General features: G+C 38.5%; 2 protein-coding genes across 3 annotated transcripts; one reads left to right on the top strand and one right to left on the bottom strand.

Moving 5' to 3' along the window:
• Positions 1–23,515: 23,515 nt before the first annotated feature.
• ca4b (carbonic anhydrase IV b) lies at positions 23,516–29,295 on the top strand. Of its 2 annotated transcripts, none has more exons than XM_053506870.1 (8): positions 23,516–23,771; positions 24,915–24,956; positions 25,056–25,217; positions 25,629–25,774; positions 25,872–25,943; positions 28,132–28,198; positions 28,370–28,533; positions 28,881–29,295. In XM_053506870.1, the coding sequence occupies exons 1-8, from the start codon at positions 23,708–23,710 to the stop codon at positions 29,049–29,051; spliced, it is 888 nt and encodes a 295-aa protein (XP_053362845.1). In that variant the 5' UTR covers positions 23,516–23,707; the 3' UTR covers positions 29,052–29,295. The 2 variants fall into 2 exon arrangements, with proteins under 2 accessions (XP_053362845.1, XP_053362844.1); XM_053506869.1 differs by having other exon boundaries at positions 23,518–23,771; positions 25,851–25,943.
• Positions 29,296–53,492: 24,197 nt separating this feature from the next.
• proca1 (protein interacting with cyclin A1) lies at positions 53,493–56,671 on the bottom strand. Its single transcript, XM_053506892.1, has 4 exons — positions 56,306–56,671; positions 55,847–55,979; positions 55,485–55,619; positions 53,493–55,391 (listed from the first exon to the last, which is right to left on the bottom strand). The coding sequence occupies exons 1-4, from the start codon at positions 56,634–56,636 to the stop codon at positions 53,861–53,863; spliced, it is 2,130 nt and encodes a 709-aa protein (XP_053362867.1). The 5' UTR covers positions 56,637–56,671; the 3' UTR covers positions 53,493–53,860.
• Positions 56,672–60,948: the final 4,277 nt, after the last annotated feature.

Consider the following 60,948-nt stretch of genomic DNA (forward strand, 5'->3'; position numbering starts at 1 on the left):
CAAGTGCTATCAATTTACCAGTGACTTTTGGTATTACTGAGCATAGTTTGACTGTCCCTTAAATACTTGCATAGCCCTATTCATTTGGAGGTGACTTATTTTAGAATTATCACTTTGATAAATTATTATCCTGGACATTTTAAATGAAATAATGCTTGTATGTCACACCCTAGACTAACAATTTCCTCAGTGGAATAGTTCCTTTTAAAACACAGTAGTATAAAAGGTTTCAGGCACTTTAGTAGCAGATTCTCCATTTATGACCTTTTTCAGCTGCTGTTTCAATTACTTTTCCATGAATTAAAAGGTAGGGAAGATTTGTCAGGATCCCAGATAGCACAGGTACGTCGCAGAGACGTCTGCTAAAGAGCATATTCTCTGGTAAACATTGCGTTAGTTTTTTTATAGTCGTATTTTGATCATCTGTAGATCACCTGTTTGAGCTGTTAAAAGATACATCATCTTTACATCTATACGACGTCTATAGGACGTATCTTTATCATCCAAAATTTGCTGGTATGTGGCGCTACAGGGAGACAGGAAGGGCAGCTGATCATCCTCGCAATGGAAGACCACGTGTAACAACACCTGCACAGGATCGGTACATCCGAATATCACACCTGCGTGACAGGTACAGGATGGCCACAACAACTGCCCGAGTTACACCAGGAACACAGAATCCCTCCATCAGTGCTCAGACTGTCCGCAATAGGCAGTCCATGAGGAGGAGATGCACTGCAGTACTTCAAGCAGCTGGTGGCCACACCAGATACTGACTGATACTTTTTATTTTGAGCCTCCCTTCATTCAGGGACACATTGTGAAACATTTTTAGTTTATGTCTTATGGTGTTGACTCTTTTAGTGTTTATACAAATATTTACACATTAAGTTTACTGAAAGTAAAAACAGTTGAAAGTCAGAGGACGTTTCTTTTTTTGCTGAGTATATATATATATACAATCTGGAAATAGAGTGGAGAAACACCAAAGGAGAATCAACCAGAAGGTGGCGGTAGTGCAACACTTACGGATGCAAGCCGCCGTTAAGCTCCAAAGAAGAAGAGAACTTTCGTTGAGAAGACAAACGTGTGGAAAAGGTAAGCAGGAATTAATGTAGTAGTAGTATGGAGTTAATTATGTGCCAGAATTTAATAAACAAACACAATCTGCTTTGCAAAGAAAAAATTGACTGTCTCACAAATGCAGCGTTTTGCAAACAAACACAATCTGCTTTGCAAAGAAAAAATAGACTCACAAATGCGGCCAACGTATTTTCTCACAAATGCAATGGAGCAACTTCCTCTTCCAAAACAGCAGATGGCGCTATCGGTCAATTTACTCTATTCTCACGAGACTTCAAACAACGTGTTTATATGGTTTACCCTTAGGTGTGTTCGACTTCATGCGGCGCTGCACAGACCGATCGGCGGCTGACTTATAGTAGTGCATGCCGGTTAGAAATTTTGTCCGACTTGAACCGACGCCACGTGACGTTCACGTGTGGCATCAAAGTAACGCGAGAGCGTTTCGAGAACAGCCGGCTTGCTCAGCCAGCGCAGCATTTCAGGAGCGACTGCACCAGGCTGTGATGACGTCACAGCTTCTCATGATTGGCCACATTCACCACATGACGATGATCACGAGTCTTTCGTGCCTTAATCCATATAATTGCATAACAAATTAATGTGCATGCCATTTTGTAAATAGTTTACGATCTTTTGACCACAGTAAATTTTTTCCTTTAAATTCTTTATGTTGGATTTGTGCATAAGTTCATTGTACTTTTTTCATACAGACCACTTATAGTATTCAGCTGCATATTTAAGTAATATTTTTTTGTCTAATAAGTTTTATTGAGAAACCAAGATTTTGAAGATTAATTTACAATCTCACATCCTTTGTTTCTATTACATGTACACAGAATACAATTAAAGTAGAAAAGAAAGAATAAAACACTGAATAAAACAAAGACCCACATCACAAACCATCCCTTACACAACCTTTTTACATTAGTTTATAAAGTATGATGAAAAAGAATATTAAAACATGAAATCATGCATTAAGCCGTGGTATTTAAATCAAGGTAACAGAGAAAAGGATGCCAGATTTTGTCAAACTGCTCAAAGGTGCCCTTCAAACAGTACCTAATTCGTTCCAAATGTAAAGTAGAAATCATTTCTCCAAGCCATAGCTTACACGTAGGAGCCTCTTTTTTCTTCCAAAATAACAGTATTAACTTCTTGGCTGTAATTAAACTGTATGCAAGCAGTTTGTGTTGTGCTCCTGATAGTGAATGCATAGCTTTAGAAAATTTTAGGATCAAAAGTGCTGGATCCGGCTGCAATTGCACCCTGAAAATCTCAGAGAGCACATCAAAAATTCCAGTCCAATAACTCTGAATTTTTGAGCAAAAAATAAAACTATGGGACAAATCAGCATCCACTAAATTACATTTGTCACAAATAGGTGAAACATTTTGGAAAATTCTATGTAATTTCTTCTTTGAATAGTGTAATCTATGAATAACTTTAAACTGAATAAGGCAGTGTCTAGAATTGATAGACTGTTTGTTAATATCCTTTAAACTCCTCTGCCAAATTTCCTCAGAAATTTCCACTTGTAGTTCTTTTTCCCATTCTTCCTTAAGAGAACTTGTACAGGGGGAAGTAAAGGATTGGAGCAAATCATAAATTATCGGTAATGATTTTTTACTTTCTTTACACTGAACAAGACACTTATCAATGACTGAAGATGATGTATTAACTAATGAGGGTATATGAGCACGGATATAATTCCTAATCTGTAGAAATCTAAAAAAATGACTCTGGGGAAATTTAAATTTCTGTTGCAGTTGACTAAAAGATGCCAGAGCCCCATCAATGAAAAGGTCTCCTATACTATATATACCCATTTCTTGCCATTGCACAAATGTCCTATCCAATTTTGATGGGGTAAATGATGGATTCTTAGCAATAGGAGTTAGAAATAAAAGAGACTTTATTTTGAAGTGTTCTTTTATCTGTTTTCATATACAAAGTATATTTTGGATTATGATGCTATTATTGAAGGTAGAATGATCCAGAGCTACAGGGGATATAATTACTGCTCCCGGATTGTATGGATGACACTGATCACAAATTATTTGGAGCCAAAATGGAGGATCATCGTGATCATCCAACCACATTGAGATTTGACTTATATAACAAGCCCAGTAATAAAGACGAAAGTCTGGGAGTGCCAGACCTCCCTCTTGTTTAGGTTTACAGAGATGTGCCTTTTTAACTCTATGATTTTTGTATACCCACAAGAACGGAAGAATGATTGAATCTAATTGCTTAAAAAATGATTTAGGCAGAAAGACTGGAATATTCTGGAATAGATACAGTACCTGTGGTAAGAATATCATTTTAATTGCATTTATTCTACCAAAGAGAGAAATTAGGAGTGCTCTCCAAAATTGTATATTAGCTTGCAGTTTGGAAATTAAAGGAGTAAAGTTGGCCTTTAAGAGCGCAGAATATTTATTAGTAACTACAATTCCAAGATAAGTAAATTTTTCCATTGAAACTTTAAATGGAGAAGATTGTATCGAGGACAGATCTTTTAGTCCAATGGGCATTAGCTCACTTTTATTTAAATTAACTTTAAACCCTGAAAACATCCCAAAGGTATTAATAATATCCAAAATAACTGGCAAACTTACATGGGGTTTAGTAATATACAGCAGGATATCATCTGCATATAGAGATATTTTATTGACTGTATTTAAAGTGTTAAAGCCATGAAAAGAAGGATCAGAACGAATGCATTCAGCAAGGGGTTCTACTGTCAGTGCAAATAGAAGAGGGGAAAGGGGGCAACCTTGCCTAGTCCCTCTTTGAAGATTAAAGGGACCAGACAAAGTATTATTAGTTAATACCTGAGCTGAAGGACTCAGTATCTTAATCCAATTTATAAAGTTTTTACCCACATCAAATTTTTCAAGTACTGCAAAAAGATAGTGCCATTCGACCCTATCAAATGCTTTTTCTGCATCGAAAGAGATTATTACCAAATTTTCTTGAATAGCTTTGGAGTGATACAATATGTTAAAGAGGCGTCTTGTGTTTTGTGACACATTCCTACCAGGGATAAAACCATTCTGATCAGTATGAATTAGACCACTAATTAATCTACCAAGTCTATTTGAAAGAATCTTTGACAGTATTTTTTGATCTACATTAAGGAGAGAGATCGGTCTGTATCCTTCAACCTCCTCTGTGCTTTTACCTTTTTTTGGAATAACAGTTATAACTGCTTCATTAAATGTTGCTGGTAGTCCGGTTACTAATGCCCCTTCGAATGTTCTGAGAAGGTAGGGGGAGAGTATATCATTAAATTTTTTATATACCTCAGAGGGCAAGCCATCCGGGCCTGGAGTTTTACCACTCTTTAAGGAATTAACTGTGCATTTTAACTCTTCCAAAGAAATATCCTCATTAAGAGAATCACGCTCATCCTGATTAAAAGAAGGAAGTTTACATTTATTTAGAAACTTATCCATAGCTTGTAAGTCAATACAAGGGTCAGAAGTGTATAAATTTGAATAGAATTCCTTGAAGCTGTTGTTTATATCTTTAGAAGTAGTACATTGGATTCCAGATTTTGTCTTAATCTTATGAATTGTCTTATCATTTTCTAATTTACGTAACTGTCTTGCAAGTAGTTTATGTGGCTTATCCCCGAATTCAAAATGTCTCTGTTTAATGAAAAGGAATGATTTACTTAACTTGTCTGAAGCTAATTTATTGTACTCGTATCTTAACTGTAGAATTTTTTTTGTAAATTTCTAATAAGGGCTTTTGTGCATTTTCATTATCTAATTGATGAATTTGTTTCCCTAACTCTAAAAGTTTTGCTTTATACAGTTTATTTCTGGACCCCTGATACGATATAACACATCCTCTTAAAAATGCTTTTAGTGTTTCCCAGAGTAATCCTGGTGAAACATCGGGGGTATCGTTATTCTCAAAAAATATTTCCAATTGTATAAGCATGTAATCATAAAATTTAGGGTCACTGACAAGCCGAGGATCCATTCTCCACAACGGACGCGAGGATGTTAAATTATTAAAGGCAAGTTCAAATGTGACAGGCGCATGATCTGAAATTAGTATGTCATGGATCTTATTATTCATGACATTGGAAATTAATTTATTTTCTACCAAAAAATAATCAATGCGTGTGTATACATTGTGAACTTGTGAATGAAAGGTATAATCTCTCTCAGTGGGATGAAAAAGTCTCCATGTATCTACTAAATTAGAGTTATTAATAAATGCATTTAAAAAGTTCCTTGAATTGGACTGGGGGGCTCTCTTAGAAGATGATCTGTCCAGATATGCATCTAGGACACAGTTAAAGTCCCCCCCCACGATTAAATTAGTTTGAGACATATTAGGAATGAGATCGAAAACTTTCTTGAAAAAATCTGGGTTGTCATAATTTGGGGCATAAATATTCACTAACGTAATAGGGAAGGAATGTATCCCTCCATTTAATATAATGTACGGACCCTCTTTGTCTGCCTTCAAGGTTTTAAGTTTAAAAGGCACACCTTTTCGTATTAGGATAGCGACCCCTCTAGCTTTAACAGAAAAATTGGACTGATATATATTTTCTATCCACCTGCATTTTAACTTATCCTTGGAATCAAATTTCAGATGTGTTTCCTGCATAAAGATTATGTCAGCAGACAGTGATTTTAAGTGTGATAGTACTTTACTTCTTTTAACGGGGTGATTTATTCCTTTCACATTCCACGAAGCGAAAACAAGCCCTTGTCTGCTACTTGATGTTACAGCATTACTCTGCATCATTTAGAACCCAATAAATTATCACCACCACACATTTTACAACAATGACGTGTTCCGAACAGGTCCCCACCCCACCCACCCGCCAACCTAAATAACAGCCCCGTCATCTAACCGACAATTAGAACTAGCGGTACGAGACGAAGTAAGCTAAATTGAAAATTTAAATTGAAAAAAAAAAAAATAATAATAATAATTTAAAAAATCAGAACAATAATAATATGAATGATAACAAACAAATTAAGTTTTCTAGAAAACACCTAACATATGTTATTCGTTGACCTTCAAACATTAAACCAACATAGCTCCACAGTGGAGGGTTTCGAAAGAACATCCCAGAATATATAGAAAAGAAAAGGAACAGGTACCAAATGGGTTATGTTTAAGAAAAGAAAAAGAAAAGAAATATGCATTTAACGACTGAGTGAGTCAACTGTGCAACATCCTTAGAGCAGTCACTCTCATCCGAAGCAATTTTCCGCGAACTTAACGGCCTTGTCTGGATCCGTGAAATAATGTTCCTTGCCGTTGTACGTAACCCTTAATTTTGCTGGATACTGTAGACCGTACTTGACACCAGGTTTGTCCTTCAACAATTCCCTTGCACGTTTGAAGAGCGCGCGTCGTTTTACAACTGCTGGAGGGTAATCGGGGAAGATGTTGATTCGTTGCCCGATCAACAAGTGGCAGATTATCTAGCGATAATGCTTCCATCAGAAGTTGCGCCATAAAGTCCCTTGGTTTCATCCCGGACTCGGCCCCTTCCTTAATGTGTAGGACACGGATATTTTGTCTCCTACTACGCCCTTCAAGATCCGTACATTTGTCCGTTAGCTGCTCTACCACCTGATTCAGTCGGCCTACTTCTTGCTCTAGCTTAGTTACCGCCTCTGAAGAAGCAGAAGCGTTAGTTTCCAAGCTTGCCAGTTTGTAAGCATGCTCATCCACCGTGATTTTAACCGCCGAAATCGCAGAGCTGGCCACCTGTTGAAACGCCGTAAATTCTCCTCGTATCGTAACAGCAAGTTGTTCAATTTTGGAGTCTATTATCTCCCCGATATCGGATTTGATTGAGTGTATTTCTGAGCGCAGAGAAGAGATTGCGCTAAGAATTGCTGTATTGCCGCATCTTGAGTATTTTCAGCCACTATATCTTCTGTAGCAGAGTCGGAGGCGGTCGCGGCCTGTTCCGCTGCCTTACGAGGCTTGGCTGGCATGTTTAACTACTAATATTCTAAACCAGCAACTATGACAAGTCAAATGTAAATCAAAAACCCGTTCCTTTCCTAATAATAAAAGATTATTAACAGATGTTCTAGATGTATTCTATTGTATTCAACGAGGAGCTGTCAAAGAACGCGTGCTACCCGCTCATATTGAAACCGGAAGTCTCTAAGTAATATTTTTTATAGAATAACTAAAATGTCACAGACATTTAATGTAATGTGGTCAACATTGATTGATGCTGAAATCTGTAGTTGCTGCTTCACTTGCATGTGCTGCATTGTGCTAGTGTGCATTGTCAATTGAAAAATACAACATTTAGATCACTTTTATACACTGGTATAAATTCTAATAAAGACAAATACATTGTGCTTGTGCATCTATTATTTTTCTCGGTAGCTTCACACACCTTGAGTATAGTCCCATGGTCTCTCACTTCACATATATAAAGACCATGCATTACCAAGTGCAAGAGAAAACAAAATGAATTATATAACAATGAATGTGAAGGACAGCAAAGAAAGAACCTTTACGCTTAAGGTTTCCAAGGAAATTGCAGAAAGAATGAAAACTGGTAAGTAAATGGAAGAACTGGAATAAATACAAGTTAACAATGATTTGTGTGATAGTTTTTTTTTTTTATAATTAAATTTTTCAACACAACAACAGCAGTGGTACAGGTATCTTAACAACAGGCAAAATTTTGTAACACATTCTAATGGCTATAAATTCTTAAATGCAAAGACAAAAATAAAAACAAATCACAAAACAAGTTTAGAAAGGCATAGTCAATGGAGACCTTCAAAAAAGTTCCAGAGAGAGGACACAAAACAAGGTAAACACTTGTGATAAACAAACACATACTGGACACATAAGTGATAACTAAATTTTCAGCTTTCTCTCTAAACAGCTTCTACAATATCAGCGATCTAGCTTGTGCTGCAGTGTTTCCCCCACCCCCTTCTCTATGTCCCTCTACCTCCACTGAGTCATCTGTACCCCTAAATCTCTCTTGGTTGTGTGAAACCACCAACCAGCCAGTGCCCTGTGCAACAGACACCCATTGGCCAGGACCTACCGACTACCACCCTAAAAACCGATGTAGTGGGTGGTAACCCTTCAGGAGCCAGAAACCCATCCTCCGTCCAGATAGACTGCCCTGAATCACAAGGTATGGCACCTAAGACTGGAAAAAAGATGCATGTGTTTGCAGTGGTAAAAAACTTTTTTTCAGAAATCACACTCAAAATGACATTGCTACTTTTGGACCTTACAAAAACTTATCAGCAACTCTGCTTCCGCAACAAAACTGCTTTTTATAAAAAGCTACAAACTACTTTTTCACAAAAAGGATACACCTTGTCAAGTGAAAAAAATAGAAAAAAGTTAACCAACATGTTAACTATTTACAAAAGAGTTAAGGATCGTCGCCGTGCAACTGGGGAGGGAAAGCAAACCTGGGAGTACTACACAGTAAGTCTAAGACTGCACTGTATAAGATAATTTTGCATCTTATTACAAAGTCACTTTCGTATTACATTGTGCTTTTTCTGCAGCAATGGATGAGCTATTTGGGTCCTCTGGAATAGGAAATGCACCACCTGGAACTATCTGCTCTACTCCTCTATGTTTGGAAGATCCACCTTCTCAAAACAGGCCTTCATCAATCTCTCTTCCTCAAGCTCAGGCAGCAGGTGCTTCTGTAGACGAGCAGCCGGGGACCTCTGCCAATACAAGCATGTCCAGGAGGCAGAGATCCTCACAACCCTCACAATTTTTTGAGGCATATGAAGCGCATGCAGAACGAAGAACAGCTGTGCTTGAGTCTCTTGTAAGGCCGGACCTGGAGAGATGGCGTCAACTAAAAGAGAGGCGCAGACAATCTTTTGAAAAAAAAGATGTTGACCAGTTTGGGAACTGTTGTGGAGGAGTTAAAGAAAATCGGAAGACAACAAGAGCAAATTATACAGTTACTAAAACCTTCTTGAAAACATGGCAAATAAAGCTTATTCTGTTTCAAGCAATGTATGTACTTTTATTGTCATCTTTCCAATGTTATAAATTGCCTCTTATTTTCAGTTACAATTTCAAAATGCACTTTGAGGTGACACTTCAGAGCTCTTGCCTTGCATTTGTTGCACTTTCATACAATTTTACTAGTAAGTCTTATAGACTAAATTATATTAACTGTCTACAATTTTTAACTTTCACTGAAATGATTGCATGTTGGTACTGCAACATAAGACCTAACATAACACCACTAAACAAAACATAATTTGATTAAGTATAAGCTTGATTTGTAAAACAGTATTTGTTCAGTTACTTTAAAATGAAATGATTTACACATGCACATATATTGTTTATAAACTTACCGTCGTTGTTCATCCTGCTGCATTTCTTCCAACAAAAAAGGTATTTCTATAGCTTCCAGTTCATCTGCAGTAAAGTAGGCAAACGCCACGTGATCTGCCATGTTTGAGGAAGCAACGAGATCCGCAACGTGTCCGACTTGACGGCTCCGTTTTCAGCTCCTCCCCGACTGCTTCTGGCTAATCTCGACGATCGGTCTGCACAGCGCAGCATAAGCTCAAACGCACCTCTTATGTCCCAGAGGAATATAGGCGGGGAACAGTTTTAAGTTGTGTCTATTATATATCCAGACAGCCAGACATATTAATAATTCACTATCTTTAGGATAGAGCCCTGTAGGGGAATACAGTTATATCAAACCACAGTTGCATTTTAATTAACTATTGAAGGCTGAAAAAACTGCCATTGGCTTTTTATACCCATAACGGACGTATGCAACATGTGCATCAAAATCTTTTATAATTAGTGATCATATTAACATTTAAATAATCTTTAACAAAGTTATAAGGGGAAAAAAAGCTTTAAATGAACAGTAAACATACAGAATTACAGACAGAATTCTATTACAAACTTGCTGTAAAAAGTTTCATAAATTTCATGCAGTCTAATACAATGATTTCTGCATCTTACTGTATCTACACCTCGCGCTGCAACAGCTGTCTACAATGTAGGATTGCACTACAGAAACAGACTATTTAAATGTAGATATGATCACTAATTATAAAAGATTTTGATGCAGCATGTCAGCCTTCAATAGTTAATTAAAATGCAATTGTGGTACTGTATTCCCCTACAGGGCTCTATCCTAAAGATAGTGGATTGTTAATATGTCTGTCTGTCTGGATATATAATGGACACCTCAAAACTGTTCCCCACTCATATTCCTCTGGGACATAAGGGTAAACCATATAAACACGTTGTTTGAGGTCTCGGGAGAATAGAGTAAATTGACTGATAGCGCCATCTGCTGTTTTGGAAGAGGAAGTTGCTCCATTGCATTTGTGAGAAAATAGGTTGGTGCATTTGTGAGAAAGTAAGTTGGCGCATTTGTGAGAAAGTCTATTTTTTCTTTGCAAAGCAGATAGTGTTTGTTTGTTACATTTTGGCACATAATTAAGTCCATATTATTTATTTAATTCCCATATTTCTAAATAGAAACAAAATACTGAACATAAATGTCACCTGTTGTTTAGCGATGTTTAGTCACGTTATTTTGGTTTAAGTTATTTCTTTTATTTTACCCACACCTAAAATACTGACGTTTCAATGCGCGTGCCTAATCTGCGGTTCAATTATGGTTTCGGTCTGTTCTCATGAGTTGTGAAGCGAAAATAACAAATTATAAATATTGTTTATTTGCTAAATTAAGTATTATGAATTTTAATTGAATTTATCTCTATATTTCTCCACAGCAGCTTGTGACTGAAAAGTGTCCTGTCTGCATCTGACTTCAGGAGTTTTCTGACCAACCATATCTAACGGTCATATTTAAAAGTCATAACATACAGTTAAAGTACAAAACGTTTCTGTTGGTGTATAAGTTTTTTTTCTATGATAAATACTTATTTATGGTGTTTTATGTTTTGTACATCTTTTCAAATTGAGACCTCATTTGTAAGTTGCTGCTGGTGTAAAACAGTGTTTTCATTAAATACAAAATAAAAATATTACCATTTTATCCCGTTTGTTTTATGCTTCCTTCAAAGAATTCTGTTGACCATGGTTAATTATAATTAACTGAGAGTATTTAATTAAAATAATGGGAGAGGGGTGTTTTAATAAAACGACGTCTATTCAACATGAATCAGACCTTTGGCAGATGTATGAACATCTGATTAACATCGTCTAAAGAGCGGATCAGGGTCATTTTAATTCATTTACGTCTTAAATACGTAGGCTAAACGTCGTTCTAACATCGGGCACGGACGTCTCGGCGACGTCTGCCAGATGGACAAACGCCGTCTGCCAGACATCTGCCAGATGAAAAAGACGATGTCGCATAGACGTCTCTGCGACGTGTGTGTGCTATCTGGGTTGTGTATAAACCTAAAGATCATGTTCAAAAATTTGCCACAAAAGTTCATAATTCACTTAAGAATTCCCAAGTTTTTGGCGTATACAGAGGTGGACACCATAGCTTCAGAAAGTAAAAGTCCTGCTACTTATTACTTATTCCATCAGTTTACTAAAGCAGCTGATTTTAATTAACTCGACTTTTTATCCAGACCTGAACTTATTAGTGACGTCACCTGTTTTGTGCACAGGGAGAACTAACACATGGCGTATGCTATCTTAATACATTGGCCCACCACTGTGTTTATCTCTTTCTCTCTCTCTCTCTCATGTGTGTCTAACAAACATCAGTTTGGGTCTAATGCTAGCTAGCTCAACTTTAACTGAACTTTTACTACGTCCTTTTTATCTCAAAATTACTAGAATATCTGACAACATATATTTAGTGTAACATACTGCTGGCCAGTGGCGGCCGGCCCATAGGGGGCGCTGGGGCACCGCCCTCCCTGATAAGAGGGGCTAAAAATGTAAAATATATTTTTACAAATGAAGTTTTTAAATTCGGTTTACCCACCAGTATGTGCCTACATGCGATATGAATAACATATATAACATTTCCCACCTAGTGACATTCATTCACCAGTGAATTTCCACAGACAGACTTGTATCGTTTCTGTCATGGGGCGCTGAGAAAAAGCGCCCCTGAGTGCAGCCAAATAGCCCGTCATGTACTGTTGCTAGGGTAAATTAATAAATATGCGGCCAATCAGTTTCTCAGAATTTTATGGTCTTGGGGCGCTGGAAATTCTGCCCCAAGCAGCAGAAAATATCGCGAGATTTAAGTTTTTTTTCTTTTGAGGCGCGGTCAATCAGAGTAATGATGGCGAACTTAACAAGCGAAGAGCAGTTTCCACCAAATTCGGTGAGATCCTTATTAATATACCCGTTTTAGACTGTTGTGTTAAATTGCATTTTTAAAACTGTTTTTCTTTGTGTGAACCACTTTGAGATGCAACTTTGCTTGAAAGGTGATCCAGCTGATCATACCCTTTGATGTCGATTATTGTATTTGATACTCTCTTAAGCATGCATGGCGTATTATACAATGGAAATTTGTTCATTTACTTTATCTGTGAAACTGGTGATTGTGAGGAGGAGATTAAATCATTACTGTTAATTGTAATCATCGTCTGACTGTTGATTTTAATTCTTATATTGGAATAAGCAAAGAAATATTTTGTCACATCAGCCCCACCAGGAAAATTTTTTACCAGCCGCCACTGCTGCTGGCCCCAACCATCACGGCCCCAACACACTTTCTCCTACAGGTGTGCTCTGTCCTCTACCTATAGGTGCGTTTTAAATGGCCTGAAGTAACCTGTGATGTATACTACACGGGGTGGTCAGCCATATTAAGTGTGATTTCAAACTGCAAGGAGGAAAAATGTTCAGTTTAAAGAGAACTGCAAACATTTTAGGGAAAGAGTGAACAACAGGTGTTCACTTCACCGGAAAAAGAGAATAAAAAAGCGGTCCATCCCGAAGTGTACTTTACAGGGTGCTCCCTACTCCCTGCTTCTTTTGCAGTGAATGTCAGTGAAGGAAACTTTCCTTGACAAAATGCCACAATTCCGAACACCCTGGTAAGTCGGCAGCGCAGACACACGTCCTCTGTTCGTTACCATGGTGATATAAGATACCTGTCACTTCTGCTGTGGAAATTTCACAATACGGATATTAAATATTGAATATTTATTGAAACAAAAACTGATAGCATTTTAAAATATACTATTGAAATGTGTATACCTTGTAAATTATTTATTTATCAATAATAATAATTGATTAAAGTAGTACAGAGATTTATTAATATTTTTACAAATTACTAGCCTATATAACACTAAGGATTTCTTGATTAAATTACAATTTTAATTGTTGTGTCCTTTTTAAAATGATGTCGTCTTCGATAATAATGATAAATATATAAATCCTTTTTTTTTTTTTTACGATCCAGCAAAACGCAATGACTTATGGAACATTTTTCATTCCCTTTTCAGGTGAAGTGAACTTGCTCCCTACACCGTTCACAGGTCCCTTGAACTAAAAATTTTCACTCCCTTGGTTTTGTAATCACACTTAACATGACTGAACACCACGAAGTCTTTCAGGCCGATTGGAACACACCCGCTTTCCTGGGTCACGTGACTGACAGATGGATTTCGTTCCTGCTCGATTGCTTTTCTTGTATTGCATTTTACTTCTTGAATTTTCAAACTTGAATTTTTCAATCTGAATTTCAGAATATTAAATTAAATGTAAATTGAAATCAGTACTTTGAAATTTCACAGCTTGAAATGAACTATTGAAAATTTCATGTGACATTCAGAGCACAAAAAATTAAATATATTTAATTTTAAAGAACTATTTCAGCTTAATAATTTATTTAAATATAAATATTTATTACATCAGTCCTGCATAAATAAGATTGAAACCATTGACAGGTGACATAATTAACATTAAATATCTCATCAAAATAACACCTATCAAAGAGTGGGAGAAATTATGCAGCAAGTGAACATCAGTTGTTAAAGGTGATGTGTTGGAAGACAAAAAAAGCAACTTTTAGTTTTTAAATCATGATGGTAAAATTATTATGGATCACCAAAACAGCAGGTCCTGGGAGGTGCTTCCATTAGATAATAATACACAGGACCCTCTTGTTTTCCTAAGGATTTTTTTCCTCAAAAAAAAAAAAAAAAAACTCAATTGGCAGACAGGTTGGAATCTGCCATTAGAATACTTGGCCCTCAGCAAGATTTTGCTGCATAGCTCATACGCACTTGCACATATGCACATGAAACTGAGTACACATTTAGAGCTTATTGAGTTCAACTCAACAGGAGGCCAGGTATTTTGGGTCGTTTACAAAAAGGCACCGGATGGATTTTGATATACTCCTCCTAGGGAATTTATACAATCGCCACCAAATCGGGCGATATAAAGACATTGAGGATGCAAAATTTTAGATTGAGGGATTTTTGGTCAGCCGTGATGGATGGATGGATGGATGTAGGTATGTACTGTATGTATGTACTGTATGTATGTATGTTCAATGTATTTATACTGGATGTACCTAAAAAAAAATTGTGTTTTTAATTTGATCCCTGAAACACACAAGGGAAAACACTGACGGGAAAGGTTTGTAAAAAAGCATCACACAGGCGCAGCGTTTCCGTCCTGTGCAGTTGCGCATGCGAAACGCTGGAGGTCGCAACAACTTTAAAGTCAACGCCACAGAATGTGAGTGGAGAAGGAAGCACTGCAGACTTTAGCTGTTTCAGCTGTGGTGCTCTGCTGTTTGCCCTAATGAAACGAGGTGGCAGGCCGTTTTCCACCTAGCTTTGAGTTTAGTATGTGATTTATAAGAAAAAAAAACTATTAATTATTTCTGTTTTTAAAGTCCCTATTTTCCAAATTTTACACCGGATCCACCATGACCTGACCAGGCTCGGGCTGCCACTTAAGATGAATATGAATGAATAAGTGATTATAATTTACGTTTTGTGAAGGTAGCATCTTAAATGGGAATTCCTTGAATAGTAACTAATCAATGCCATCCTCACATGACTAGGTTTATTATGGACAATTTATTAGATTTTTAACAAATTATATGGCATGTTTGCTAATAAAATTGAAGAATGAGGATTACTATAATTGTACATATCTTTAAAAAAATATTCTGAATTTTTTTAAAGATGACATTTATGATAGGTAGGCGGGAAAATGTCCAGTTTTTTGTTTTTGTTTTTTTTACAAAAGGCTGGAAAAAATAAACTCACTGGAAAAGTGACAAATACATATAAGACTATGCATTTAAACACAGCTCTGAAACACGGCTCTGAAAACACAGCTATTGAAACAGCTCTGACAGCCTTAGCTACAGGCTGGTGCTTAGGCCTACATTTCCTAAATGGAGATTTAAAATTTTACATGAATAGTATATTTAAATCCTGAACTCAAGGCCCAAACTAGTTATGAGATCAGGAGATAGGCCCAATGTATTTATGTTGCAAAGCTATATTGTATACACAGCAATAAATGTAAGGGGAAAAAAAGTCATAAGTTCAGCGGTTGTATATCTAGTGTATATATAGCCTATTTACCCACTGTGTGTAAACATGTGTGTGAATGGTGACTGGAGGTCCTACCATCGTTGTACAAGATGGAAATAAATACAATGGTCACCATTGGTCTTCATTCCAATATAAACAGGTATGATATTTATATTTAAAAGTTTCCCTTTTTTTCTTGCTACTGTACCATGGTGCTATGTCTTCACTAAATATTGCAAAATATTTCCATTGACCCAAAAGTTTTGGAACGGCTCAGAGACGTAACCGCTGCATCTGCTGCTGCATCTGCTGCTGCATCTGCAGATAATAACTTTGACTGGAAGGTCCTCATCAGCAGACATGGATGAAGATGGTGCTGTTAACCTGGAGACAAGAGGGTTCCTGTTGAGTAACCATGGTTGTCCCTAGTACTCTCTCTACAAACATAACCTGCCATTCTAGGGTTGAACATTGGAGGTGGTGACAAACCGCACATGACTCAGGCACACCTAGCACTCTCCTAGTTTGGAGAATTCCCAGGCACATGGAAATGGGAATAAAGGTAAATAAAGGTGTCTTCAACCAGGACACAAGAGTGTGTGATATCCCATACAAAGGGAACTGGAATGATAAATAAATGGTGAAAAAGCACTGTATACAGAGTTTCGGGGCCTGGAGCCTATCCCAGGAGACTTAACCTTAAGAAAAACCAGACTCAAAAGGGAATCGATTCTCATTTGTGTAATATGAGTGCGATCATAATTAAATCCCTTCTGTAATTGTGTGCTACATGGTCAGAAGTGTAATTGTAAAACATCAAATTAATTTTAGTTAACATTAAGTCCACTTTATTGATTATACCAATAAAGTCATTCTGGTGACTTATCGAGACTTACTTAGGTTTTTTAGTAAGTATAATTATGTTTATGTTTTAGACATCTCTGTAGAACAAAATTCCAAATCCCTGTATATGGGCAATTGTAATGGCAGCCCTCTTTAACTCAACTGAAAATTCAGTGACATCACTTTTTGTATCTTAGCATTTCTTCTAAGGTCAAACAGAAGGGTCATCCAAGTGAAATATGTACTATCTACATGAGCTTTAAATAAAAGGCTGGAACCAATAACCCCCCAAAGTCTTTTACTGAAGCACAGGGTGAAACAGTTACGATGTAAACAGAAAGCAGAAGTAGTGGGAAGTTAAGAAGCATGCATTGTCCAATGTCCTTTTCATATTCCTCAACCTTTTTAAGCTGGTGTCTCTCATGAGGTCTGATGTAATAGGCATCTGTGTGTCACCATTAAAATAGCTGAAGCTATTAGCACTTTTGAAGAGGTAGATGTGTCATTGCATTTACAGCTTTTGCGAAGTAAAAACAGATGCTTCACAACAAGAGGCAAACCACTTGTCACCCTCAAGCCATATTCATTGAACTGATGAAACCAAAATAAAACTGCACCAAAATGAGGGGGAAAAAAAATTATGGAGAAAAAAGAAACATCTTATGATCTAAAGCATACCGCATCATCTGTTTAACATGGTGGAGACAAGCATGGCTTCCAATGTAACTGCATCAGTGGTGTTTAAAATTTCCATAGCATTTCAATATAATGTATTGCCAGTTTTCAGTAACTACGTTAAGCATATGGACAGTTTGGTCATTGAGGGCCTTGTATATTTTCTTGTATGTGTATAGAATACAAAGAACAATCTTTAATCAATCTTTATTGAGTCTTCATTTTCACACTGCTGGGCAGTAAATGGCAGCACAGTGGCGCAGATGTTAGCACTGTCACCCAGGGTCTGGGTTCAATTTCTGCCACAGGGTCTGTGTGCATTAATTAGTGCCAGATTTCAGGACATATGAGACAAAATGGTTAAATTCCCACAGGAAGAATAAATATGTTAATTTGTCTGTGGAGGTTCAGTTTTTATAGTCTACTTTCCTTTTCTTGGAGTAAGCCACGCTCTGTCATTTTTAGTTTCTTCCGCCCAGTCCGTTTATATACAGTAAAATATTGTGTTGGTTGGCTCCATCAAGAGACGCGTATACACACATACACCCCAAAAAAATAGCTAGATTAATGGTATATTAATTATTCCTAATTATCAGAAAAGCTTCAGACAACTGTCACTAGATCTGACAGTCTGGATCTCTATTGCCATCCACTATTTAGTGATGCTGGCAATAGAGAATGCTTTTGAAAAAAAAAGAAAAAAATGAAGCCAGAAGGACACACAAACAAGCAACAGGCCTGGCAATGCATTTCAAGAGAAGAAACTAAGCATTTGGTCTATGCGTTCTAGATTTCAGGCAGTTATTGATTGCAAAGGATTTTCATCAAGTATTAAAGGTGATCCTTATGTTTGTGTTCATGTTAGTTTGTTTCATAACTTATGAGATCCCAAAAGTGTGTGTGTGAGAATTGGCTGTAATTTCTAAATGGTTAATGCCACATTTTTTTCAAAATCCTTGAATTAAATAAAAATCTTGGCTTCTCTTACTTCTTGACTGTTTCAAGTCAGTGTGGTGGGCCAGAAAATTATTAAAAATGTATGGACCTAACTATATCTGCCACTGGGTACATTGCCGGTCCCAAGCCTGGGAGGGCTACAATTGGAAGGTTGCGTCAGAAAGGGCATCCAGCGCAAAACCTGCGCCAAGTTGTTGGCGGATCAGGTGGTGGCTGATCTGTGGCGAAACCTCAACAGGAGCAGCCAAAAACTAACAATAACTCTGTATGTATATGCAATCTGGGTTTTGTGGCATTTGGCCTTTGTACACCATTACATTGAATATACACTAAATGGGCCTAAAACATAACCTTGTGAAATATTAAACTTTAATTTTATTACAGAAGTCATATTTACATCATAAAAGACCTGAGCCAGGAAAGGATTGTTCTTTTAAACCATAAAATGTTTTGTAATCTATTAAAATCAGCTGCACTAAGGTCAAGGAGTATAAGCAAGGAGACACAACCCTGTTCAAAGGGCAATAGTTTGTTATTTACCAGTTTGTTTTATTCACCACCTGTTCTTTGATAAGGCATACATTTTATGAATTTATAAATGTTGACATTAAATCAATGAGCATAACTGCTGGGCTTCAAGCTTTTTGGAATCTTGGACATAAAGAGGATATTTGATATTGCTATAGTTATACAGCTCGCAGGAGTCAAGGTCAGGTTCTTTTTAATCAGGGGTTTGATAATTGCTGGTGTGAAAATTCAATTCAATTCAATTTTATTTGTATAGTGCTTTTAGCAATTTTCATTGCCGCAAAGCAGCTTTACACAGTCAAAAGAATTATTTAAGTTTGTATGAAATGTGAATTTGTATGAATCAAAAATGGTCAGTTTGTCCCTGGTGAGCAAGCCGAGGGCGACAGTGGCAAGGAAAAACTCCCTGAGATGGCAATAGGAAGAAACCTTAAGAGGAACCAGACTCAACAGGGAACCCATCCTCATTTGGGTGCAACAGAAAGCAGTAAATGATCTGCATTTATACAGTGTGTAGGGTGGGAGGCAGTTCAGCTATAATAGCTGATGTTAATTGATGTTAATATGGAGTCCAGGTAGTTATTGAAGACCCAGGTAGACTTGTAAGAAGTTCCAGTCATGAACTATCGAACTGTCAAGTCCCCAGAGAAACAGTTGCCAACACCAGTCAAGGCCAGAACCGTCTTCTAGGTAGAGAGAACCATCCCCAGACACCAGACGCATCCCAGAGAGACACACGGGGCATCCATGTGACGAGATCTTCAGCCAGAAGCGGGGCACCAGGATGGGTCAGACAGGTCGGGAGGGCAGAGGGAGTCTGGATCACTGGCAGCTCAGGAACGACATGTGTAGCTCGACAGAGAGAGAGAAAGAGTGAAAGGGGGAGACAGGAGGAGAGAAGAAAGAGAAAGAGGGGGGGGGAGAGAAGAAGAGAAGAGATGGCAGTTAGGTATGGTCACAGTCACACAATGTATAATGTGAATGTATATTAACTGTAGAGTGCAAGCAGAGACTCCGGCAGGACTAACTATGACAGCATAACTAAAAGGGAGAGCCAGAAGGAAACACAGACATGAGGGCTTCCTGACATGTAAAGCAAACAATCACCTCACCGTCAGCAAACCTGAGTGATCAATGAGAGTGAGAAAGACAGCATCCAAACATACCAGTTCACCATAATACTCTACGTCCATGAGTCCCCCAGATCTGCTCCTTTACCTATGGCAAATCTATTTATAAAAATGCTTGGCTAAATAAATAGGTTTTTAGCCTGGACTTAAACACTGAGACTGTGTCTGAGTCCCGAACACTATTTGGAAGACTATTCCATAATTTTGGGGCTTTGTAAGAAAAAGCTCTGCCCCCAGCTGTATTTTTCATAATACGCGGTACTGACAAGCAGCCTGCATCCTTTGATCGAAGTAGGTGTGGCAGATCGTAAGACACTAGCAGTTCGCTCAGGTACTGCGGCGCGAGCCCATTTAATGCTTTATATGTCAAGAGTAGTATTTTAAAATCAATGCGAAATTTCACAGGGAGCCAATGGAGTGAAGATAAGATAGGGGTGATGTGCTCATATCTTCTGGTTCTAGTGAGGACTCTCGCTGCTGCATTCTGGACTAGCTGAAGCTTATTTATGCATCTAGCTGAACAACCAGACAGTAAGGCATTACATAGTCCAACCTAGAGGTGATAAAAGCATGAACTAGATTTTCTGTGTCGTTTAGCGACAATAAATTTCTTATCCTGGCAATATTTCTGAGGTGAAAGAATGCTATCCTGGTAATATTATCTACATGTGCTTCAAATGAAAGGCTGGAATCAATGATCACACCAAGGTCTTTCACTGTTGCATTTGATGAAACAGAAAGGCCATCTAAAGTTACGGTGTGATCTAAAATTTTACTCCTAGCTGTATGCGGTCCTATGACTAGAACTTCTGTCTTATCCGGATTTAGCAGAAGGAAGTTAATTAGCATCCAATTTCTTATGTCCTGCACACATTGCTCAATTTTAGTAAGCTGTTTTTTCTCATCAGGTTTTGCTGAGACATATAACTGTGTATCGTCAGCATAACAATGAAAACTAATACCATGCTTACGGATTATGTTGCCCAGAGGAAGCATGTAAAGGGAAAAAAGCAGTGGACCTAAAACTGAACCCTGCGGAACGCCAAACTCCATTAGAGAACATGCAGAATAATCACCATTTAAGTCTACATACTGATAACGATGGGTCAGATAGGATCTGAGCCAGGAGAGGGCTGTACCCTTAATTCCTACTACATTTTCTAATCTGTGAAGAAGAATACTATGATCAACGTTGTCAAAAGCTGCACTGAGGTCAAGTAATACAAGCATAGTTACACAAGTTACGATATGCATCGACAGTAGAAACACTGATCACAACCCCTCCGATTGGTTGACGAAATGGAAAAAGACCGGCTCAACTTTTTTTTGTAACACGTGTTATGCGCTGAAATGCCCCCCTGCCATGGATTGCCCTCCTACATAATCGCTATCAAATATTATATTAGAACATAAATTTATAGGTTAATGGTTTACAAATTACAAATTACATGAGACAATAAAATAAAATGAGCAATATGAAAATAAATATGTTGTATATGAAAAAATATAAATATTATGTATAGTTTTATATTGTTTATTTTATAATAAAATTAGTTTCGTCCAATTTATCATTATAAAATATAAATTTTTAATATATATAAATATTTATTAGCATATTTTTATGACAAACCCCTGAAAAATAAATGTTACAAAATAAACATTATACAAGAATTTGTATTAATGGTCTTGATGGCTGTCTCGTGCCTAGGGTTTATTATAATAGTAATATCATATTTGATAATAATAAACCTATGAATTTATGTTCATATATAATATTTGATAGCGATTATGTGTGTGTGTGTGTGGGTGGGGGAGTCCATGGCAGGGGGCATATACTTTTCTTTTTCCACGTGAGTCGGTCATGCTCTTTAACCAATCAGATGTGACCTCGCCATTTCAACCAATCATAACCCGCCAGGAGCGCAGGCTAAATCCTGTTTACATGAAATAAACCAGCTCCCGAGCAGGTTCAAGCTTACGGATATGTTGCTATGACAACAAATGCTAGAAGCGCATCGAAGAACGAAACAATCCAAGATCAGGACAAATCCACAACAATCAAATCCAGCTAACTGAGTTAGCGACGTACGAAGAACGGACCCCTGATGCTGATAGAGTTCTGCTGTGATTGGATGATATGAATGGAGAGCATGCATTTATACTACAACTAACCCCAGCTCAACTGTTGGTGGTGGCTAGATGGGATGTGACGGCTGATAACTCATTCTTATTAACCCAATTTAGTGGTTTTGGTGTATCTTTCTCTCAAATGTGTTGAGATTGGTTAAGTAGTGCTTGTGCCCCCATTTATTGTCTTTTTGACCTGGAGACTCTATTGAAGGAGAAGTGAGTGTTAATTTCAGTTGTCCATCATAAGTTTTAGTTTCTAATATTTGGCTTTTGGGTTAAGAAGGGAGGAGGGTGCCGTTTCTGTTTTCAAAATACTTTTCTCTTGTTTTATTAGTTAGGGAATTAGTTTAATCCTTTGTATTTTTTTTCTTTGAAAGTTTAGGCAGCTGGGCTAACAGTTAGTTGCCTTATGTTTATGTTGGCCTTGCCCCCTCCTGAAGTTATTACCCCTTTTTCTTTTGTTTTGTTAATTGCTTAATACCTATGTAAAACTTCTCTTTTTGTAGCCATTGGTTGTTTGGGTCACGTTACCCCATATATGGGGCTGAACTCTGGAGTTTCTTTTTGCCACCACACACCGTCTCACTCACATTTATTTCCGTTGCTGTCTACCCTAGACCTACAGTAAGGCTGTAACATTGTCCAGAACCCTAACTTCTCCCATGACTGTAGAAGAGAATTTGGGGGTATTATCTGCTTGATGATCTTAAGGTTGAAGATTTTGATGACAAAATTAATTTAATTAATTTTCTGAGAGGTGTAAAACATTTAAATTTATTTTATTTAAATGTCTTATAGTTAGTGTGACATATCATTATTTATCAAAGTGTTTAGCTTCAAATTTCAAGTCTGAAGTTTTTTGCCTGGTAATTATTATTATTATTATTTTATTTTTATTTTTTTTTAATTAGGACCAAATAAATAATAGAAATTATATTGTAGAGCATGTCCATGATAAGTAAGTATAATTATGTATATGTTTTAGACATCTCTGTAGAACGAAATTCCAAATCCCGGTGAATGGGCAATTGTAATGCCAGCCCTCTTTAGCTCAAGCAATTGCAATTAGATTTTCCATAAACTAAAGAATATCTGAGATGAGTAGGTTAATTAAACCTTAGGATTTATACATCGAGATCAATATTCTGCAAATGTTTTAATTTAGTTTTAAGGTAATCTTTTCAATGTTCAGCAGAATTTATGACCTGTACAGTTGCTGTTTCCAGTGTATTCCATTTCATATTCATGTTACATGTAATGCTTATGCATGCACTGACCTGATGAACTTGGGTTCACTTTGTCTTCTTAAATAAAAAGTCACTGCAAACCAATTAGAGCTATTCTGACTGAGTACTTTTACCCTATGATAAATCAGCTCTATAAGAAAGGGAGTGGTCTTTTTTTGCAACAGTATCTTAAAAATCATTGTGTTGTTTGTATATGTTCCTTCCTCCAGCACAATTTAAGAATCCTTACTAAAGTTTTGAAACTGTTCTTGTGGCCTAACCCCATAATCAGACATGAGTGTGTGTTGAATTTCCATGCATAATAAAGAAGTGAGTTCTTAGAGCTTATCACAAATTTTTTACAGGTTTTGTAGGAAGTCCCATAAAACTGTCTAAGCTGCAAAATATTGATTTCTTTTATAATTATGCTTGACATATTTTGGGTACATCCTTATGCAAACACAGTATTTTATGATTTTAGGGAACGGACAAAATTGCAGTTGATGGGTACATCAGAAAGGAGGAGTTACTGACATGTGTTGTAAGATACCAGAGAGCCATAAACTATAAAAGGCTTCTCTGCTACTCTTTACAGTTAAGCTAATGATAATCTTGGCTGAGTTTTGTGACCATAGTGAGCAAGTAAAGCATGATGCAAATCTTAAAGTTGTTAGCTGTTTTGGTCTATGTGTTGGGAATGACTTGGGCTGCAGGTACAGTATGTTATTGAATTTCAATTCTCTCTATACTTTTTCATTATCGTTTAGATTCTATACTGTACATTTTTTTTTATCTAACGAGTTATTTTTAAAAAACAGACTGAATAACAAATTTATTATGAAACGAAAGCCTTTTAAGTTGCTCATAGTAAGGCCAAACCTTGGAAATAGATCATTTTCACATCTTGACTTTATTTTTCTATACAGTTTACAGATATAAGCTGGTTCAGGTGTTGTTTATTCTAAGTATAGTATTTATTTAAATGTTAATAGATTTACTTGTTAAAGCGACCTGTAAGTTTTTATGTTTGCAGACAGTAGAATAATGTGTATTAATTTGCATAAAAATTGAGACTTCTCTAAAAGGGTGGTTTCATCAAGTTTGCACTATACTAACATTCTTCTTCGGCAACTACAAAAAAACAACCCAACAAATATCTAAGTTAAAAAAATATATTTTGATATGAGGTGATTATTTGGAATCGTACTTTTGACAGTAGCATTTAATTTCAAATGTACATTCCTATTTCTATTGTACATTACTTATAGAAAATAGCTAAGTGTGTGTGTGTGTGTGTCATTCATATATGATTCTGGCACAGTTTTAGCTGAGTCTAGAGCTTTATTATAAGGAAATATACATACCACAGATGAATTTCACACAATAAGTCAGTTACCAAGTTTTTGAGGAACTGTTTCAGGGTCTTTAACCACTGCATAAAAACTTGCAGCAAATCTGGGGACCAGTAATTATTTAAAACCCTGTAATAGAGATTTTCATTAGTGGGCTTCATTATTTATTTTCTTTTCATATCTAAGTCTTTTTTTCATGTATTGATTATCCTTCTTCATCTCCCTTTTTTTCATATTTATACTTAATTTGTAAATCTTTTGCTCAATCTTTTCTACTTAATCTTTGAAGTCTTTTCCACAAAGACTGTGAGGGTTTTGACATGCATTTATTTATCCTTCTTGAGGTCTGCAAACTAAACCATATAGTTAAACCAGATTTCAGTATTAGTCTATTGTGCAAACAGTGTACTTCATGTACAGTAGGCTGAAATTACTAGGCTCCAGTTTAGCTGCAAAAGTAAAACTTCAAGTCTGTCATGTCATAAAGCTAAACTGCTCTTTCAGATTGGTGCTATAAATCTCAAGTCTCCCATAATATTTGCAAAGGTGCGTTCTGATCATTCACATACTGATACTTCACAAAAGATTTTTAACATATAAATATCGTGAACATTGTGACAAATTTGTAAACTGTTTTCTCTGTAGGACCAGACGAATGGAAGGACATAGTACCAACCTGTGGCAGTAAAAACCAGTCACCTGTTAACATTGAAACAAAAAGGGTCGTTATTAACAACCTTACCCCATTTAGTTTTCAAGGTTACCAACATACTTTTCATAGTGTAATCACAAATAATGGTCACACAGGTGAGACATTAATCAGATGATATTAATTAGAAGGTTGTAAACTGACTATATGAAAAATAATTTTTTTAATCCATTTTGAAATAAGGCTGTAACATAGCAAAATGTGGAAAAAATGAGGCACTGTAAATACTTTCCAGATGCACTGTATGTTTTGTGATGCGCATTTAAACAATATGATAATGCCATTCCCTATGTGATTTTGAATCACTGCTGAACTATATTATGTTAACAATTTAGCGACTAAGCAAAATAAACAACATGAAATGGTATTATAAATATGAATATTTCCCAAAAGTTACATTAGTGTCTGTTGTAGTTTTACTGCATTATATGAATGATTTACTTCAATTGGCAGCATAAAAGAATCACTGAACTGGGTAATGAAGCTATTCTCTATTTCTTTTTCCCCAGTCAAGGTGAACGTGTCAGATGAAGCTGTGATTAGTAATGCAGGACTTGTAGGGAATTACAAAGCAGTGGAAGTGCATTTTCACTGGGGGAAAAATGGTGGGCCAGGATCAGAGCACACTATTGATGAAGAGCAGTACCCTATGGAGGTGTGTTGAATGATAAGTTAGCATGCTGATTTAGTTATTGTATTATTTTAATACATAAGTGGCTTTGTCACCACAGATGCATATTGTTCACATAAAGGACAAGTACAACTCTGTTCAAGAGGCTACTAAAGACCCAAATGGACTAGCAGTACTTGGATTTTTGTACCAGGTCAGTTTTTTATTATATACAGTGTATATACTAAATATATTTAGGACTGTGTATTTCAACAATAATGTTGTAAAAATCCAAATAACTTTACAGATCTTCATTGTAAAGGGTTTAAACAATGTTTTCCATGCATGTTCAATTAACCATAATCAATTAATTAACATGCACCTGTGGAATGGTCGTTAAGACCTTAACAGCTTACAGAAAGTAGGCATTTAAGGTCACAGTTCTAAAAACGCAGGACACTAAAGAGACTTGTCTACCGACTGTGAAAAACACCCAAAGAAAGATTGACAGGGTCCCTGCTCATCTGCGTGAACGTGCATTAGGCATGCTGCAGGGAGGCATGAGGACTGCTGATGTGGCTAGGGCAATAAATCGCCATGTCCGCACTGTGAGACGCCTAGGACAGCGCTACAGGGAGACAGGAAGGACAGCTGATCATCCTTGCAGTGGAAGACCACGTGTAACAACACCTGCACAGGATTGGTACATCCGAATATCACACCTGCGTGACAGGTACAGGATGGCCACAACAACTGTCCGAGTCACACCAGGAACACACAATCCCTCCATCAGTGCTCAGACTGTCCGCAATAGGCAGTCCATGAGGAGGAGATGCACTGCAGTACTTCAAGCAGCTGGTGGCCACACCAGATACTGACTGGTACTTTTGATTTTGAGCCTCCCTTCATTCAGGGACACATTGTGAAACATTTTTGTTATGTCTTATGGTGTTGACTCTTTTAGTGTTCATACAAATATTTACACATTAAATTTACTGAAAGTAAAAACAGTTGAAAGTCAGAGGACATTTCTTTTTTTGCTGAGTGTATATATATATCGTCAGGGGTAGCTCAGTGGTTAAGGCGTTGGACTACGGTTCGGAAGATCCCAGGTTCAAACCCCACAACCACCAAGTTGCCACTGTTGGGCCCTTGAGCAAGGCCCTTAACCCTCAACTGCTCAGATGTGTAATGAGATAAAAATGTAAGTCGCTCTGGATAAGAGCGTCTGCCAAATGACTAAATGTAAATGTAAATGTAAATATATATATATATATATATATATACAGTATATACACTACCGTTCAAAAGTTTGGGGTCACTTTCTAACTCCATGATCGTTCCTGATTTTTATTTCTTTCCACATTGTAAGGCGTCTAAAAACTGCATTAATCTCCTTTGAACAGTTAATGGTGAGATGTTTCTGCCACTTATGCTCTGTGAAGACTTCATAACGCCTCTAATCTGAAGTGCTGTTAATTGGTCATTTTTCAGGCTGATAACTCTAAATGAACTTTTCGTGTGCAGCAGAGGTAGATTTTGGTCTCGCCCTCCTGGGATAGCCTTTATGAGAGCCAGTTTCATTATTGTGCGTGACGGATTTTGCAAATGCATCTGACAATATTGTTCTTGCAAGAACTATTACAGAAAGGCTGACCTCTGTGTCTTAAAATAACAACTAACTGTTATTTTTGGTGTCTTTACATAATTACCTAATCCTATATGCGTTATTTTATAGTTTTGAAATCCCCAGTATTTAGTATAGTACAATACAATAGTATTGTTTTGTACTATACTAAATATAGTATTTAGTTTACTAATATATACATAGTAAACTAAATAAAATTAGGAAGTTATACATTTTAACCCCTTACTTTAAGGTCCACAAACCATTATGTCTTTTATAAATGCTTTCATAATTACACATCAAGTCACATATTTATAGCCATATTAGTAACAATTACACTTAAATAAATATTATAGCTTATTATCCTAAAGAAAACCATGATTTATCAGATTGCTTTTATTAATAACTAATGCCTTTGTTAAGGACAAGATGCAAGTCAAAAATTAAATAAAATCTAAATTAAATCTTACACTTGGTAAAATGTAACAAACGCTGATAATAGTAATAATTATTAAAGCCTAACTTGTAGTTGTTTGAATGGTGATTTATAAACTTGCCAGAGGTTTTTAAAGTTAACTATTAGCACAAATACAGTTGCATGCTACTGTATACTGTATGTTTAAGTTTGTTAACATTTAAAATGTTTCTTTTTAGCTTATTTGTGAACCACATAAATACTTCAATGTGCCTAAGAGTTCATTCAAAATGATCAAATTGTAATCAAATAGAATTTTTTTTTATATCAAAGCAGTTGCTGCTATCTCTTTTCTCACAGGAATCAGACACTGAAGACAAGAAATATGGGTCCATTATAAATGCGCTGAATATCATAAAATTCCCAGGTAATGTATATGGCTTCATCCATTTTTATGTTCTTTTTGTCAGTTTATGAGGATCATATCTTTTATAAGGTTTTATGGCATGCCATAAAATTTAAAGGTTCAGTTTTAACTCTGTTTGTGTCATGTCCCGAGACTAACTAAATATTTTTTATCAATTAAATTGATTTACAGGCAACCAAACCCAATTAGATTCTCTGAGTTTGGCCATGCTTATTCCTCCCCTTCATAATCTGACTCGCTACTTCCGCTATAAAGGCTCTCTGACGACACCTGACTGTGCAGAGGTTGTCATTTGGACTGTATTTGAAAACACAATTAAACTTAGCAAGGAGCAAGTAAGTTGTGATTGACATTTTTAACACAACTCAGTCTCACACAATATTAAGAAATTGCAACAAGTGGAAAACTAAAATCTGCCTTTAACCCTTATTCATTGCCCTTAATCTTCCAGACATACAGGTTTATAGATAATTTAGTTCTCAATATACTGAGGGTACCATTTCTTCTATTTTTTGCAAATTTCACATTTAATTTGTGTTAATCTGAGAAAATATGAAAATACGATAATAATAATGTCTTCCATTACCTGGAACTCACTGTGTAACAATAATCTGCAATCACTGTGTCAAGTTCTGACCAGTTTGTGTCTGGCAAGTTGACTTTTGTGTTTCTTATTCTACAGCTGAAGACATTCTCTAGTGTCTGGTTTAAAAATGGGACTGCCTTGACTGAAACATTTCGCCCGGTGCAGCCACTCAATGATCGAGTAATCTTTTATTCTGGTAGTCATGTTGCATCTGTCAGTACAGCACTGGTTATTAGTATGTTAATCATTACATTTTATACTGTTTAGAAAATAAGGGATATGAAGTCTATCAGTGATTAGTATTATTGTCACTGTTTGGAGAATTTGAATGTTTTTTATTTAAACAACTATAGTTTTGTTACAGTAAACAATATGCAGATATGTTTTTTAATCACGTGTTCATGACAAATTTGTAGTGTCTTTAATAAAGATAGAACATATGGCTACATGTACACAGACAGACTACATGTTACAGCTAAAACAAAATGATGAAATAAAATGTTTTAATGACAAGTCATTTTCTGACTTCCTGACATATTAAAAAATATAAGTAAAAAAATACTGATCTAAGGTGGTACAGTGGCATAGTGGTTCAATTCCCACCTTGAGGTCCATCTGCGTGACATTTTCCTACTCTTCCTGTGCAACATGGTCTGTGCTTAATGGGTTTCCTCCATGTACTCCTGTTTTTTCCCACAGCCCAAAGACATGTAGCATACAGTAGGATAATTGGTGTTCCTACAGTAAATTGCCCGTAAATTGTGAGTGTGAAAAATAGCAACATGGTCTTAGAGAAGAGGAATAATTAATCAGTGAATAAACATGACGGAGACAGGAAACATTGTGGAATTGTACGCAACCTTATTCGGTACTAGAGCTTAGCAGGATGTAGAAGGGACAATAGGTGAACAAATATTTGTGCAAACCTGACCATCACACCTATATTTCTTCCTTTCACAAATTGTTGCCACAGAGTTGGTGTCACACAGTTATTTAAGATGTATTTAAATGCTGTAACGTTACAATTCTCCTTCACTGGAAAACTGAACAATGTCAGGCAACACAGTAATGTCATTAATGACAACTGTTTAAGGGGAGGGGGGATTTTTATGTAACTCAAAAGTTACAATAATACTAAGCTTATTATACATAATAAGGGGTGTGGCTGAGCATCAAAAAAGCTATCTATCTACTATACATCACTTTACCTACAGTAAAAACTAATTGGAATCGTTATAGTTTACCTTACCAGAAGAAATGACACAGAGTCAACACAGTGTGAGATGACACAGACCGAGGCATAAGGTGTGAATGATGCCACCATAGCAATTTAGCTAAACTAAAGCTAAGCTTGCTGGCTTGTGGTAACTGAAGTAAGTAGGTATGTTTCAACAACAGCCAGATACTGTTCACTCCCATATGCCCATTTATGGATTAACCGGGATTTAGGCACACAGTTGCTGCCAAGACAAAGATGACCAGAGTTTTCACAGTTAAGATTCAAAAACAGGTTTTCAGAAAACCTGAGGGGGATGTAATGAAGGGTTTGTTATTTTTATACAGTCTATGTGTGCACTGAAATGAACATGGAAAAAAAAAAAGTAAAGTAAGAAAAATTGGGCCGCAATCACTGAAGAGATCAAAAGGCTGCAACCATACTGTATACAGTCAACAATACAATAAATGGTCACTATGCTAAAACATTTTATATTCAGACAAACTCTTCATGGGTTTTCCCAGAGCAGGCTTTATTAACATCGGTTTAATAACGTTTTTTATTTCTTTAAACACAGTTATGTATTAAGGGTTGGATTAGTACTTTATTAGAGTCAGATCTAGTCTATACAACAACATCAAGTGTCAAAGTTTGGTGTTGGGCCACAACTAGCTGCCAAAACTCCTTCACCGAATCAATGTCATTTTAAAGATTTAATTTAATTATTTTTCAATATATTTTTTTATTGACAGGATAAAAAACATTCTTCCAAAAAATATTTTTCACTAGTGCATTGATGATGATAATAGAGGAAAGACCTGTGTTACATGCTTCAAAATTTCCTGTAACATTTCAACTGTGTTGGGATCTGGTGACATTAAAAGCAATAGCATGTGATTTAAGGGCCTTGAACTGCCATTTGCGTCTTGACCCTATGAGGTATGAGCACTGCCGGAGTTTAGGGATTCTCCGTACATCCACCGCTCACAGCGTGTGTTCAGGAGTACCTTCTGCTTTAAGCCCGAAGCCCTTCCGTGCATCTGAACTAACTACAGATTGTCTGCTTTCAAACAACTTTCTGCTGGTCGCACTGTTCATCGCTCTCTAATTTATCTCATTGGTACTCACATCGTACTGCAAATTTGAATTCTGTACATCGTCACTTTGCACTTCTGAACTGTTGGTCAATTTCGGACAAAGCCCCTTATCTCAATGAAATTATCACTGAAAATAAGCTTGACATTTTTCTTCTCACTGAAACCTGGCAAGCTCCGGATGATTTTATTTAGTTAAATCTTCTTGCACCTGAACACTCAACTTACAACATTTTTCAGTTGTAAATTAAGTTGATCCAACTCAAGTAAATTTAAATTTCAAGCCCTGGTCAACAGAATTCTGTGAAGGAAGGAAGCATAAGACAAACGGGATAAAACAGAGATTTTTATTTTACACCAGCAGTGACTTACAAATAAAATCTCAATTTAAAAAGATGTACAAAACATAAAACACCACAAATGTCATGCACACTCAATCGGCGACCGGCACTAGGACCCGGAAGTAAAGCGGTCGCAAATCAGGAAGTATAAGAGGAGTAAACAAACCACGATTCAGCGCTCAGTCATTGAGTTCAGCCCATGTCGGTTCTGGTTGTCCATCATCGGTTCGTGAGTACTCACTTTATTTGGGTTTCGCTTTCTGATCTTGAGTGTGTGTTCATAGGACGCGGGTTAAATTTGTGTTTTTCCCTTGCTCCCCTTTTGTGAGAGTCCTTAGACTAACAAGCGTGGTTATCCTACCTACTCACTCTCTTCCGCGTTTGGGTTCACCATCCACGCTACATTGGGCTAATCGCTAAAGCTAAGTCATCTGGTCGCCTAGGTTAGTTCATCCTGACAGAATGACTGAGCCTAAAGCGGTGAACCCAGCGGATTACGCGCATCTCTGCGACGTGGTTGACCAGCATGCCGAGCTAATCAATAAGCTAACCGCGGATATCGCTACTCTGCGCCAGAGCGTCCAAGATGTCGCGGCCTTGTGCCGCGAAGTCGCGGAGCTCAGGCGGGAGAACGCGGATCTCCGGGCGGCTGTTGACAGCGCGGCGAGCCGGCCTCCCGTCGCGGCGGTCGCGGCTCCGCATCACCCCGCCCCCCCCTTCCTCTGATGTCTTTCTTGCTTTACCAGAAAAATGGAATGGCACGGACGGGAAATGTAGTGTGTTCTTAACAGCGCTCGATCTGGTGTTTGAGTTTAATTCCACCAAATACTCCACCGATCGGCTACGCATTGCTCTTCTCGTTTCGTTGCTAACTGGGCAGGCAGCAGAGTGGGCCACGGCAGTGATTAAATCAGACTCAGACACCGCCCATTCTTATAATGAATTTACACGCCAGCTTCGACTCACCTTCGAACACACTGCGGGCGAGGTGGAGACCGACACCAAGCTTTATCACCTGCGGCAGGGTGGATTGTCCGTGAGCCGCTACACCGCGGAATTCAGAACCCTCGCCGTGCAGACATCTTGGGGAGACGCCGCGCTCCGGACATCCTACTACGAGGGGCTGGCGTCACGCATAAAGGACGAGCTTGCCGGACGAGAGCTTCCAGCCACGCTGGAGGGACTAATCCAGCTAGCCCTCCGCATCGACCAGCGCCTTCTCTCTCGTCCGAAGCCAGCCCCGAGGACCCTGCCGCCTGCTTTCACCTCTCACCATCCTACACCTCCATCACCGACCATTTTCACTGCTGCCACCACTGGACCTGTCGGATCTCCACCTCCTGCCGTGGTTGACACCGGAGCCGGGTGCCGGTGCCGCCGGCAACTTCATTGACTCCACTTATGCCAAAGAACTGGGAGTAAAAATTGAGGCATTATCCCAGCCAGTGCAAATCACCTCCGTCGACGGTCGGCCTCTGTCATCCAGCCCCATCACCCACCAGACTCAGACCATCACCCTCATCATCAACCAACACCACGAACCCATCCAATTCCACCTCACCTCCATTTCCTCACCTCCCATCATTCTCGGATACCCCTGGCTGCTACAACATGACCCTCTCATCTCATGGACAAAAAATAAAATCCTTCAGTGGGGGCCGACCTGCACTGAGCTGTGCCTACGGGACCCAGCTGGGACGTGTTCCACGGAGTCCGAGGCCCCCGATGTTGACACCAACGCTATTCCTTCCGCCTACCGTGACCTGGCTGCAGTCTTTTGTAAACGAAAAGCTACTCACCTTCCACCACATCGCCCTTACGACCTGGCGATAGAGCTGCAGCCAGGTTCTGTTCCCCCCCGTGGCCACCTGTACTCACTGTCGGCTGCTGAGACACAGGCGATGGAGGAATATGTCGCCAGTGCCCTTCGCCATGGAACCATCCGGCCCTCTTCGTCACCAGCGGCCGCCGGCTTCTTCTTCGTGAAGAAGAAAGGAGGAGAACTTCGCCCATGTGTCGACTATCGGGGGTTGAATAAAATCACCATCAAAAACCGACATCCGTTGCCGCTCACCAACTCAGCCCTGGACGCCCTCTCTGGTGCCACCGTGTTCACAAAGTTGGACCTCCGGAGCGCCTACAACTTGGTGCGCATCAGAGAGGGTGATGAGTGGAAAACGGCCTTCATCACTCCCACAGGACATTATGAGAGCCTGGTCATCCCCTTTGGACTATGCAATGCACCCTCGGCCTTCCAACAATTCATAAACGATGTCCTGAGAGACATGTTAGGCCGATGGGTGTTTGTATATTTAGACGACATCCTCATCTACTCTCGCACCACCGAAGAACATATCCAACATGTACGGGCAGTTCTTAAGAGATTGCTCGCTCACCAGCTGTACTGTAAGTTGGAAAAGTGTGCTTTTCACCAGCACTCCACCACGTTCCTGGGTTTTGTCATCTCGTCCCAGGGTGTGGCCATGGATCCGCAGAAACTGGAAGCTGTCCGTCATTGGCCCCTACCCAGGACGCTCAAACAGCTCCAACGGTTTCTGGGGTTTGCGAACTTCTATCGTCGCTTTATCCGGGGCTACAGTACAGTTGCAGCACCACTAACCAGTCTGACCAGGCCCTCCTCCCATCCCTTCCATCTCACTCCTGAAGCCATCTCCGCCTTCCAAGAACTCTGTCATCGCTTCACCACGGCACCCATTCTTCTTCACCCAGATGCCAACCAACCGTTCATTGTAGAGGTGGACGCGTCAGATGTGGGCGCTGGCGCTGTTCTCTCTCAGCGAGGTCCAGACCAGAAGCTACACCCCTGTGGCTTCTTCTCCAAGAAATTCGACCCCACTCAGCAGCGATACGGAGTAGGGGACCGCGAGCTGTTGGCCATAAAGTGGGCCTTGGAGGAATGGCGTCACTGGCTCCAGGGCGCCAGTGAGCCGTTCATGGTCTGGACGGATCATCAGAACCTCATCACCATCCGGAATCTAAAACAACTCAACCCACGACAGGCACGGTGGGCATTGTTTTTTGAACACTTCAATTTCCATCTGTCATACCGCCCGGGCTCCAAGAACACCAAGGCCGACGCCCTCTCTCGTCAACAAGAAGAGGAGATGCCCCGGGCGGACCCCGTGCCTGTCATCCCCACCTCACGGATCATTGCACCCATCCACTGGGACATAGAGACAAGGGTTCGCCAGGCTCAGGCTGCGGAGACTGGGCCGGCAGGTGCGCCGCCTGGACGACTCTTTGTTCCTCAGTGTCGGGTCCCCGAAGTTCTCCAGTGGGGCCACTCCTCGCCCGTCGCAGGACACCCAGGGACTCGGCGCACACTACAGTTTGTGAGACGGGCATTCTGGTGGCCCACCATGAGAAGGGACGTTGAAGAGTTCGTTCAGGCGTGCCCGGTGTGCGCCAGGGCTAAGGACTCCAACCAGCCTACTTCCGGAGAGCTCCAGCCTTTGCCCGTTCCCCGACGGCCCTGGACGCACATCGCCTTAGACTTCATCACGGGCCTGCCGGTTTCCGAAGGAAAAGACACCATCCTAACCATCATCGACCGGTTCTCCAAAGCCGTACACCTTGTGGCCCTCACCGGACTCCCATCAGCCAAAAACACTGCCGAGCTGATTTTGGAACACGTAGTCCGCCTGCATGGGTTCCCCAAGGACATCGTCTCGGACAGGGGGCCCCAGTTCACCGCCCGGTTCTGGAAGGCCTTCTGCCGTCTGATCAATTCCACCTGCAGTCTGTCCTCCGGTTACCACCCCCAGACTAACGGTCAGACGGAACGGGCCAACCAACAACTGGAGCGCTACCTGAGGTGTTTTGTTTCGGATCGCCAGCGCTCCTGGGCCCGCTACCTCAAATGGGCCGAGCTATCCCACAACCTTCACGTCTCCTCAGCCACCAACCTAAGTCCATTTGAGGTATGTTATGGTTTCCAACCGCCGACACCCTCCGGGACGATTGTACCACGTAGGTGACAAGGTATGGCTCTCCACAAGGAATCTGCACCTGCACACAGAATCCCGCAAACTATCTCCCAGGTTCATCGGCCCATACCGCATCACCCACCGGATAAACCCTGTCACCTACCGGCTCCAGCTGCCTGCGGCGCTCCGGATCCACCCAGTTTTCCACACCTCCCAACTAAAACACTTCACCACCTCTTCAATGAATCCACCCACCCCCCCCTGCTCCTCCTCCCCGGATTATCGACGGTGGTCCCGCTTACACTGTGCGCCGGATCCTCGACTCACGCCCTCGGGGCAGGGGCACCCAGTACCTGGTCGATTGGGAAGGCTATGGCCCCGAGGAACGATCCTGGATTCCGTCCCGGTTCATTCTCGACCCCGAATTAATCCGGGACTACCGTCGTCGGGTATCCTCCACCCCAGGACCGTCAGGAGCCGGTCCTGGACAGGGGGGTACTGTCATGCACACTCAATCGGCGACCGGCACTAGGACCCGGAAGTAAAGCGGTCGCAAATCAGGAAGTATAAGAGGAGTAAACAAACCACGATTCAGCGCTCAGTCATTGAGTTCAGCCCATGTCGGTTCTGGTTGTCCATCATCGGTTCGTGAGTACTCACTTTATTTGGGTTTCGCTTTCTGATCTTGAGTGTGTGTTTATAGGACGCGGGTTAAATTTGTGTTTTTCCCTTGCTCCCCTTTTGTGAGAGTCCTTAGACTAACAAGCGTGGTTATCCTACCTACTCGCTCTCTTCCGCGTTTGGGTTCACCATCCACGCTACATTGGGCTAATCGCTAAAGCTAAGTCATCTGGTCGCCTAGGTTAGTTCATCCTGACAACAAATAAGTATTAATCATAGAAAAAACAATTAAACACCAACAGAAACGTTTTGTACTTTATAACTGTCCGTTATGACTTTTAAATATGACCATTAGAGACGGTTGGTCAGGAAACTCCTGAAGTCAGATGCAGACAGGACACTTTTCACTCACAAACTTTGAAATTTTATTAATGTCATGACATAAAATGTCAATTTATTAATAATCATGTATTAACAATCCACTATCTACAGTTATATCAAACCACAGCTGCATTTTAATTAACTATTGAAGGCTGAAAGAACTGCCATCATGTTTGGCTTTTTATATCCATACCAGACGTATGCGACATGATGCATCAAAATCTTTTATAATTAGTGATCATATCTACATTTAAATAATCTTTTACAAAGTTATAAGGGGGAAAAGCTATAAATGAACAGTACACATACTGAATTACAGACAGAATTCTATTACAAACCTGCTTGTAAAAAGTTTCATTAATTTCATGCAGTCTAATACAATGATTCTACACCTCACGCTGCAACAGCTGTCTACAATGTATGATTGTACCACAGACACAGATTATATAAATGTAGATATGATCACTAATTATAGTTAATAATTCAATAGTTAATTAAAATGCAACTGTGGTTTGATATAACTGTATTTCCCTGCAGGGCTCCATCCTAAAGATAGTGGATTGTTAATATGTCTGGCTGTCTGGATGTATAATAGACACCTCAAAACTGTTCCCCACTCATATTCCTCTGGGACATAAGGGTAAACCATATAAACACGTTGTTTGAGGTCTCGGGAGAATAGAGTAAATTGACCAATAGCGCCATCTGCTGTTTTGGAAGAGGAAGTTGCACCATTGCATTTGTGAGAAAATAGGTTGGGTGCATGTGTGAGAAAATACGGAGGGTGCATTTGTGAGAAAGTTGAATTTTTTTCTTTGCAAAGCAGATTGTGTTTGTTTGTTAAATTTTGGCACATAATTAACTCCATACCAGATTAAGCACGCGCATATAACCATCGGTATTTTAAGTATGATTAAAAATACAAAAAATAGCTTAAACCAAAATAACGTGACTAAACATCACTAAACAGCAGGTGACATTTATGTTCAGTATTTCGTTTCTATTTAGATTAGAAAGATGGGAATTAATTCCTGCTTACCTTTTCCACACGCCCGCCAAACGTTTGTCTTCTCAACACGCTGTGTTCTCTTCTCGCGATATCTTCTCGCAATATCTTCTCGCGATATTTCCGGTTTTGCTAGTTCCGGTTTTCATAGTGACAAGATCTCTTTGGTTTATCTCAACATGATTGAATCTAATACATTTTAAGTTGTTGAATTTCATGCAAATACAACATGATTTATTCATGTTTATATTGGAAACATGAAATTATTATGTACAAAACACATATTACATTTTAGTACATGTAACAGGTAGCCATGTTCATTTTTTTGAGTGAAGGATATAAGTATCCCAGCCGACCTCGACTGCATGGCAAAGGGTGTGGTCTTGCTGTCATTTACCAGGACAATCTTCATCTGTAACAACTTGATTTTTACAATACAAATTCATTTGGATACATTCTAAGCATTTCACTGCATATCGTACTGTGTATGACTGTGTATGTGACAAATGAAATTTGAATTTGAATGGTTTTAAAAGCTGACTGTCTCAAAATTATCTTACTCTACCGTCCTCCTAAAGCCCTGTCCAGCTTTTTTTCTGAACTCAGTGAAATGTTAACCCTTGCCTGCTCATTGTCATTGCCTATTCTTCTGCTAGGTGACTTCAACATTCATGTTGATACAGTTTGCCCCAACACTACCCAATTACTGTCTGTTTTAGAATGTTTTAATTTGACACAGCATGTTCGCGTTCCTACCCCTACTCTTGGTCATACCCTTGATCTAATTTGTACTTCAAGGGAGGATATCACTTCTATTTCTGCTTCTGACACCAGTATTTCTGACCATTAACTACTTGACTTTAGCCTTAATCTGCCTATGCACTCTAAATGCCTTAAAACTGTTATTTCATACCATAATTTGAAAACAATTGATACTGCATCATTTTGTACTTCTATTGTCTCTTCGAATCTCTCTGATGTCATTGATATTTCTTCTCCATCCGTGATACTATTTAATTACAATTCTACAGTTTCTGAAATCCTACAGCAGCATGCTCCTATCAAGACCAGAAATGTCCCCGCCATTCACTCTTCTCCTTGGTATACCCCTGAGCTCCGTATTCTTAAGGATTCCGGCAGATGGCTTGAACGTCTTTAGAGGAAAACCGGTCTTACTGTTCATTATTTGGCTTTTCTAGATCATCTTAAATGTTATAAATCCGCTCTCTTTTCAGCCCGCTCTAACTTTATCTCTGCCACAATTAATAAATCGAGCAACAGGCCAAAAGCACTATTTAATACGATAAATAAACTTACCAACTGCCCACCTCAGGATGTTCTGGTTACTCAAGGGGAATGTCTATGACTGCCATGCACTCTGTCGTGGCAAACGGCAACAGCCAAAATAAATCAGTCGCAATTCAAAGTAATTTGTGAAATGACCGCCAGGTGGCGCAAAGGGACATTTTGCAAAACGGCTGCAATTAATTTTGTTTAGACAGACTCTGTTTCTATCTGTCTATTGTTATTATTAAAGAAAACAGCACAAACAACAGCTCAAGGGCTTGTAAAAACATTTTTATTTTTTACTGTAAAAATGTTAATTTTGGAGTCAGTGGTCCGAGCACAACGTAATGATCTTTGTATGATAAAATGACTCGTGGCATGAATCTACACAATGAGCTTCAGTTTCAAATAATCATTTAACGCTGAACCCAAACAGCAAAAGAACATGATAATAATAATCAAAAGTAAAATAATATTGTTCTTTTTGCTGCTTATGTCCACCATTTAATAATTATTTCATTATCAATAATTAACGCTGCTCACATCTCGCACGCTTTCACTTTTTAAAAAAATCAGTGTTTAATCAAATATATGTCGCCTCTCTTTATGATAGAGGAATATTCTGACTGAAACAAAGCTGTTCGTGTCGGCTCATATCGGGGTCATTTTGATCAAAGGGGAGATTAGAAGGAAAAAAGTAAAAGTGTGTACCAACAACATAGCACAATGCATGTGTGTGAATGGCTGAAATGTGGTTGTGAATGAATCTTTTGGAGAATGTAAAATGTTCGCGTGAACCCTTTGGTGCGCGTGCGCTCTTTCACTTTGCCGAGTTTTGATCTAAAGTCAGATAAACTCGCGCACTGATATGAGAGATTTATAAGAGATTTCTCTTTTCCAGAAATATAACAAACACACATTTATACGTGTTATACGTGTTAAATAAGCACTGTCTTAGCGGCGCTGTGTAAAACGCATGCCGATGCCTTATCTCAGTCATAATATACAAATATGTTTTTGCTATGTAGTGGACCGCGCGCAAGCCTCTGAATACGCTGTTTTAACGGGGGTGGGGATAAGAAACACCGCACCGGCAGAACTAGACTAATGATTATGAATTTGTCGGGGAAAACAGCAAGGAAACTGACTGGCCAAACAAGCACTAACAACAGCTCGTAAAAAAAGGCTTGTAAAAAAATATTATATAGACTAGCTATAATTAAGTTCACTAGCTAACGATTTTATTTGTACAAAGAATGAACTGTTATATAGCTTCTGTTTGTATCGGTTTATTGTTATTATAAAAAAAATACATTTAAAGACAAAAATTTTAATATATGTAAAAAACTGGAAAAATAGACCTACAGAATAGAACATTAAAATAACTTAAATATACACTTCTATCTCTGGTATAATATGGTTATAGTATAGTATATCGCGGCTGGAATTTTGTTGTACTAAATAATATTTATGCAGTATAATCAGGGCCTCTTATTTTTATCTACTTTAGGTTGTTGTTTGCAGTGTTACTGTGTGTGCTTTGCAATGTCAGACACATTCAAATGCAAATAATACACCCTCCCCAGGTGTGAATCAGCTGTTCTCACCTTTACACTCGGAGAAACTAAAATGCACCCCTCCCCACTGTGCATGGGTTCAGCAAAGTGGAGGATCTTGGATCTTGCTTCAGGCATGTGTGTGAATGGCCGAAATGTGGTTGTGAATAAATCTTTTAGAGAATGTAAAATGTTCGCGTGAACCCGCGGCCGATATAAAAGATTTCTCTTTCCCAGAAATATAACAAACACACATTTATACTTGTTAAATAAGCGCTGTCTTTGCGGCGCTGTGCGAAACGCATGCCGATGTGAGCCGCCTTATCTCAGTCATAATATACAAATATGTTTTAGCTGTGTAGTGGACCGCGCGCGCACAACCTCTCGCGGGCGAGCCTTTCTCTGAATACGTCGTTTTACCGGGAATGGGGATAAGAAACACCGCACCGGCAGAAGTAGAGTAATGATTATGAATGCGTCGGGAAAAACAGCAAGGAAACTGACTGGCCATTTTAATAATTTATTGATAAGTTGATGTCTTTTCATTTCGGCTGTGAGTGGATGCGCTGTAGTAATTCACGTTTTATACAAATTACATAAGCTAATTTTTTTCTATTAATTTATATAAAAGCAGACATTTTGCTTTCTGTATGTATATAGAGTTTCGGTTCATTTTCTGACGCGCTCAAGTTCACAGAAACCGATACAGAATAGCGCTGTATCCCTGTTTGCTTTCATTATTTTACAACATCGTAACGCTTTCTCGTCATTGTGCGTGTACTTAAATAAAAGTAAAGTCTTATAAAGGCTATGTAGCTTATATAGGTTTATTATATAGTTTTTGCCCATTAATCTGACAACACCTGTGACTCACCCACTTTTCCTGATACACACAGCCAGAGTTTTCTGGCTACGCGAGTGTTACACATGATAAAATATAAAGGCTCACTGTGTTAACATTAACCTTGCTTAAATTCGATGGAACTAAGAAACGCCTATAGTTAATTTAAGTTCTAAATTTGTACTGTAATTTTAGTACTGTGATGATAAATTCGTTTAATGTTTCACTTGTATTTTATAAGGTTTTTGCTGGCGGTGGTACAGCACAACGGGGGTGCTGGGATGTGAAAATGTAATTTGTAAAAAAAAATTTCATTATTTATTAAAGAACATTATGATCATAACAGCCTACTGCATTTACTTCTTATAATAACGCAAAAAGACATCGACATCTGCTGACGCAGTAGAACGTCCTGACAATGTTAGAATTTTTATGGTAATTTATTTTAGTTTATTTCAGTTAATAAATTTACTACAAATTTTAAGAACACAAAATATTAGATGACAAAAAAAATACATGCGTAGCTTTTCTAATTACACATGATAAAATCTAAAGGCTCACATTTACTTTGCTTAAATTCGATCCTAATAAGATTTAATTTAATTTAAATTCTACATTTGTACTGTAATTTTAATACTGTGATTATGAATTTGTTTAACTACAATGTTTTACTTGATTTTATCTGCTACTATGTGCAGCTCTAACGGAGCGAGGCTCATTAATCCTGCAGAGAATGAACTAATGCCCTAGGCGTCAGTAAACGCACAAACCCAAATGTCGCCACCGTGAGGCATGGCGGTAAAACCAGAATACCGCATGAGTAACATCTGTACCAACTGCTCACCTCAGGATGCTCTAGTATGTTTTGAGTGAGTGGGTATGTTATGAGTTTTGCTGCTCTTTTTTAGATTATTTGCTTGAGAAGACTAATGCAATCCACCAATGTTTCCCTCCTGATATAGAGCTCTGCCATCCAACAAATCTATCCCGTCAGTCTCTGTCTTGTTTTTCTCTAATGACCCCAGATTCTGTCTCTAAGCTAATCCTAAAATCCAACTCTTCATCCTGTCACCTTGATCCTGCTCCTACTTCTCTCCTGAAACTTTGTCACTCGACCATTTCTGCACCTATTTCTTATTTCATTAACGCATCTCTTACCTCTGCTTCATTTCCTCTGCCACTGAAAACTGCTGCAGTTACACCTGTGCTCAAGAAACCCAACCTTGACTCCTCAGTTTTATCTAACTATCGTCCCAGTTCTAAATTACTTTTCATATTCAAATTACTGGAAAGTACTGTTGCTGCCCAACTCCAGTCTTTTCTAATTGACAATAATTTCTTCGACCATTTTCAGTCTGGTTTTCGCCCCCTCCATAGTACTGAAACTGCACTTGTAAAGGTAGTGACTGATAAAGCTTTATTATAGCGTTTGAATAACTTAGATCTACCACAGCAGATAATAAACTATGCTATGTCATAACCAAAGCAAACACCACGATTATGCCTCGTTTCGTTCAGTGTTGCTAGGCAACGGACCACGCGCCTAATCGGTAATCTTCACTTTTCCGTTTAGCTCTGAGAAAAAAAGCTGTATTTTGTTTGTTTGTTTATATTTAGAAATTTTATAACCGTACAAGAAGATAACAGTTTGGTCTGTGCAGTTAGTGCCCTTCGAGAGGTTGTGCGCACGGTCTACTACACAGCAAAAATTTTGTTAGTATATTATAACTGAAATAAAGCGGCTCACATCGGCGTTTGTTTTGCACAGCGCCGCAAAGACAGTGCTTATTTAACACATATAAATGTGTTTGTTGTATTTTTGGGAAAGAAAAATCTCTCATACCGTTCATCTGACTTTAGATAAAAACTCGTCAAAGTGAAAGAGAGCACACACGCACCGTGGGTTCACACGACCATTTTACATTCACTAAAAGGCTTATTCACAACCACATTTTAGCCATTCACACACATGCATTGTGCTGTGTTGTCAGTACACACTTTCACTTTTCACTTTTCACTTTTCCCCTTTGATCAAAATGCTCTCGATATGAGCCGACACGAGCAGCTTTCTTTCAGTCAGAATATTCATCTATCGTAAAGAGGAGTGACATATACTTGCTGATTAAACACTGCATTTCTTAAAGTGAAAGCGCACGCAATGTGAGCAGCTTTAATTATTAATACTTAAATAATTATTCAATGCTGAACAGAAAATATTATTCTTTTGATTATTATTATCATGTTCTTTTGCTGTTTGTGTTTAGCGTTGAATGATTATTTGAAACTGAAGCGCTTTGTGTAGATTCATGCTACGAGTCATTTTATCATACAAGATTATTACGTTATTCTCGGACCACTGAGTTTCTGCAGATTCCAAAATTGACATATTTACGGTTTTTTTATCACTGGAATGGAGGAGAAAGAAAGTTTCCTTATCATAACACGCCTTGTATTGTTTTTAATGCTTGATACACAACCCATGATTTTTTAATGCTATTTTACAAATAGAATAATTTAACTGCATATATGGAATGAAACCTGAGATAGTTACATATACACACTGAATGACGCATAGCTAGAATGTGCGATCCCTTGCGCCATCTGCTAAGAGAAATGTGAATCGCAGGTTGGAAAAGGCAGGAAACGGCATGACCAGCGCGCAGCTGTCAGCAATTCCGCATAAATAAAAGCAAAATAGCTTTATACTGACTTTTACTGGTGCGATTTTGAAAAGCATGCTGGGTGATTAAGCTCACAGGCATGTACTGTACAGGTGAGTACAGTAGGAAAAGTCATGAAAGGGGGGTCCTGGAATTTGATTTAATACTGTAAGGCATTTTTTTCCTTTACCCTTTTCTCTACTTTTACTTTATGTTTTGTATTCTAATTTTGTGACGCCGAAAGAGGACGATAAAAGTTTTGTGCTAAACGTTATTCTTGGCTCTGGGCTTTTTTTCCTCTCGGCTATCCGGCGCAAAGCGTCACATCATATTTAAGCAACCACTTTGATTTCAAGCACAAGAAAGGCAACAGCTTTATTATGCAAAGGTGTTCCTTCAATTAAAAACAACTAGTTTGACATTTATATCCGCTTGTCTTGTTTGAACTACACTAGAATCCCCCATCCCACCCCTGCTATTAAAAAAAGTAACTTGGTAACTTTTACTCTGTGTAAATTTTTAATGAGCTACTTTTTACTTTTACTTAAGTAGATTTTTATAATGGTAACTTTACTAGTACTTCAGTAAAAATTCACAGAAGTAACAGTACTTTTACTTGAGTACAAAAATGTATTACTCATTCAACCTCTGTCCATTTTCATCTGGGTGATAACAGATAGCAGGGATTGTTTTGCATTCATACTGTGTGTAGGCAGCTGAAAGTCAATATAACAGTTAATGTGGAGTCCAGTTCATTATTGGAGGCTCAGGTAAACTTTCCACTCCTGAACTATTGAGCAACTGCAGTCCCACTTCTTAGCTGTCTGCATCAGCCGAGATGAACTGTTTCATGTAAAGGGAAATGGTCCCCAGACACCACAAATTCCAAGCAGACAACGCAGGGATTAATGCGATGAGATCTTCAACCAGAAATGGGGTACCAGGATAAGTCAGACAGGTCCAGAGGGCAGAGGGGGTCTGGACCACTGGGAGCTCAGAAGCGACATGTATATCATCTCGACAGAGAGAGACAGGGAAAGAGAGCATAGAAGAGAAGAGAAGAGAAGAGAAGAGAAGAGAAGAGAAGAGAAGGAGAGATAGGTATGGGTATGGTAAGTTATAAAATGTATAATTCAATTTCATTTTATTTATTATATAGCGCTTTTAACAATGGTCATTGTCTCAAAGCAGCTTCACAAAATTAAAAGAAGATTATGGAAATGTGTAGGAGAAAATTAAAATGTGTATAGCTCATAGTGTTCTGATTGTCCCTGATGGACAAGCCAAGGCGGACGATGCCAAGGAAAAATTCCTTGCAATGGCAATAGGAAGAAACCTTAAGAGGAACCAGACTCAACAGGGAACCCATCCTCATTTGGGTGATAACAGATAGCAGGAATTTGTCTGCAGTCATACTGTGTGTTAGACAGCTGGAACTTCAATATAACATACAATGTCTAAGTTAACATGGCAGTTTAGATCAGCACCAGCATGGCATCAGGATGAGTCAGACAGGTGCAGAGGGCAGAGGGCGTTCTGGATTGCTGGGAGGTTGTCCTTCTCTAAATGCCACAGGATCCTCGCAGGGTGGGCCTATGTCTGCTGGAGCTGGCACAATCTCCAGGTGCTTTGGGATGGGTAGAAGAAGAAAGAACAGATGGAAAAGAATTAGCATAGTTGCCGTTAACTATATTAACAGCACTGGATGAGAGTGTGCATTTGAATGTATTGGAGTATGAGGGTGTGGGATAAATTATATGTATGACAGGCTACAGAGATGTGTCTGAGCCCCAAACATGATCAGGAAGGCTTTTTTAAAGCTTAGGAGCTGCAGGGACTCTGGCAGGACTAACTATGGCAGTATACCTAAAAGGGAGAACCAGAAGGAAACACATCCTGGACAGGGTGCCAATCCATCGCAGGGTACAGTACACACACACATACAACAAAAATGAGAGCTCCCTAGGATGTAAAGCATCCAATCACTTCACCATCAACAAACCTAAGTGATCAATAATTAACTGTTCACTTAGCAGTGGGTATGTTCCTAAATCCCTTAAATTAGCAGTTATTAAACCACTAATCAAAAAACCTGACCTTGACCCCTGTCAGCTTTCCAATTACAGGCCGATATCAAACCTCCCGTTTATCTCTAAAATTCTGGAAAAGGTAGTATCACAACAGCTATGTTCATATCTACATAGGAATAGCATACATGAATTGTATCAGTCAGGATTTAGGCCTCATCACAGCACAGAGACAGCACTCGTTAAAGTAGTAAATGACCTCCTAGTGGCCTCTGATCAGGGTTGTGTCACTATACTTGTGTTACTCGACCTCAGTGCAGCTTTTGACACTATTGATCATAATATTCTCCTTCACAGATTAGAAAATGTAGTAGGAATTAAGGGAACGGCCCTCTTATAGCTCAGATCCTATTTGACTGATCGTTATCAGTTTGTAGATTTAGATGGTGACCATTCCTCATGTTCTCAAGTTGAGTTTGGTGTTCCACAGAGTTCTGTTTTAGGCCCACTGCTTTTTTCCCTTTACATGCTTCCTCTAGGCAACATAATTCGTAAACATGGTATTAGTTTTCATTGTTATGCTGATGACACACAAGTATACGTTTCAGCAAAACCAGATGAGAAAAACCAGCTTACTAAAGTTGAGCAATGTGTGCAGGACATAAGAGATTGGATGTTAATTAATTTCCTTCTGCTTAACCCTGATAAGACAGAAGTTCTAGTCATAGGACCACAAGCAGCTAGAAGTAAGCTTTTTGATCACACTGTGATTTTAAATGGCCTTTCTGTTCCATCAAGTGCAACAGTAAAAGACCTCGGTGTGATTATAGATTCAAGCCTTTCATTTGAAGCACATGTAGATAATATTACCAGGATAGCATTCTTTCACCTCAGAAATATTGCCAAGATAAGAAATATATTGTCACTAAACGATGCAGAAAAACTAGTTCATGCTTTTATCACGTCTAGGTTGGATTATTGTAACGCCTTACTGTCTGGTTGTTCAACTAGGTGCTTAAACAAGCTTCAATTAGTCCAGAATGCAGCAGCGAGAGTCCTCACTCGAACCAGAAGATATGAGCACATCACCCCTATCTTATCTACATTGCATTGGCTTCCTGTGAAATTTCGCATCGATTTTAAAATACTACTCTTGACGTATAAAGTATTAAATGGTCTCGCGCCGCAGTATCTGAGTAAACTGCTAGTGTCTTACAATCCACCACGCCTACTTCGATCAAAGGATGCAGGCTGCTTGTCAGTACCGCGTATTATTAAAACTACAGCAGGGGGCAGAGCTTTTTCTTACAAAGCCCCAAAGTTATGGAATAGTCTTCCAAATAGTGTTCGGGACTCAGACACAGTCTCAGTGTTTAAGTCCAGGCTAAAAACCTATTTATTTAGCCAAGCATTTTTATAAATAGATTAGCCTTAGGTAAAGGAGCAGATCTGGGGGACTCATGGACGTAGAGTATTAGGTGAACTGGTATGTTTGGATGCTGTCTTCCCCACTCTCATTGATCACTCAGGTTTGTTGACGGTGAAGTGATTGGTTGCCTTACATCTCTGGAAGCCCTCATGTTTGTGTTTCCTTCTGGCTCTCCCTTTTTAGTTATGCTGTCATAGTTAGTCCTGCCGGAGTCTCTGCTTGCACTCTGCACTAAATATACATTCACTTTTTACATTGTTCGACTGTGACCATACCTAACTGTTATTTCTCCATCTCTTTGCTCTCTCCTTTTCTGCTCTCTCCTATCTCTCTCTCTCTCCCTCTCTCCTTTTTCCTCTACCTATCTCTCTGTCGAGCTATACATGTCGCTCCTGAGCTGCCAGTGATCCAGACCCCCTCTGCCCGCTGGACCTCTCTAACTCATCCTGGAGTCCTGCTTCTGGTTGGAGATCTCATCACATGGATGCCCCCGTGTGGTCTGCCTGGAATGCGTGTGGTGACTGGGGTTGGTTCCACTTTTCCATGAAGGTGGTCCTGTCCTCGACTGATGCAGACTGCTGTTCTCTGAGGACCTGTGACTTCAGTTGCTCAATAGTTCAGGACTGAAATTTTTACAAACTGGACTTTAATCTTACACATCTCCTCTTATATTGAACTTCCAGTCTCGCATATTATTATGCACATCAATCCCTGCTATCTGTTTTCACCCAGATGAGGATGGGTTCCCTGTTGAGTCTGGTTCCTCTCAAGGTTTCTTCCTATTACCATCTCAGGGAGTTTTTCCTTGCCACTGTCGCCGTCGTCCTAGGCTTGCTCATCAGGGACAATCATTGACAATCATAGCATTTTGATTCATACACATTCACATTTCATACAAACTTAGTTCTTTTGATTGTGTAAAGCTGCATTGTGATGATGTAAATCGTTAAAAGCGCTATACAAATAAAATTGAATTGAATTGAATTGAATTGAATCAATGAGAGTGGGGAAGACAGCATTTAAACATACCAGTTCACCATAATACTCTACGTCCATGAGGCCCCCAGATCTGCTCCTTAATCTAAGGCAAATCTACTCATAAATGCTTGGCTAAATAAATAGGTTTTTAGCCTAAACTTAAACACTGAGACTGTCTCAAACATTAATTGGAAAGCTATTCCAAAACTTTGGGGCTCTGTAAGAAAAACCTCTGCCCTAGCTGTTGCTTTCATAATACGCTGTACTGACAAGCAGTGTGCATACTTTTATCAAAGTATACATTACAAGGAAGATCACAAGACACTAGGAGTTTACTCAAATATTATGGGGCGAGACCATGTAATACTTTATACATCAAAAGTAGCATTTTAAAATCAATGCGAAATTTTACTCGGGGGCCAATGCGGTGTGGATAAGATAGAGGTGATGTGTTTATATCTTCTGGTTCTAGTAAGGGCAGTTGCTGCTGCATTTTGAACTAACTGGAGCTTGTTTATGCACCTAGTTGTACAACCAGGCAGTAAGGCGTTACAACAGTCCAACCTAGAGGTAATAAAAGCATGAACTATTTTTTCTGCATCATTTAGTAACAATATATTCCTCATCTTGGCAATATTTCTATATAACCACCCTTAATTCTTTTACAGTTGCACTTAATGGAACAGAAAGGCCATTTAAAGTTACAGTGTGATCAAAAAGCTTGCTTCTAGCTGCATGTGGTCATATGACTAGAACTTCTGTCTTTTCAGGATTTAGCAGAAGGAAGTTAATTAACATTCACACTCTTATGTCCTTCACACATTGCTCAATTTTATTAAGTTTGTTTGTCTCATCTGTTTTTGCTGAGACTGTGTGTTATCAGTATAACAGTGAAAACTAATACCATGCTTACGAATTATGTTACCCAGAGTAGGCATGTAAAGGGTAAAAAGAAGTGGACCTAAAACCAAACCATGTGAAACACCACTTAAGAACATGCAGAATAGTGACCATTTAAATCTACAAACTGATCACGATCAGTCAAATAGTATCTGAGCAAGGATAGGGCAGTTCCCTTAATTCCTACTACATTTTCTAATCTGTGAAGGAGAATACAAGTAACACAAGCATAGTGATCAGAGGCTAATAGGAGGTCATTTACCATCTTAACATGTGCTGTTTCTTTGCTGTGATTAGGCCTAAATCCTAACTGACACACAGCTTGTGTAAGCTATTTCTAAGTAGATATCTGCCCTATGGATAGGGGTGGGATCATCCTGGAAGAGATGAAATTTTACTTCATAGGTAAAGTGATGCTTCTTAAAAAAAACATTTGTGAAACCAATGCAAAATACACAGCCTAGCAGAATCAACAGAGGTAACATATACATAATATAATGGCTATAGTCATGTGGCTAAACAGCTAACATGTTCTACATGTAAGTTTATTGTGAACTTGTAAATTATTGTGAACGGTATTAAGTGCACACTGCCCTAGTTCAAGTTCAAGTTCAAGTAGGCTTTATTGTCACTTCAACCATATACAGTTGGTACACAGTGAAACGAAACAACAATCCTCCAGGACCAACGTACTACTTGCAACATAAATTTATAACATAAATTAACAGAAACTAACTAGCTAAGGAAGACTATCTACAGGTTTTTTTTTTAAACAGACAACATAAAGTGCACGTGCAAATGTGCAAACAAAAGCAACAAAGTGACAGTGCGACAAACACAACATAACATAATAATGTGGTGTTGAGGTGATGAGATGATGAGTTAAGGTAGTGGAGAAACAGTAAACATTCCTTAATGTAGCAGCAAGAATTAAGAAGTTAAGAAGTAAGTGCAAAAAGTAGTCCAGTAATGAATATTGTGCAAAAGAGCATTTACAGGTTAATGTGTACGATAGTTTGGTAGTGTAGGTCAGTGTATTTGCGCTTGTGTTGATTAGTCAGTCCAGTCTCAATGTTTTGAGGTAGTTGAGTTAAGCTGAGTGATAATGTTTGTGTGTGTGCGTGTGTGCGTGCGTGCGTGTGTATGTGTTTATCAATCCAGTCCCTTTTTGTTGAGAAGACGGATAGCTTGTAGATAAAAGCTTTTGCACAGTCTGTATTTAGGGCTTAAGGGTATTGCTGTGTTTCCTCAGGTTGTTTAGATGGGGGGCAATCTTGATTCTTACTCATTACTCATTTTCTATACCGCTTCATCCTGTGTTCAGGGTCACGGGGACCTGGAGCCTATCCCAGGAGGCTTAGGGCACGAGTCAGGGTATATTCTGGACAGGGTGCCGATCCATCGCAGGGCACATACACATGCACCCACTCACACACTCAATCACATACTATGGGCAATTTGGAAACGCCAATTAGCCTAACCTGCATATCTTTGGACTGTTGGATGAAACCGGAGTACCTGGAGGAAACCCACCAAGCTTGGGGAGAACATGCAAACTCCATGCACACAGAAACGGGAATCCAGCCTGGCCGGGAATCAAACCCAGACCCTGGAGGTGCAAGTGACAGTGCTAACCACTACACCACTGTGCCGCAATCTTGATTGTTTTTTCTTTTTTCCTTTCCATTTTCCAGATGCCCTCTGGTGGACACTTACAGACTTTTTTTGTTATTAAATGGGCTTTTGTACCTTGGTTTGTCATATTATTCCTTCACCACACAATGTCACTAATGCGCAACCTTGGTTCTAAATTAATGATCTCATTATACAAATAAAAAAAATTGCACTGTCCTGTTACTTTTGTGTACAACATTGTGTTTTTTTTTTTATCAGTTATCAAATATACAGGAACAACCCTTGAAGCCAAAAACTTATTTAAAAGGTTATTCAAATAAGAAAATGGTTGTTTAAAGTATTTATAGTATTTATTTAAAAGTATTTATTTGTAGTATCACATGGTCGTGAAAGACTCAGTTTATAATTACTATTACAAAATCCGGATCAGTTTTTGCATTATAGTAAAGGCTTAAGACTGAAATAATATCAAATTATTATTACAAAAAATATATATCTGTAGATGCTATTATTCATTCTTTTAATTTTGAGTGCCAGTTGTGATCTTTCAGGCTTTCAGTCTTAGCAGTACAAGAACATATACATTTATCAGATATAACATTAAAACACAAGTACGTCAGAAGAGAAGCTTGCTGTGTATGGGGCTGCATAATTTTACAAAGGTACTATGGGGACAGTAAGTATAGATGATTCTATAATCTGAGTAAACGCTATGGCAAATTAAAAAAAGGATTGGCTTTGTCAAGGAGCCCAGAATCTCCAGAAGTGCCCCTGTAAGCTTTCACCCATGCTCTGGGCTATGTTCCATTCAGAAACCTGGCATTCATGTGGCCATTATTTTTACACCTGGAAATAACATTTCCTAATGGCAGGCAGTGGCCTCTTTCCGCAGGACTACAGTATGTTCTACCACAATTGTTTAAGAACTGTGGGGATTTGCTAGTCAAACCAGTCTGATCCATGAAGGTCCCACCTCCACAGCACACCTCCTGCAGTCTTGTGATGTCCATGCCTAAAAGTGTCAGAGCTCTATATCATATAAGGCACGTGGTTTAATGTAATCGTAGACATGGGTGTACAGTAAGTTTGTGTTCCTTGTGTCAACATAGATCCTGTAAAAAGCAACAAAAATAAGAACTGGACTGTGTGTTAAATCTTTTATTTTACCAGAAGCTAATTCTCAAAACGAAAAGAAGACCTGGGGTATAATGTATATATAGAATTAGACTAATAGAATTATACTAGTAATACCAGTTGCATAATATTTGGATTAGACATAAATAAATGTCTAACCCAAAAAGACATTTGCATGAAACTGCAAAAACGTGTTAAAATCCGTGCTTTGAAACTATTGATATTTATCATTGATCTACTGTAAATGTTTGCACCACTAAAACAAAAACTGCATGATAACAGAATTAAATGTAATAATTTCATAATTTTTTTTTAATTCTGCTTATTCTGGTGGAGGTCACAGAATTGAGGTAAATATTGTTGATACTCATTTAGGCCTCAAGAAATATCACAAATATAAACAGTGCCACACTGAGTGCACTACAGTCCAGTCTCCAAAAGCAGTGTTCTGTGTGCCTTAAGTTGAAATTCTGGTAATGAAACACTCGTATTCATGGGCAATAGGCCAACACACAGACCACTTTATAAAGAAATCTTACTGATCAAATACAAAAACATTTACATTCTCTACATGTAGTCACCCATGTCCAGACATGTTTATGTTTGGGCAAAGTAAGTGGAATACCTTCAGCTAGGAAGGTTTGTTGTCAAATGTTAAATATGCTGCTTATCTATAAGAGTTAAAATAGCTCTCCTATGAAGGCCTTTACATTCAGTGTTTTCTCTGCATGGAGCATTTTTATAAATTAATCTCTTATATTCCAAAAAGATCATTTCCAGATAAACTATAGGAGACACATCCATGTTTAACTAACTGATCAAAATATAAGTGCACTTCTGCAGTTTTGGAGCACAAAAGAGTACCTTAATCGACCTTCAAAGTATAAAAATGGATAAAAAAATGCCACCACAAAAAGCTCAGGATAATTCACAAATCACTGATTTTTGAATCTGGTGAAACTGTGAACTTACTTTTAGGAAAATTAGTTGCTTATTTTCTCGCATTGGCTGCATACCAGGGAAATCCGCGAATGTTACAAAAAGCCACAAAATGACCATAATCTACCAATATTCAAAACTGTATTTTTATTTCTTTCTCATTACAAGTTTTTCCCCTATTTTATGAAGTATTTAACAGGTAGTCATTCTCTTACACAGATCATGTTTAGTTAATAAGTTGGAGTTTTTGTCATTGAAACAATTTAGTATTAAAACATAAAAATGCACATTTAAAAAAATGGTTAAATGTCGTTGCACGGCAGGTTCTTTAGCTTTCGGACCGAAGTTTTTACAACTGGGTCACTTTTAATTTATTTAAAGGAATGCAGGTTTGTAGTACAAACCACTGCAATATGCTATTGTGACGTTTTTTGTACCATCGGAATAAAGGTTCACATTGTTTCTTAGCTCCCATTCTAAAAATTTAAAGTACCAAAAGGCTTTGAAGGAGGAGTCATGAGTGGGAATAGGTGTAGTTTTCACATCACACCATAATTTAAATAATCGTATGACTGGTATTTCTTACTCCTTACTGGTCCATCTGTGCAAAGAAAAGTGTATTAATATCTATATATATTTTTTGTTCTATCTTGCTTTATCTTTGGATCACTTATATCACAAAAAATGAGAAATCCCTAAAATGTTACAAAGAATTTAGTTTTTTTTTTTTTTTTTACCCAGATTTAGTTTATATTTTATGTGTTATTTCCCACACTCTTTACATCTTTACACTCTTTTCTGCTTAATCATTTTATTCATGGCAAATGCCTGAAAGTCCAAAGCTGAAATTTAATGGACATTGTAATGTCATTTTAAAGTTAAAAACGATCGGAAAAAGTTTTTTTTCCAACTCACTTTATTTATTGACAGCTTTCAGTATAGGCAACCATGCTGACTACCATCACTGAGTTTTACAAATTGCTATACTTTAAATCATGTCTTTATTATTGTACTAACAAGTCTGATCATCACAACAGGTTACTTACTGTACTAAGAATTCATTCCACTGTTTTGTTTTAGCTAGTTAAGCGCATGTTCTTTTTGCTTTTTTTCTACTCTTTTCAGCCTTCTGCTTTGATCTTCCTATCTTGGGTGCTCTGGCTTTCAGAGGCAGCATGGTTGGAGTAATAGTTTGTAGTCCAGAAGAGAAAAGCTGTCCACCGCTTGCCTCAATACCCCTTACCTGAGTAGCCAGATCAATTATAGCTGAGGTACTGGTAGCCATGATTGCTAACGCTTCTTGCTGTGCCTTGCCTATCATGGATGATTTAGACTTGGATTTTTGAGCACTATTTCTGAGCTGAGAGCCTTTTGAAATTTTACACTGAGTTTTAAGAGACACCCCTGTCTTAGTTTTTTCTTCCATTTTCCTTGTTCCATTAGACTGCAGTCTCTGTAATGCACTGTGTGGTTCAGGAAATGGGCCAGTTAGCCGCTGAGCTCGGTCGGTCAGGAGAACTTTTGTTTTTTCTGCTGTTAAAGAATCTGTGGGGGAGGAAGGCTTATACAGCTTCCAACTTTTTCTCCTCCCCCCTTTCTGTCTTGACCTCAGCCCTTTGGTTTCAACAATGGGTGTATTCTCTGCGATAGCATTAAACACAGCTCCCTTTTCACGGTGGGATTCAACGTTGTGTGGGGCATCCTCCCATGGTACACTAATGGGAGTGTGTGTTGTCAGACCTGCTAAGCTAGTACTTTCAGTTGTACTCACTGTGGTGTTATCTGCCATCATGTTTTGTAGATTGCCTTTTATAGGCAAGAAAATCGAAGTTGGATGTCTCTGTCTCTTTTTAGCCATTCTGTGTTTCGGCATAGCAGTTGATAGTTTGCTGGTGGTAGTGAATGGCACTGTGGAGAACAGTTGGACAAACTCCTTATCCTTGACTTGCTTTTGTGGGCCCAAACCAATAGCCTTTTGCTTTGCATCTGGTGCAGTGGTAGTGTCAACTTGACTCCCGTCAGGTGTCCTCTGTTGCTCATCCTTCATCATCTTATTAAAGTGCTCAATGTCTCCCATAAAAGTGAATTTGCTGTCCATAAAGTTTTCAGAGTCTTCCACAAAATTCTTTTTGTTGATGACGCTCTCTGATCTGTGTGCAGACGGAGTACCTGTGACTCTTTCACTGTCCTTTGAAATACTGCCTGCATTCTGCTTTTTCTTTTTCAACTTCCTCTTTCCTCTTAAGTCCTTTTTCTTTTTTCCTGCATCCTTTCTCTTCTTCTTTTTGTCTAAAGTCTGTGTTTCACCTGTGTTTCCACCATCAATAGATGACCCCTGTGAAGTAGAAACTGTAGCAAGTACTTTGATGAAGTCCTCAGCTGCTGTGACAACATTTGTAAGTGAGGATTCTACTGGTTCTGGGTTTTTGGATCCTGAGGTGCTTGACTGTGTTGTGTTTTCTGACCTGTGTGGTTCTTCCTTATTCTCATCTGTCTCAGATAATTTTACCTTAGGAGGTGCTATGGTCAACACATCAATAACTTCAATATCTCCAAAATCATAAGGCACTGACTCCCTCAACACAGCAACAGGCACTTTGTCATATCTCTTACACCTTTATAATAAAATAAAGAAAGAATTACATTATATAGTGACAGTCAAAGTCCAATTCTTGTTTGAAGTAAAACCTGTAGGATGTTTTACTTACATTCCGTACCAGTACCGCTCAACACACTGCTCCTCAAGGGAGAATTCAAAACAGGGAACTTCAATCACGTTAAAGAAAGCCTGGCCAACCACTCGTGATGAAGTGTCATTAACCTCCCTTAGACACTGCTTCATTCTGCAGGGTAATGAGATTTTTATTTTATTTTTTTACAAGCACTAAAACATAGTATTTTAAACAAAACATAAGGCTAAATGTTATTGATTAAGTATGGAAGATTTTACTCTTAATAATCTTAATACTCCTCTATAATTAAATAATTAATGTGTGTTTAAACATGCAAAGCCTGAAATTTGGTAAGGGCAGTTTCCAGGACAATGCATGGTAAGCTTTGGGTTACTCACGCATTGTCACAGTCACAGTGTGAAATGGAATGCCACTTAAAGTTGGTGAAGCCATATTTCGAAGTAAATGCATGAATGACATGGGGACAATGGTCATGTGTACGGCAGCATTTGTCTGTCTCAGCAAACTCTCCTGGAGAGGACAGACAAATTCAAAGAGGAAAGTGAAATATTATTCAAAAGGTTGTAAAAAAAAATCAGGTGTTCTCAAATTTAATAAACAAAAAATATTTTTAAGGCAGCAAAGATAAATACATATACAACTGAAAGATTTGCGGAATTGGGCTATTTTTATTGAATAGACAAATAGGTTTGGGAGAAATACTGTCAACACAAATTGTATCATGCTTTACCTGTATGCAGCCTGTATTTAAGTGTATTTAGACAAAGTGTATACCAAAGAATAAAACTTAATATAACCATATATAGACTATATACCCTGATCATAATGATCCTCACCTAGTTGATCGTAGTTATCTGCGATGTTTCCTGCTCCACACCACAGAGTTCCGGGATAAGTGAAACCCCGCTTGGATCTGCGCAAACTGTGTTCGTCTCTTACCGCGTGTCTTCTGTCTTCAGCCTCTTGTCTTCTTACACTCTTTGAATTCGCATCGTCGGCTTTCTGAGGGTTTAGACCTACACGGCATGCCGAAGAATGCGCGCACAAAGTGGTATTGAGCAGAAAGTATAAAACGTGGCTCTCCCTTTCCGCGTCTAAAGCGGAAAGTTGGCCTTTAGCCAAGTCTCTGTCTAAGTAAGACAGGAATAAGAAAAAAACTGCCCACATGACAGCTCTTCACTTTCAGCACCACGACTTCTGAGACAGCACCAGGCGGCCAGTCCGTGGCGACCGAGCGGGTTTTAATAGGCTCCTGGCCATGGGAGGGGCTCTCATACTTAATTACCATCTTCCCATCATGAGACGAACTCCTTAACCTGTACAAACCTGCAATTCTGTGCACATTGGGCAGTGCATGCTATGAAGTTATGCACTGTGTTATATCTTGATTATTCTGTTTTCGCAACACAATGCAAAAACGCTTAGTATAAAGTTATTACCTGTACAAGAGCAGCTCCAGTGCCTATTTGCATTTTTATCATTTAAAGAAGTTAAATATGGTCATTAATTAATGTGAGCTGTATACCGTATAAGCCCATTCGCTTGCATTTTACTGGTGTCAAATTTAAATTAAGTTTATGAATGAATTAATCTGCGCCAGTGTTTTTTTTTCCAGGGCTTAATTTGGAGAATGAACTCGGAGAGTGAACTGAAAAATAGTACTTTGACCGAAAGTTACCCTTCTGTCTCAACAAGCACGAGATTTACTCCGCTGACGCGGCGAGGGGCGGGGCCTGTCACTGTCTCCACGGTAACAAGAGATGGGGTGATTCCTAGGGCCCAACGAGATTGAGCTTCACACAGCACAAAGCAAGTGACCTGATTTGGTTTGAAGCCATATTTTTTTTCTCTTGAGACTAAGCAGGGGTGCAGACTTTCCACCAGTGTAAACCAGTGGTTTTACTTACATCACAATGTTGGACTTATATCAATAATTACTAACAATAATTCACATGTATCACAACATGTCTAATCATTCATTTGCTCATAACATATTAAAGAATATCATAAAATCAAACTTTTATTTAAGTTTCCCCTTCTTTTGTTTGCTATATTATAGCAAACCAGCCCACGTACTAAACTGGTTTGCCATGATAATGTGATATAATCATGTATATATAAGTATATAATTTTCTTTCAAGTAACAAGTGACAAATATGATTCCTTTTTGTTGGCAGCACCACACCCTCTTTCATTTGACATATAATATGCCTATCTGGACAGTGTTTGTAGATTGTTGAATAATGGTTGAAGAGAAACCATTCAACAAATCTGGCAATTTTTTAACCACAATCTAAACATTAAAACTGTGGTGAAAAATCCAATAACATCTCAGAAAGGTCAACTGAAAAATGTACATTTGTTTATATACAAATTGTCTGTGCACAACATGCAAAGTGATATTATGTCTAGTCTGTAGCAAGCAGCTGAACTGTACAAGTTGTTTGTAAGTTATATTCAGATTGTTTTTTAATAAAAGAAAAAATCAAAAACTTGAAGGACATGATTTCATTTATTTTGGCCTTTCTGACATCAACACTGGGTCAAAAGTATACATACATTCATTCATTCATTTTATTAATTCAGTGGTGCTACAAGTTTCTGAAATGTCTTTTATTTTGCCAAGTGTAAGGGTCTCAACTGCTTGTCAGTGATCATGATAGACTAGAGCTGACAGCCTTTTGTGGCAAAAAAAAAAAAGGTTTGTTGGAGCCATTTCTAAACAACTGTAGATTATAAGGTAAATTCAAACAATTAGATTTATGTGGTGTAGCAGCTTTGCGAATGCCTAAAAAGTTAGGTTTAGCCCATTATACAATACTGCACAGTGAAATTCTTTATTCTTCGCATGTCCCAGCTTATTGTTAGTAGGAAGGAGTCAGAGGGTCAGCCATTTTGTGGCACCCCAGGAGCAGACAGAGTTAAGGACCTTGCTCAAAGGCATGACAACAGCAACCTGGCGCAGCTGGGGCTTGAACTGCCGATCTTCCGATCTATAACTTAGAGCCTTAACACACTGAGCCAGCACTGCCACTGTTACCATTAGCTGAGGGCAAATTGGGTTGGATGCTCAGGAACCATCACGGCACAGGCCTGTCATATACTGAAAATTACTGAAATATGGGTGTCACTTTTTGCATTTAAACAAATGTTACATACAAGTAAGTTGTATAAGCTAAACAGTTAAAACCTGAACAAAATTGTGTGTTCCAAAAGAGCAATAAAATCAAATACACATCAAAGCTGGTTTTGGGATGAAAAATATGGAACTCCAAAAGGTTCAAAATTAAATAAATAAATAGGACATGATGAAATAAATAACTCTATGAATAAATAAGACACATACATGTAATATGAGAATGCTGTTGTGAAATAATGGAACATATTTTGAAAAAAGCTTATTATTGTGAAATATATTGCACTCTGCAAATTATTTTTCCCAATAACAAAGATTATTGCAGAGGCATTTTATTTAATTCATGCTGTTTTTATTTCAAAATGTCATTTTTTCAAAGTCAGTTTTTATTTCAAAATCCCGTTTTTCATGATGGCCTATTTATTTCATAATGCAATTTTTATGAAATCGTTCTGTCAATCAAGAGCGATAGGGCGGAGCCCTATAAGGGAGCAACCTGTATAGGGAGCAACCCTACCTCTATAAGGGAGCCCAATAAGGGAGCAACCTGTGTGGTTGCTCCCTTATTCATACGTAAGTAATAGCGCATAAAGTATCGAGTTAGATCTAATGGTGCAATGCGTATTCTATGCAGTAGGTGGCAGTACCGTGTCTACTGGTAAATTATCTATCTCTATCTGATCTGCTAAAATGAGCAGAACACACCAGGCCGCCATCTTCCGTGACTTTTGACTTAACACACAACTTACTAGTATAAAAATATAACGCAATACAGAAATAAATGCTTTTTAAGTATATTATTTAAAGTATCACTGAACATACACTACCGTTCAAAAGTTTGGGGTAACTTTCTAACTCCATGATGGTTCCTGATTTTTATCTCTTTCTATATTGTAAAGGAATGCTGAAGGCGTCCAAAAACTGCATTAATCTCCTTTGAACAGTTAATGGTGAGATGTTTCTGCTACTTATGCTCTGTAAAGACTTCATAACGCCTCTAATCTGAGGTGCTGTTAATTGGTCATTTTTCAGGCTGATAACTCTAAATGAACTTCTCGTCTGTGGCAGAGGTAGGTTTTGGTCTCGCCCTCCTGGGATGGTCTTCATGAGAGCCAATTTCATTATGGTGCTTGACGGATTTTGAAAATGCACTTGACAATACAGTTCTTGCAAGAACTATTACAGAAAGGCTGACCTCTGTGTCTTAAAATAACAACTAAATGTTTTTGTTGTTGTTACGTAATTACCTAATCCCATATGTGCTATTTTATAGTTTTGAAATCCCCAGTATTGTTGTAGAATTTAATAAATCACTAAACAAAAAAACAAAACAAAAAAAGAAATTTGCCCTCAGGCCAAAGGGCAGAATCTGTTAATTTGAAGAATTTCACAGCATCTGCTTTTAAAGCTTTTCCTTCTTGTCGCATAAATTTTCAGCTTCACATTTTCTTTTCTTTTTTATTTTATTTTCATCCATGGCAATTATTCATTCTTTGCTGTATCGAGAAAGGATCAAAATCTCTCCCTCAATAAATTAAAAGCGAATAGGGGCGTGGTTTTAGAACACGTGTGGAATACGATTACAATACATTCACATGCACACAAACTGTGCCGCTTTGGGCCGGATAGCCGGGAGAAAAAGACCTCAGAGCTCCTGCTCTTGTTCTCTTTTCCTCACGCGCACACCTCCTTAGCGGACACGCGCAGCAACTCATAAAGGGCAACATACTGTACATGCATAATGTGATATACAACATAGTTTTGGCCGTTACAAAACACACGCTCTTTATCGGCCCGTACGATTAACGCACTCATTTATCTGCGTAAAAAAATAGATGCAATATTATAGTTTCCGTCATTTTTTAAATAAATTTACGTACTGACTGGACCGGCCACATTGACCTGCGGCCCACCGGGAGAACGCCCGGTACTCTAAACGGCCAGTCCGCCACTGCCTAGCACGTTATCGCTAGCTGTAGCGGCGGTCCGCGGAGCAGGTATTCAGGGAAACTAATCGATGCTGAAGGATCAGCCAATAGGCGCGCAGGTCCAACCCACTGGCGCTGATTGACAGAAAGACTCATTCTGCTGAAAAGTCGCATTATGAAATAAATAGGACATCGGGATATTTTAAATAAAAACTGACTTTGAAAAAATTACATTTTGAAATAAACAGCATAAACAGAATTAAATAAAATGGCTCTGCAATAATCTCTGTTATTGGGAATAATAATGACCATGAAATATTATTTCATAATAATAAGTAAATGTATATAGCAGAGTGCAATATATTTCACAATAATAATAATAAAAGAAATATGCTCCATTATTTCACAATATCAT

Source organism: Clarias gariepinus, chromosome 11 (genome assembly GCF_024256425.1).
Source record: "Clarias gariepinus isolate MV-2021 ecotype Netherlands chromosome 11, CGAR_prim_01v2, whole genome shotgun sequence".
In the NCBI taxonomy this organism is placed as follows: domain Eukaryota; kingdom Metazoa; phylum Chordata; class Actinopteri; order Siluriformes; family Clariidae; genus Clarias; species Clarias gariepinus.

Bases quoted from the DNA above. Each gene is read 5' to 3' on its own strand.
- ca4b (XM_053506869.1), top strand. From the start codon at position 23,708: ATGATGCAAATCTTAAAGTTGTTAGCTGTTTTGGTCTATGTGTTGGGA. The intron at 24,957-25,055 runs GTGCGTTCTGAT...TTTTCTCTGTAG, and splicing joins CTCCCATAATATTTGCAAAG to GACCAGACGAATGGAAGGAC. The intron at 25,775-25,850 runs GTGTGTTGAATG...TTGTCACCACAG, and splicing joins AAGAGCAGTACCCTATGGAG to ATGCATATTGTTCACATAAA.
- proca1 (XM_053506892.1), bottom strand. From the start codon at position 56,636: ATGTGGGCAGTTTTTTTCTTATTCCTGTCTTACTTAGACAGAGACTTG. The intron at 55,980-56,305 runs GTGAGGATCATT...TGTCCTCTCCAG, and splicing joins AGATAACTACGATCAACTAG to GAGAGTTTGCTGAGACAGAC. The intron at 55,620-55,846 runs GTGAGTAACCCA...ATTACCCTGCAG, and splicing joins CACTGTGACTGTGACAATGC to AATGAAGCAGTGTCTAAGGG.